The sequence below is a fragment of the Lissotriton helveticus genome, chromosome 10 (genome assembly GCF_964261635.1).
Source record: "Lissotriton helveticus chromosome 10, aLisHel1.1, whole genome shotgun sequence".
In the NCBI taxonomy this organism is placed as follows: domain Eukaryota; kingdom Metazoa; phylum Chordata; class Amphibia; order Caudata; family Salamandridae; genus Lissotriton; species Lissotriton helveticus.
Genome location: NC_136071.1, coordinates 572233597 through 572305685, shown reverse-complemented (window position 1 = coordinate 572305685; position 72089 = coordinate 572233597). Strand labels below are relative to the sequence as shown.

Here is a 72089-nt window from a genome sequence, read left to right as displayed (position 1 = left end):
TGCTGCTAATATTAGAAGTACATGTTAGACTATTAATGACAGAACATTTAATTGAAATAGATGAAGATATTTTAGAATTCATAGAAATTGTGACCTCAAGTGAGACTTCTAGAAAAGTAAATACAATTTCTGTAACAACAAGAAGTCCATCATTTTGTCATTATTGTACTATTGTCAGTTGGAAAATTGTTCAGTTTTGCAGCTTTGAGTCTATGAAGGTATCATTCAGGAGTGCCACACATTTTTAATAAATACAGAATGTTAGCACTGTATCTGCCCATTAAATCTTCATAGTAAAATTGCAGTTGATAGCTAGGAAGTTAACTGATAAGCTGTTGCTAAGGGTGGAAAAAAGTGGTTTTCATCTGCATGTCAGACTGTTCTACTGAAATTGATGAGGAAAATATTTTAGAGTTCAGACAAAATGTGCCTACATTTTTGCTTTCAAGAGCCCTTTCAAGAGCCTTAATCATAAAGCATATGACAAAAAAGACCCCCTAATTATGTTTATTTGCAAAGGAAATGCTTTCAGCTTAATAGATTTGATTCCCTCAAGGTGGCGTTCACCGCATTTTGTCACAGCCCTTCAGTTGTTTATTAAATCTTTGGGGAGAACTGCAGTTGATTACTGGGGAGTTAAGTGATAGACTGCTGCTGGTTTTGGAAATACATGTTTCACTCAGTATTCAGACAAAATATAGAAAATAAAATATTGTGATGCAGAAATATTGTGTGCAAAAATATTGTTGACAAGAAAATCACTTTTAATGTAAGTAATATCAATGTAAAAACTATCTATGTTGTTAATAACGATGTGAAAAATATCTATGTTGTTAATATTGTTACAAAAATATTGTTGTCAATAATATCCTTTTTTAACTATTTATATGTATTTTAGTATACATTTTAGTTCTATATATGTTATAATTTGTATAATTATTATCAATATGTTTTAATATAGTTTATACATTTTTAGTTGTTTTAAAAATGTAATTTAACAGTTTATTGTTATTTTTAGTACCTTGGAGGGTTGTGGGGTTTAGAGGGGTACAAGGTGGGAAGTAAACTAATTATAATGAATTGATGATTATTTTTTAATTCATATTATTATATAACTAATTATGTTAATTGTGTAATTTGTTTTATTACGTGAAGTTTTAGGTGCGGATTGTGGGATCTGTAAGCGTATAGGGTGGGAAGTCATTAAAGTATAATGAATTAATAATTGATTTTTAATAATTGTTAATTATTTAAATGATAATCATGTAAATTGTGTAATTAATGTACTTTTTTATTTATATTTTTGATGTGGGTTGTGTTTATGTAGGTGTAAAGAGTGTGAAGGAAATTAATTATAACAATTAATAATTCATGTTAATTATGAATAATGATGTGATTGCTAATTAATTATGTACATTGTGTAATTAAGATATGTTTTAATTTATATATCGGGTGGGGGTTGTTGAGTTTTTAGGGATTAAATGTGGGAAGTTAATTTAGAATAATTATTGTATTTTTAATTTATTGTTATTAATTGTTTAATTGATAATTAATTATGTAGATAAGGTATTTTGTATTTATTTATTTTGTGTGCATTGTAGTATTTGAAGGGATTAAATGTGGGAAGTTAGTTGATTGTAATTATTTTATTAGTGAATTACTATTAATTGTTTAGTTGATATTTAATTTTGCTAAATGTGTAATTATTATAAGTTTTAAGATACCTTTTAGGCATGCGTTGTTTATCTTGTAGAGGTATAGGGTAGGGAGTCATTTAAGTTATACTAAAAGTAAAAAGTTATTTATTTTTTCAAAGTACGTTATTTGTTATGTTATGTGTTAATTGTAAATAACATTATATTTGGTGGTTGTTATGATTGTGAGAATATAGTGTGTTATTTTATTTATATGAATAATGTTTGTTTTGAATTAAAATATGTATTAAACATTGTAATACATATGTTTTCTTATTTTAACATATATTTTATATTTACATATTTATTGTTTTTTGTTATTTAATGTAGTTCTGAAAATATTTTATTTGTTTGGAACAAACTACTGTCTCTCTACTGTTGTATAGACTGGAGTGGGAATAATATCTTTCATACCTCCACAATCCAATGCTTTCTTTATTGTTGCACAGACTGGAGTGAGAATAGTAAATTGTACTGCTCTGCAATCCAATGCTTTCTCTACTGTTACATTGACTGGAGTGGGAATAGTAAATTGTTACTCTTCCTGAGTACAAACCTTTCCCTACTTTTGCACCAACTGGAGTGGGAATGGTACATTTTACCCTTCTGCAGTCCAGCACTTGTCCTACATTTACATAGACTGGAGTGGGAATAGTAAATTCTTACCTCTCCTGAGTTCAAACCTTTTCCTACTCTTGGACTGAATGGAGTAGGAATAGTAAAGTTTACCCCTCTGCAAGCCAACACTTTCCCTACTGTTGGAACAACTAGAGTGGGAATAGAATATGCATTATTCTTACAATGTTGTAGTTGTGTTTAGATTATTCAAATTTATATTATCATGATGTTTATGTGTCTTTAAAATTATATTATTTTTAATTAGTAATGTTTGTAATATGTAACATATTTGTAATGAAATGTAATTTTTTATATTGTTTACTTTTTATATTTAGATAAAGTGGTATGTTTTAAAAATGGTATCTCGTTTGTTATGATATTTAATTTATTGTGTGTGTGTGTATATATATATATTTATATACATATATTATATGTTATATTACTAAACTTGGAAAAAGTTGTAAATTATATTATAAATTAAAATCCTTTTTAATATTAGTTTTCATATATTTATGTTTAAATAGGCATACACATATACATATATATGTGTTTTTGTAATTATTTTTAAAAGTAACAGCATTAATGTAAAATAAATATATTTAAATAATATATTTATTTTACATTATTCTACTGTTACTTTTTAATATATTTGATGTTTGCCATATTTATTTACATATATATATATATATATATATATATTAAAAACAATATTTTCTAATTCGATATTAATTTACAATGATACTTTATGTTCAATAATATAGTCATTCACATTATAAGTATAGGATAACAAAATTTTTGTGTTCAATATTTCTGACTCAATATTTATATACCACAATATTTGTGGTTTTGATATTTTGTCAGTGAACCGTTTCACTCTGTTTTTCTGAAGGATTTGCTACAATGAATACGGAAGATATTTGAGAACTCATAGAAAATGTGCCCTCATTCTAAATTTCTAGATCACTGTTCATGATTTCTATGCCAAAAAGGACCACCTCATTTTGATTATTTCTAAGGAAAATGTTTTATTTTTTATAGCTCTGATTTCATCTAGATAGCTTTAGAGGTGCCACATTTTTATTATAAATACCTAATGTTATTGTCTGATTGTTTATTACTAAACTGTGGCAAGCTGCAGTAGAATACTCTGGAGTTAACTGAGAGACTGCTGCTAGTGCTGGAAATACATGTTTCATTATTAATGTCAGAATGTTTATTGATACAGATGAATAAGATGTTTGAGAACTCATTGAGAATATGTCTGCATTTTAACTTTCTAGAGCACTAAACATAGTTTCTATGCCAAAAAAACCTTATTTTGTTCATTTCTAAAGGAAATGCTTCAGGTTTTACAACGTTGAATACATCAGAATGACTTCTGGTGTGATACAGTTTTGTCAAGAATACAGAATATGAGCCCTCTAGTTGTTCATTATATCACGCTGGGAAACTGTAGTTAAACATTGGGAAATAAACTGCCAGGCTGCTACTTTTTGAAGTACATGTTTTAGTCACAATATCAGACTTTATTCTCACATGGCTGAGGAACACAGTGCAAACTTACAGAAAAAAATGTGCTCTCATTTAACCTCTGGAGCGTGTTCCACAACCTCTGTGAGAACATAATGAGAGAAATTACTTTTCTTTCAAACATGATTCATAAACTCCCAGCAGAGGATCAACATTCTTCACAGGATAAAATCACCTTTAAATGCACACCAATTCCTAAAATTAGTATGACACCACCAGCAAATGATCTATATTGTGACTAAAATCTCTTATCTCTGTTTATAAGTGTTTCTTTTTGTGCCCCTCATAACATGACATTCAGGGTCTTTTTCTAGCTTCCTGCTTGATGGGTCTTCACAAATCTTTGTAGTAAAGAGCTGAGATGAATTATTTTCTTTGGAAAGTTTTGTGAAGATTCGTCAACCTGTGCCAAAGGTATTAATGAAATAAAAATTGCTTTTCCCCTGGAAATCTGATCTAACTATAACTACACAGTATCCACCGTGCCTCATGTGGTGGACTGTTGGCCACCGGCGTAGAATTGGGCTTGCTGCCAGGCCCTGCACACATACTGTCTGTGCATGGCAATAACAGCTGTGGACACCCAACCCCCTGCAAGTGGCCAGCCCTCCACTTCACACGGCTTTCAGTCTGTACCCAAACCCTTGAAGACATCCAACCCCTTCGGGTGGACAAACTAGAACTGTGTATAGCCTTTGCCATGTGCCAAAAAGCCCTGGGACCAGCTAAGCACATGTGGGTGTCTAAACTCTCATGACTGGTGAACCCTCTCCCGTTCACAGCATTCACCTTGTGCACAAACCATCAAGGACAGCCACCCACTTGCCACTTTGTGTCTCTGCGGAATCCTTTGCCCTTTCTCAAACCCTTTGCTGACAGGCAAGCTCCTGGTGCACACGGTCATTGGCCTGTGCACATCCCCTACCGGACAGCCAATTCCCTGCTGACACCCCATTCCATATAGGTGAATAAACCGGCACTGAACACAATGGTTGGCCTTTATCCATCCACCTGCGGTGACCCAACCACTTGTGAGTGGCAAACATTTCAATGGTGTTGAACCTTGCAGAGAGCTTCTCTTTTATGAGCCACAAACTTCACAGGCAGCCGCAAACTGTGCATGTCCTTCTCTCTTAGCACAACCCTCGTGGGTGGATAACCCACGACCTCTAGCCACCAAACAGCCTTGAGGTGGCCAACTCCCCCATGCACTGCCATCACTCTGCACTGAACCTGAGTCATAGTTAGTTGTGTCTGTGTGGGTGGCCAATGCCATACAAGCATACCACCTCACTGCACATGGTGTTTGCCCTGTTCCACATTGTCTGCACACAGCCAAGTACCAGTGGGCGGCAAACCCCAATGAGTTGGCAACCCCCTGCTGTGTACAGTCTTTGTCCAAGTCTGTGCAGACAGCAAACCTCTGTGCTTGACCAAAGGAATGTAGTTGCTATTAAAGTCCCCTTCACTTATTATAAGGGCTCAATTTTAGCCCTGGGCAATTACTCTGGAGCGGGCCTTTTATAGCCAGCATAGTCTGCTGTCATGGGCTATAATAGTATATTAGAACATTCTATCATCTTACAGCAGAGTGCTCTTATACCTTCATAGCTTGCTGTAGCATGCTACCTTAGGCATTGAAACCCCAGGGCCTCGTTTATGAGGTTTTGCTGTCGGGCAGCACCGCAGGCCTTCCACAATATCAGGAATCTTTTTTTGATTTTTATAACAGTTTTCGATTTGGTTAGTTTTTTAAATGTTTTTTAGGATTGACCTAATAGGGGAGAAACTTGGGTTAAAAAAAGTTTAAAACGTACTTGTTACAAATCTTGTCTTTAAGTTAATATCGTGTTCCTGCCTTCTTTACTCTGCTCTCCTGCAGAAACAAATTGTCCACATTTATTTATTTAATTTGAAAGTTTAGTGCGAATGTGACCCAGGCGGGTATCAGAGCGCTTTACAATTTGGATAGGTATTACATGAATATGCATAAAACAACAAGATAGTTGTGCAACACACTTAAGGTAGCACGGATACAGACCATGGAGAAGAATATTCGATAATATTCGCTACATAAATGAGCATGGCGGGTGAATGCTGGGATTCAAAGGTGTCCAACAATCTAACAGTCAATCAGGGGAAATTCAATGAGCAGTGGGGCCAGAGCTGTTTTATGCCAAAAACTCAGCCATTAGGATTTTCTTTACTTCCTTTTTAAAGGTAGTACTAGAAGAAATTTGTCGGACTACCGGTGGAAGAGAGTTCCAAATCTTTGGGACAGCGCCTGAGAAAGCTCTGTGACTCGTTCTCATTTTGTGGAAGATATGTGGTTTTAAGATCTTTATGTAAAAAATTGAACTCTTCCTTCGAAATGAAACCATTTCTTTTCCATTGTAAGAGGTCTTTCTTTAGTCCTTCTATCGCTTTCTTATATTGTTTGGTTTCAGATTTTTCATAAAAATATGTGAATATATATGATAAAAGTTTTTTTCCCAATGCGCTTGCTCACAAATACCGGACATAGACTCCAAGATATGTTCTCTTTAAGAATTTCCTTCTTTCCGACATGACGAGATTACGTGTTTCACCAACCAGAATGGGCTTGATCACATACTCCAGAACAAAATGTTACTGTTTTAAAATCCAGATGGGTAGGCTGAGTAAACAGATGTGGATAGGGGATGCTGTTCGTGTGCAAACTTCTCTCTCTTTATCTATTGTTGGGCCACTTGAAAACATATTATGCCTCAAATTCTAAAACCCTACACCTCCCCTGACATTTTTAACCCAGTGGTTTCATGCCTGCATTAGCATCTCAGTTCTTATTCACTTCAGCCTGCTCTTCAGAAAAGGCTTCAAATTCAACAGCTCCTATTCCAACAAAATAGCATTCAGAAGTGCCTCACATTTGTCTTGGACACAAAATGTTAGCATTCTAGTTGTTTATTAGTGATTCTGAGTTGATTACTAGAGAGTCAACTGACAAACTGCTGCTAATATTAGAAGTACATGTTAGACTATTAATGACAGAACATTTAATTGAAATAGATGAAGATATTTTAGAATTCATAGAAATTGTGACCTCAAGTGAGACTTCTAGAAAAGTAAATACAATTTCTGTAACAACAAGAAGTCCATCATTTTGTCATTATTGTACTATTGTCAGTTGGAAAATTGTTCAGTTTTGCAGCTTTGAGTCTATGAAGGTATCATTCAGGAGTGCCACACATTTGTAATAAATACAGAATGTTAGCACTGTATCTGCCCATTAAATCTTCATAGTAAAATTGCAGTTGATAGCTAGGAAGTTAACTGATAAGCTGTTGCTAAGGGTGGAAAAAAGTGGTTTTCATCTGCATGTCAGACTGTTCTACTGAAATTGATGAGGAAAATATTTTAGAGTTCAGACAAAATGTGCCTACATTTTTGCTTTCAAGAGCCCTTTCAAGAGCCTTAATCATAAAGCATATGACAAAAAAGACCCCCTAATTATGTTTATTTGCAAAGGAAATGCTTTCAGCTTAATAGATTTGATTCCCTCAAGGTGGCGTTCACCGCATTTTGTCACAGCCCTTCAGTTGTTTATTAAATCTTTGGGGAGAACTGCAGTTGATTACTGGGGAGTTAAGTGATAGACTGCTGCTGGTTTTGGAAATACATGTTTCACTCAGTATTCAGACAAAATATAGAAAATAAAATATTGTGATGCAGAAATATTGTGTGCAAAAATATTGTTGACAAGAAAATCACTTTTAATGTAAGTAATATCAATGTAAAAACTATCTATGTTGTTAATAACGATGTGAAAAATATCTATGTTGTTAATATTGTTACAAAAATATTGTTGTCAATAATATCCTTTTTTAACTATTTATATGTATTTTAGTATACATTTTAGTTCTATATATGTTATAATTTGTATAATTATTATCAATATGTTTTAATATAGTTTATACATTTTTAGTTGTTTTAAAAATGTAATTTAACAGTTTATTGTTATTTTTAGTACCTTGGAGGGTTGTGGGGTTTAGAGGGGTACAAGGTGGGAAGTATAGGGTGGGAAGTCATTAAAGTATAATGAATTAATAATTTATTTTTAATAATTGTTAATTATTTAAATGATAATCATGTAAATTGTGTAATTAATGTACTTTTTTATTTATATTTTTGATGTGGGTTGTGTTTATGTAGGTGTAAAGAGTGTGAAGGAAATTAATTATAACAATTAATAATTCATGTTAATTATGAATAATGATGTGATTGCTAATTAATTATGTACATTGTGTAATTAAGATATGTTTTAATTTATATATCGGGTGGGGGTTGTTGAGTTTTTAGGGATTAAATGTGGGAAGTTAATTTAGAATAATTATTGTATTTTTAATTTATTGTTATTAATTGTTTAATTGATAATTAATTATGTAGATAAGGTATTTTGTATTTATTTATTTTGTGTGCATTGTAGTATTTGAAGGGATTAAATGTGGGAAGTTAGTTGATTGTAATTATTTTATTAGTGAATTACTATTAATTGTTTAGTTGATATTTAATTTTGTTAAATGTGTAATTATTATAAGTTTTAAGATACCTTTTAGGCATGCGTTGTTTATCTTGTAGAGGTATAGGGTAGGGAGTCATTTAAGTTATACTAAAAGTAAAAAGTTATTTATTTTTTCAAAGTACGTTATTTGTTATGTTATGTGTTAATTGTAAATAACATTATATTTGGTGGTTGTTATGATTGTGAGAATATAGTGTGTTATTTTATTTATATGAATAATGTTTGTTTTGAATTAAAATATGTATTAAACATTGTAATACATATGTTTTCTTATTTTAACATATATTTTATATTTACATATTTATTGTTTTTTGTTATTTAATGTAGTTCTGAAAATATTTTATTTGTTTGGAACAAACTACTGTCTCTCTACTGTTGTATAGACTGGAGTGGGAATAATATCTTTCATACCTCCACAATCCAATGCTTTCTTTATTGTTGCACAGACTGGAGTGAGAATAGTAAATTGTACTGCTCTGCAATCCAATGCTTTCTCTACTGTTACATTGACTGGAGTGGGAATAGTAAATTGTTACCCTTCCTGAGTACAAACCTTTCCCTACTTTTGCACCAACTGGAGTGGGAATGGTACATTTTACCCTTCTGCAGTCCAGCACTTGTCCTACATTTACATAGACTGGAGTGGGAATAGTAAATTCTTACCTCTCCTGAGTTCAAACCTTTTCCTACTCTTGGACTGAATGGAGTAGGAATAGTAACGTTTACCCCTCTGCAAGCCAACACTTTCCCTACTGTTGGAACAACTAGAGTGGGAATAGAATATGCATTATTCTTACAATGTTGTAGTTGTGTTTAGATTATTCAAATTTATATTATCATGATGTTTATGTGTCTTTAAAATTATATTATTTTTAATTAGTAATGTTTGTAATATGTAACATATTTGTAATGAAATGTAATTTTTTATATTGTTTACTTTTTATATTTAGATAAAGTGGTATGTTTTAAAAATGGTATCTCGTTTGTTATGATGTTTAATTTATTGTGTGTGTGTGTATATATATATATTTATATACATATATTATATGTTATATTACTAAACTTGGAAAAAGTTGTAAATTATATTATAAATTAAAATCCTTTTTAATATTAGTTTTCATATATTTATGTTTAAATAGGCATACACATATACATATATATGTGTTTTTGTAATTATTTTTAAAAGTAACAGCATTAATGTAAAATAAATATATTTAAATAATATATTTATTTTACATTATTCTACTGTTACTTTTTAATATATTTGATGTTTGCCATATTTATTTACATATATATATATATATATATATATATATATATTAAAAACAATATTTTCTAATTCGATATTAATTTACAATGATACTTTATGTTCAATAATATAGTCATTCACATTATAAGTATAGGATAACAACATTTTTGTGTTCAATATTTCTGACTCAATATTTATATACCACAATATTTGTGGTTTTGATATTTTGTCAGTGAACCGTTTCACTCTGTTTTTCTGAAGGATTTGCTACAATGAATACGGAAGATATTTGAGAACTCATAGAAAATGTGCCCTCATTCTAAATTTCTAGATCACTGTTCATGATTTCTATGCCAAAAAGGACCACCTCATTTTGATTATTTCTAAGGAAAATGTTTTATTTTTTATAGCTCTGATTTCATCTAGATAGCTTTAGAGGTGCCACATTTTTATTATAAATACCTAATGTTATTGTCTGATTGTTTATTACTAAACTGTGGCAAGCTGCAGTAGAATACTCTGGAGTTAACTGAGAGACTGCTGCTAGTGCTGGAAATACATGTTTCATTATTAATGTCAGAATGTTTATTGATACAGATGAATAAGATGTTTGAGAACTCATTGAGAATATGTCTGCATTTTAACTTTCTAGAGCACTAAACATAGTTTCTATGCCAAAAAAACCTTATTTTGTTCATTTCTAAAGGAAATGCTTCAGGTTTTACAACGTTGAATACATCAGAATGACTTCTGGTGTGACACAGTTTTGTCAAGAATACAGAATATGAGCCCTCTAGTTGTTCATTATATCACGCTGGGAAACTGTAGTTAAACATTGGGAAATAAACTGCCAGGCTGCTACTTTTTGAAGTACATGTTTTAGTCACAATATCAGACTTTATTCTCACATGGCTGAGGAACACAGTGCAAACTTACAGAAAAAAATGTGCTCTCATTTAACCTCTGGAGCGTGTTCCACAACCTCTGTGAGAACATAATGAGAGAAATTACTTTTCTTTCAAACATGATTCATAAACTCCCAGCAGAGGATCAACATTCTTCACAGGATAAAATCACCTTTAAATGCACACCAATTCCTAAAATTAGTATGACACCACCAGCAAATGATCTATATTGTGACTAAAATCTCTTATCTCTGTTTATAAGTGTTTCTTTTTGTGCCCCTCATAACATGACATTCAGGGTCTTTTTCTAGCTTCCTGCTTGATGGGTCTTCACAAATCTTTGTAGTAAAGAGCTGAGATGAATTATTTTCTTTGGAAAGTTTTGTGAAGATTCGTCAACCTGTGCCAAAGGTATTAATGAAATAAAAATTGCTTTTCCCCTGGAAATCTGATCTAACTATAACTACACAGTATCCACCGTGCCTCATGTGGTGGACTGTTGGCCACCGGCGTAGAATTGGGCTTGCTGCCAGGCCCTGCACACATACTGTCTGTGCATGGCAATAACAGCTGTGGACACCCAACCCCCTGCAAGTGGCCAGCCCTCCACTTCCCACGGCTTTCAGTCTGTACCCAAACCCTTGAAGACATCCAACCCCTTCGGGTGGACAAACTAGAACTGTGTATAGCCTTTGCCATGTGCCAAAAAGCCCTGGGACCAGCTAAGCACATGTGGGTGTCTAAACTCTCATGACTGGTGAACCCTCTCCCGTTCACAGCATTCACCTTGTGCACAAACCATCAAGGACAGCCACCCACTTGCCACTTTGTGTCTCTGCGGAATCCTTTGCCCTTTCTCAAACCCTTTGTTGACAGGCAAGCTCCTGGTGCACACGGTCATTGGCCTGTGCACATCCCCTACCGGACAGCCAATTCCCTGCTGACACCCCATTCCATATAGGTGAATAAACCGGCACTGAACACAATGGTTGGCCTTTATCCATCCACCTGCGGTGACCCAACCACTTGTGAGTGGCAAACATTTCAATGGTGTTGAACCTTGCAGAGAGCTTCTCTTTTATGAGCCACAAACTTCACAGGCAGCCACAAACTGTGCATGTCCTTCTCTCTTAGCACAACCCTCGTGGGTGGATAACCCACGACCTCTAGCCACCAAACAGCCTTGAGGTGGCCAACTCCCCCATGCACTGCCATCACTCTGCACTGAACCTGAGTCATAGTTAGTTGTGTCTGTGTGGGTGGCCAATGCCATACAAGCATACCACCTCACTGCACATGGTGTTTGCCCTGTTCCACATTGTCTGCACACAGCCAAGTACCAGTGGGCGGCAAACCCCAATGAGTTGGCAACCCCCTGCTGTGTACAGTCTTTGTCCAAGTCTGTGCAGACAGCAAACCTCTGTGCTTGACCAAAGGAATGTAGTTGCTATTAAAGTCCCCTTCACTTATTATAAGGGCTCAATTTTAGCCCTGGGCAATTACTCTGGAGCGGGCCTTTTATAGCCAGCATAGTCTGCTGTCATGGGCTATAATAGTATATTAGAACATTCTATCATCTTACAGCAGAGTGCTCTTATACCTTCATAGCTTGCTGTAGCATGCTACCTTAGGCATTGAAACCCCAGGGCCTCGTTTATGAGGTTTTGCTGTCGGGCAGCACCGCAGGCCTTCCACAATATCAGGAATCTTTTTTTGATTTTTATAACAGTTTTCGATTTGGTTAGTTTTTTAAATGTTTTTTAGGATTGACCTAATAAGGGAGAAACTTGGGTTAAAAAAAGTTTAAAACGTACTTGTTACAAATCTTGTCTTTAAGTTAATATCGTGTTCCTGCCTTCTTTACTCTGCTCTCCTGCAGAAACAAATTGTCCACATTTATTTATTTAATTTGAAAGTTTAGTGCGAATGTGACCCAGGCGGGTATCAGAGCACTTTACAATTTGGATAGGTATTACATGAATATGCATAAAACAACAAGATAGTTGTGCAACACACTTAAGGTAGCACGGATACAGACCATGGAGAAGAATATTCGATAATATTCGCTACATAAATGAGCATGGCGGGTGAATGCTGGGATTCAAAGGTGTCCAACAATGTAACAGTCAATCAGGGGAAATTCAATGAGCAGTGGGGCCAGAGCTGTTTTATGCCAAAAACTCAGCCATTAGGATTTTCTTTACTTCCTTTTTAAAGGTAGTACTAGAAGAAATTGGTCGGACTACCGGTGGAAGAGAGTTCCAAATCTTTGGGACAGCGCCTGAGAAAGCTCTGTGACTCGTTCTCATTTTGTGGAAGATATGTGGTTTTAAGATCCATGAACTTGGACTTCTTGACTGTCTGCAACCTCCAGGTAGTTCTAGTTTTTGGGCCAGATACGTGGGAGTCTTGATATGTAGAGCTTTGTGAGTCATGCAAGCTATCTTTAGCTGTATTCTAGCATCATATGGCAGCCAGTTTAGGGATTTGTGGGCTGGGTAAATGTGCTTATTTCTTTTTGAACCGGTGATCAGTCTAGCTGCTGCATTAATGGACGCTTTTAGTGGGGCCAAGTTATATTTGGGAAGCCCACAGAGCGTGGAGCTACCATAGTCTAGACTAGGCAATACCAGAGCTTGCACCGCCATCTTGAAGTTCTCTTGTGGAAGGAAAGGTTTTAGGTTTCTGGAAGTGTTCATCTGGTGTTTATCCCCCTTGCTTAAATTGCTAATATGATTCTGAATGTTCAAGTGCTTATCAAGTGTGATTCCGAGGGATTTCGCAGAGCGATGAGAATGAATTCTGTTTGGGAGGCATTGAGCATGAGGTGGCTGTCAGTTAGCCAGTTTTGAGTATCCAAAAGGGTAGAGTTGAGTGAGATGAAGTATACAGGGGAAGTGATTTTCAGATAATGTTAAGTGTCATCCGCATACATATGGAAGAGGATGTTTGCGGAGTTCAGAGCATTTGCCAAAGGTTCTGGAAATAAATTGAAGAGTAGCAGTGATAGTGCTGACCCCTGCGGAACCCCCGTAGAAACTGAGCAGGGCTGGGAAATGGATTGCTTTAACTTGACTTGTTGTGATCTAGTATGGAGGAGGTAAGTAAACCGTCACAATACCGGACCTGAAAAGCCCATCCTGTGTTCAAGGATGGATAAGAGATTGTTGGTTAACAGTGTCAACAGCTGAAGAAAGGTCAAGGAGGATCAGGAGGTATGCTTCGTTGTGGTCTAGCATTATCAAGATGTCATCCATAATATGAGTGAGAGCAGATTCCTCTTCGAAGGTGAGTATCCTTTACAACGAATTTGTCATTATGAATACTTTTACCCAGCATACCATTTAAACACATGGTGTTTTACAACACTGTCTTTTACCCCGCATACCACTACAATGAATATACCATTAACATGCATCATTTACTGTGCATATTTGTTGTAATGGCATGCTGATGCACTAGAGGTAGAGATTAAATTGGTCACTTACCTGAAGTCCAGAACTGCCTCTGCGGACGTGGCTGTGGGAAAATTCTTGCAGCCCCCCCACTCACTCATGAATACTGGCATGCAGTAACAGTATGCGGAGGTAGGACTCACCGGCAATATGTCCTTTTTAAAAGAATATGTCTTGGTTGGGTGATGCAGAGTGTGGGGAAGGGTGACACTGAGGGTGCAGTGGTAGGTGGCCCTGGGTGTACGGTGTATGTTGTCACAGAGAAAAAGAAGGAGTGTGCGGTGGCGGGTGCTGATTGGTGGAGGAAGTTGCCTCATTCTACCTTTGAAGAGGACCCATGCTGATGCATTTTAATTCTCTTCAGGAGCTCTCGGGAAGAAGGATCGACGAGTTGGGCCTTTATGGAGGACTCTGCCAGCCACTCTGCTGCGTGATGACCCTGTATGGATGCCTCTTCCTGATACTCTGCACCCCCAGTCACTTAAGAATACTGGCATGCAGGAACTGTAATGTAACTGTATGCATAGGCAATGCTCAGGGGCACTATGTCCTTTTTTTATGGTAATGCCTGAAAATGACGAAAGTGCTAAAACTTAAAATACTTTTCATTACAGAGCGTCTTGATCAAGAACGGCTGCAAAAGAGATCTGCTTACAGGTAAGAAAAACATTTTTGGGAAAGTTATAGAGTAAAATAATAATGCAAAACTGAAACAAAATAAAGTATATTCATTTATACCGTCATTTTTAAATTACTTACCCACCCAAAATCCCTGTTTCCCTGGCATCCCGTGCCGTTAGGTAAGTGGCTAATTTATAAAATTAAACAAATTGACACATTTTTTTTAGATTGTACTGGCATGCGTTGTTTAAAAATACATTGTTAATGTACTTTTAATAGTTTTAATACAAAATTAGTTATATTTGCTTTGTTATAAAAACTTGCAGGGTCATGGCATTTATGTTGGGAAAAATGTGTGGTAATGGTATGCAGGGTGTTTGTATGCGGAGATACGTTGTATATTTCTCTTCGAAATCTGGATTGATGTTGGTCCAGAAGTTGGAAATACTCCATGTGTGCACAAAGTTGCATCATGTTAGAATAGAAAAATATGCTTTCACGTTATTTCATGTAAGTTAGCATTCACAGCACCATTTTGTATATGGGTGCCATTTTGAATTGTAATCAAATCTAATTCTTTGCTATTTCGGAGAAAATAGCATCTCTTAGGGTTTTGTTTCTTCGAGGTTAAGTTCTGCTTTTGCTAATGAATACACTGTTCTTATTAGCGCATACCTTTCCTTTTAGATATAGGCCTTCTCCCACTTGTCTCGTGGTGGGCACAAGCAGAATGACCTTGAATAGTAGATAATGTGTGCCTGACCTCAGAATAAAAATGTACTCCTTTATAATTTACTGTCCAGCTGCATCCGCTTGAAAAATTCCATGGTGGGCCTGCTTTTATTGGTTTCGAAGTGTACATAATGTATTGTTCTGCTTGCTGAAGTCAGTCCCTCTGCAGCACTCCTAAGCGACTGGGCAGACTGGGCTCCACTCTGAGTGTACCTGAATAAATAAACATTGGTTTGTATTCTCTACTATCTGACCAGCTCTTCATTCGGTATGGAAGGTGGTCCTGAATTACCCGAGTGACCCTATTTGGGCCGTTTCCTTTAGTTGGCGCCCGAACAGGGACTCCTGCAGGTGAGTGACCCATCCCCTTCCGCGGACGGAGGGAGGTCGAGGCCATGGTCGGGTCTGACGGACGGATCAGGGATCTCTGCACAAAGAGCTCCTGGTACTCGCAGCTGCCCCTTCTGTCCTGCCAGACGGTGCCTCGCCCAGTGGTCATCCTGACTGGAGTCCTGAACGGCCCTATTATGTTTAGTACATTATGGCACAAAATACGAGGGACAATGCCAAGTTGCAGTGGCCATTGACCGGCACTTTCGATGAACAAAAGATTGAGTATATACAAGAACAGTTGTTTAAGAGACGAAGTAGGCGGTCTATGTTTGATTCCCTCCAAACATGGCATGTAGCAGCTAGACAGAGGCGGTTGAAAGCAGAGAAAGAGATCCGGAAAGGGAAAATGGAGTTATTGACTCGGAAAGCTGTAGCATATGAAGTGTAAAAACAGGAGAAGGTAGCTGCATGTGAAGATAGGAGGTTTCGATTACACATTGATATATCGTATTTGGTCCAGGAAGAAGATGATACTTTTGTGTAAGAATTGGTAGACACCCGACCCCCGCCTCCATATGCCCCGTAAAGGATATATCCTCCTGTCTCTGTGTCCTCGCAGCTGACCGTTACCATTGCCTCCACTGTCTCTGTACCTGTATCTACCGCTGTCATTTCAACGGCTGTGGCTTCGGCTCCTCCTTCTCTTTCTGTGTCTTTGCCGTCTGTGGCAACTGTGACTGTCAGTACCCCTGCCACACCTATTGTCTCAGCGTCCCTCTCACCAACTTTTTCTCCTGCGACACACTATCAACGACAATAGTGCCTGTTACTTCTGTTGCTTCTCACACTATGGTTTTTCATCCTCCAACATTAGTAAGAGGTGTGGCGCAGCGGTCAGGGTGCCTGACTCCGGACCAGAGGGTTCACAGTTCGATCTGCGGCTCCGTCGGCAGGTTAGCCCAGCACCATGTGACTCTGGGCAATAGCTTGCTTAATCTTCCCAACGGCCCCCAGCGCCGGGACACCTCTCCGGAGGTAGCTGTGCACTTTACAAATGTTGCCATTCTGGCATTTAAGTAGTGGGACACTGGTACGCGGATTTGAGGATAGGGACTGGACAAAATGTAAGGAGTGCATGGGACCATTAGTGCGATCTAATCAGGCTGCATAGTAGGCTCGTAATCCTATTTATAGTGTAGAGGAAGTCTGGGTGACTATGCAAGATTTTGAGCCTTTTATACAGCAGCATGCCCTTAAAAACATGTCCGCTACTTTGATTGGTCTTTAACAACAGTACTTTGAAGCGGAAGCGCCTCAAATTTTATATAATATTAGAGATTGGGTGTTTATTAGTAAATTGGGGCCAGAACAAGTTTTTGCTAATGTCACAACAATAATAGCTTATAGGGGAAGACTACATGAGAAAAGTTCCAGGTCGATGTCTCGGTTTCCGATGCAGGAGGTTCATCCTATATATAATTCAGAATTACCAAAATTAACGGATCGCCATGGTAATATTACTAGGTAGAGGGAGGTGGCCTGTTTTCAGGAACAGGAACAATGGGTTTATACTCCGTGGAAAAGAAGTGAAGTTTTATCTCTTAAAACTCATTTGCCTGACCCTGGGAAAAATTCTACTGCATATTATAGAGAATTGACTGAAGCTGCCTCTTCCACTGTAATGACACTTACTGATATTGAAATGTTTTTTGGTCTGCTTGTGCAAGGACTCGTAGAAAAGAGACTTGCTCAGAGACAATCCTCTCATTTAACTTCTAATATTGTATTAACCACATATTGTGTAAATTAATATGCACAACATTATACATATAAGAAAGAGAAGCTTGCCTACGTGTATTACTAATAAGTAACTCAAGTGAAATTCTAAAATGGCCGCTAACGGGAAAAATGTACTGAGCATGCATCAGCTGCATCTACGCAGTATGACGAGCTGTCGTTTGGAGGGAATATCTCGCGCTTACGCAAATGCTATTAATGTGGCTGCCTAAAAGCTCACATGCTCAGCATCTGCTTGCCGAAACTAAAACACGCTATTTTACTAATGCTAATGCAGGGAAAGCATAAATAAATAAATAAATAGGATTAGAGTAGAGATAGGTTGTATGCAGTGAAACCATTTTTGTTCAAAATTAACATATGTCTTTTTGACTCTTATTAGTGCGTGTCTTGGGCCTTTCATATGAGTCTAAGGTCTGTTTTGCCACCTGATTTTCACGCATGCGTGATATGAACGAGCCAGAAGAAATGATGTGACTCTAGAACGCAGCTCAAGGTCAAAACGGATACATACCATGGGAAACCAGCTTGAGAACCTCTAAGATGAATGGGAACTGATGAAGTTTATACTTTTGTTTCTAATGTGATGTGAATACGAATGGGAATTACATTTTGTGGATAAAAAATGAAGGGGTGGGATTTTTAAGCAATGGTCTGAAAGACTAAATTGGAAAATTAACATGGTGTGATGATCATCCCCTCTTGCCTTTCCAATCAGAGTTAAGAGTTTCATGATATTGAAACATTATTGGGAGGTACATGAGGTTTGTAGGGTATAATTGAGGTAGTCTTAGCTAGTTAGTGAGCGTGAGACAGGGATGCTGTCCGAGTGAGACGTCGATGCTAAATGCTGCAGAGCTCAGGATGCTGTGGGAGTGACAAGAGAAGCTGAAGAAGAATCGAATGCAGAGCCACTTTATCTTAAATTAAATTACTTAGAAGAAGATCGTGGAAGAATCTCGAGGAGGAAGAGAGTGTCAGAGAGGGGTGCTACGCACGTGTCAGTGGTAGAGAGGTCATCTATCCTGTCCTGATTCCTGTCCTGAAGCCTTTGTCGCCTGATCTTTCCCGGGGACCCTTCCCAGCTCCTTGGCCAGGAGGCTGGTTTTCACACCATCCCAGATAATATAATTTCTGCATATGTGCTAATGTTCTTTACTGTCTATCCTCTCCTTTCTGAGCATAAGTCATTGCGTGATATAAAAGTATGTGTTTTGATGATTGATTAATTGAATCTTCCTTTCTATGAGTGACAGAGACTGCACTGTACTTTGTAAGTGGTTTACATGAAATTAATATAGCTAAGATTCAAAATACCTCCAGTCTGTGGTCATTTCATCAAATGTAAGAAGATTATATTTTATGTCATTTCACCATCAACTAGTTCAACTAATTTGGTCCCTTGACCAGATCAAACAACTTTTTGATCAGTGAAAGGTTAGTTGAGGATAAGAAGTGACTAATCTTGAATGATTAAAGAATCACAAACAGTTGACCCCAGCAGATATTACCAGGTAGTGTGAATGTGTGTTTATGGGCCCAGGTGAGTATAAGGTATTAGAGTACCTGTTGCTGGTAACTCGCTGGATCAGTTTTCTTGTAGCAGAGCTTTGATTGTTATTGACTAGTTTGGTGATAAGTATTGATTTTTGATTATTGATTTATGTTTAACAAAAAGAGTTAGCGTCTTGTTTTATATTGTCTGGAAAAATTCCCTGGGGAATGAATAGCGTGTGGAGATAGAAGCCATACTGCAGTGAGGTTACTCGTCTGTTGGAATAGCATTGAGAAGCTATGCAGGGCTGGCAGCGCTAAATTAGGGACTATTTCATATGAAGATTGAGTGTCAGTGAAAGCAAAGGGGTTCGCTGGTGAAACCTTGGTCTTATATCACCTAGAAAGGTTAACACTTTAAGAGTAACAGGTTCTCTTGAACTTGATTGAAGGGTAAACGGATGGTTTTATTCGCAGTGTAAAAGGAGCAATTCTGAGTCTCCTGAATAAATTGGAATCTATCCTTTGTTTAGCGAAACAGACATAGTAGCGAATGTTTTAACATTGTTATTAACAGAATTTAGTTAAGGGAAAAGTAAAAGAAATACATTCTTGTATTATCTTGTGATGCCGGAGTTGCACTGACGTCACAGAGTGCCGTGCTGGGATAGGTTGAAACAGCGGGTGCGTGACTGACGCGAATTGTAAAAGAGGTGTCAGTAGTAAGGAGCAGAACTGAAGAGATCAGAAAGGCCACTGTGGCATTGGTCAGATCACAAGCGTGAGCCGCAATCTGATTGGATAATTAAATGAAAGCTTTTTTTGGATTGGTAGACGAAAAATGTTGGATGCTTGATTCTCCTTTGCCTTTTTATGTAAGTCGCCCTGACAGAAAAGCTTGAGGGTTTGCAGATCATTGTTTTATGTATCGAGTATCCCGTGTGTATGGAGAAAAGAGGAAAATCTCATTTATAAAGAAAATTAAGAATTTCTTTAAGTAAGATAAGCCTGTTATGACTAGAGAGGGAATTCCACGCCTGCTTGGTTTATGATGATGGAGAGAGGTTATCCTACTTGTGTATGGATGGAGAATTGGAAGGAATATTCAAAAGATGATGGTGTTTTAGCATTTCCAGAGCATGGTACCTTTAATGGACGAATTTTGCCGAATTTTAGGATGAGAATGAATGAGTTGGAACCCAGACCTAGATTAACTCAGTATGAAGCATTAGAAGAATGGGGGACTGAATCATATGAGAGAGAGAATTGCAGAAAAGGGAGAATGACAGGATTTTATCCAAGATATATGAATGGATCATGTGAAGGACAAATGAAACAATGCAGAAGAGCAATGGTATCAGAAGGTTTATACCCAGTATTAGTGGCTGACGAACAATCAGGGAGTAAATGTGAAGAAAAATCATCACATCTAAATACGACATGATATGGAGAATCAGAGGATGAGTTATTAGAGGATATTTTAACAAAAAATCCACCACGTATCAAGAAGGGCTACGTAGAATCACTCCAAGTGCACCAGTATTAGGAACACCCCTGATTCCACAAATTGTACATGATCCAAATGTTAATAGAGTACTTCAAAATAGAGAAAAAGAAGCATTGAATAAAAACAGATAAGAATTAATACAAAAGATAGGTCAATTAAACTTGAATACTGAAGCATTGAAATACCAGTAACTATTGGTCCTGTTGTTCCATTATATGGAGACAAAGTTATTTGCCTTAAACCAACAGTTGTAACAGCTCCCTTAAGCAGCCCCAGAAAAGAAACTATGATAATAGATGATCAAGCCAGTGAGTGTGATTCAGTAATTTCATTAATGGATTTACTGATAAGAGACTCAGGGCCAGATGTAGGTAATTTTTATTTACCGACCTCTTAAATACCGAGTCACACCGACTCGGTATTTAAGAGGTCGGAAAATAAAAATACCGAGATGTAGGTAATTGCAGATGTGCAATTACCGAATCGGAAACAGTCGGTAATTTCCGATGTGGTAAATCCCGACCAGTTAATGCCCATGCATTCCTATGGGCTTTGAAGCCCATAGGATTGATTGGTCATATACCGGTCGGTATTTACCACATCGGAAAATACCGACTGTCACAAGGGTGCAGGGGGTGTCACTTTGACACCCTCTGGCACCCCCAAAAGAGGCTCGGGTGCCATGTGGCAGGCATACCTGCCCTAAGGGCAGGTCTGCCTGTCATATGGCATAGGTGTGCATGCACACATGTGCATGCACACCAGAAACGGTATTTTACCATCAAGTAGTATTTGATGGTAAAATACCGATGTGGTACTGCTTGTGGGACTCAGAAGAGTCCCACCTACATACCAATTGTCCGGAATCAGTAATGATACCGACTCGGTATTTTACATACTCGGTAAATTTACCTACCGGTAAATTTACCGAGTCTGTAAATTACAGGGACCTACATGTCAAATTGCTTTTACCGGGTGGTAACGGCCGAATTCGGCCGTTACCACCCGGTAAAAGCCTACCTACATCTGGCCCTCAGTAAGGAAAACCCCAAAAAGAGCTACACCTAGTAGTTCAAAAGAAGGAAGATCAGTGGCATCCTCTGGAGCCAAAAGTGCAACTGCAGTAACTCCAGAGGATCTGTAGAGATGGGCACAGAGAATAGAAAAACAGAGTACACCCCCTAAAATATTGGATATCTACAAAATGAAGGTAGATTTGGAAGAGATGATAGCTGGAAATAAGGGAATAGAAAGATTTACTACTTACAATGAGGAAGAGTTGTTATTCACTTGTAGAAGTATAGCCAGGAACGCAAGATTATTTCACAAGAAATTGACAGAACTTGCCTCAGAAATGGGAATTGAGATAGGGAGATCAAAAGTACTTCAGAAACCATATCGAGTGGATTTTACTGACATGAATGTGTCTGGAAAGAAGTTGCAGGTAAAAGAGTTGTTGAATATTTTGCAAAAGTGGGGAGACATTGACAGGTGGAGAACGAGGTGGACAAAAAAGAAGGAGGAAGCACAGGCAAAGGAAGCATCTACTGCATACATGTTAAGAGAGTCAGGAAAAATAGAAAGATTGTATCTATGAGAGAGGTACCTGGTGGTGGTGAGGTTCATGTTCCATGGAGTCGACAAGATATTTTGTCATTTAAAAATGATTTCCCTAAACTGAGAGAGAAACCAGTTGAATCAATCAATCAATCAATCAGGGAATTTGTTAAGCGCACTACATACCCGTGAGGGTCTCAAGGCGCTGGGGGAAGGGGGGGACGCCGCTACTGATCGAAGAGACAGGTCTCGAGAAGTTTTCTGAAGGTCAGCAGGTCTTGGGTTTGCCGAAGGTTGGTGGGGAGGGTGTTCCAGGTCTTGGCGGCGAGGTGGGAGAAGGATCTGCCGCCGGCGGTCGTTTTCCGGATGCGTGGGACCGTGGCGAGGGCGAGGCTGGCTGAGCGGATGGTGCAGGTGGGGGTGTAGAAGCTGAGTCGTACGTTGAGGTATGCTGGTCGGGCGTTGTGTAGGGCTTTGTGTGCTGGATGAGGAGTTTGAAGGTAATCCTCTTGTTGATGGGGAGCCAGTGTAGGTCTCTTAGGTGGGGGGTGATGTGGCTGCGTCGGGGGATGTCGAGGACCAGTCATGCTGAGGCGTTCTTGATGCGTTGCAGCCGTCTCAGGAGCTTGGTTGTTGTTCCTGCGTAGAGGGCGTTTCCATAGTCCAGTCTGCAGATGACGAGGGCTTTGGTGACGGTTTTTCTCATTTCGGAGCGGATCCACTTGAAGATCCTGCGGAGCATTCGGAGGGTGTTGAAGCAGGATGTGGAGACGGCGTTGACCTGCTTGGTCATGGAGAGGTTGGAGTCGAGGATGACCCCCAGGTTGCGTGAGTGGTTGGTGGGTGCTGGGGCTGTACCCAGAGAGGTAGGCCACCAGGAGTCATCCCAGGCTGAGGGGGTGGAGCTGAGGATGAGGACCTCCGTCTTGTCAGAATTCAGCTTCAGCCTGCTGTCCTTCATCCATTCGGCGATGGCCTTCATTCCCCTGTGGAGGTTGGCTTTGGCGGCGAGAGGGTCTTCAGTGAGGGAGATGATCAGCTGAGTGTCGTCGGCGTAGGAGATGATGTTACGGCTGTGCTGGCGGGCGACATGGGCGAGTGGAGCCATGTAGATATTGAACAGCGTTGGGCTGAGAGAGGATCCTTGCAGATCCCCGCAGATGACCTTGGTGGTCTTGGAGCGGAAGGGTGGGAGGCGGATGCTCTGGGTTCTGCCGGAGAGGAAGGATGTGGTCCAGGCCAGGGCGTCCTCTTGGATTCCAGCGATGTGGAGGTGCGCTGTTAGGGTGCGGTGGCAGACCGTGTCAAAGGTGGCTGAGAGGGCTAGGAGGATGAGGGCAGTTGTTTCTCCTTTGTCCATTAGGGTCCTGATGTCGTCGGTGGCGGCGATGAGGGTGGTTTTGGTGCTGTGGTTGCTGCATAAGCCGGACTGGGATGGGTCCAGGATGGTACAAACAGGTTGAAAGGTTTGTGAAAGTTTTGAACGTTTTGTTGAAAGACTTGGATGGTCTGTTTGATATAGTGGCAACTGCTGATTTATGGACAGAATGTAAGATCACAATTGATTGGCCTAGTGAAGAGTACCCAAGAGATGCAAAAACAGGAGCACCTTCAGAGGATGTGATGAAGAACTATCACCAAGTAATTACTTTCTTGAAAGGGAAAATTCCTCCAAAAGAAACAGATTGGGTAAAAATAGACAGAACAACCCAAGAATCGAATGAGTCTGTCCTTGCATATTATGAATGGCTGTTACAAGTATTCAAACAATACAGTGGCTTTGAGAACATTGGAGATAAGGATATGGGTTACTTTGTGTATCGGTTTGTGTATGGTTTGAAACCAGAAATTAGTCAGATAATTCCTCAGCACATGTTGTGCTGGCAGAGCAAGATGATAGATGAGATTTTGAAGTATACAAAGTAATCTGGGGATGATATTGAGGCAAGGCATAAGAAGCTAAAAGAGAACATGTTGTGGGCACAAGTGAAACTAGCAGAACAACAGGAACTTAAATTATACAGTCAGACTGATGGTCAGATGAAATAACAGAATCAGAGTGATAATGTGACAAGTAGTGATAAATCCAAAGGACGAATGAGTAAAGAGGATGCAAAGAAGACATTTCCTTGTCATGGGTGCGGAAAGCTTGGACATTGGAAAAGCGAGTGTAAGAATATTCAGAATAATAATGGCTCAACCCAAAATTTAAATCTGCAGACGCAGAATGGGGTGCTTATAAATCAGCCACTGAAACCAAAACAGGATTTGGGGTCAATGGCAATAAGGACAAGCCTCACTATACTAAGTAACAAAAAGATAACCAATACTGCCACACTATTCTACCTTATTTCTTCGGGGGGAAGGAAACGTATTCAGTTAAACAATATGTTCCGTAGACCTCTTTTTCCGTCTCGAATAAATCAATTATTTTAATTTTTCAAATATCAAGATACATTTTTACAATTTTCAGCAAAATTACCATTTTTCACATATATTGCTTACACATATCAAAAATACAAAAAATGAAATCACATATTCTTACTTCCATTCATCACATTCATTCCATCATCCATACATCCACTATACAATTCAAAAATTAATCACAAAACAATTCTGTACAAATATTTACAAACAACAGTACTGGGAACAAATTTAGTCTTTCCACTAAATTCACTTTATCATTAATATATTCCTAAGCTGTACGAAGAGTTGGTCTACGCGATTCAAACTTCCTAAGTAGGGGGAGTTCTCATCAGGACCTCGTATCTTCTAATGTTTCTACTTCTTGTATTGCCTCCAAATGGCCGTTTGTCCTCAATGTGCCTTGAACTGAAATCTGAAGGGTGTGAATCTCTTCCCTCGTCTTGATTGTTTGTTTGTATTTTCAGCCTCGATTTTTATGGCGGATTTTCGTCATATGTGGGATTCTTCGGCGTTTCAAGACAAAAATTGTACTCTCAATCCATATGGTGATTCAGCAGCCGGTATCAGTCTCAGCATTTGCTGCGTGAATCAGCCACAGCAGGTAGTTAATCAGCAGTGTCAGGTGCCACCTGCCCCATAGCCAAATTTTGTGAATCAGCCAAAATAAGGTGCGGACGCCGGATTTCAAGGAGGAAGTGATAAGAAAAATTCTGTGATTCCACAATATCTTTTTTGAACAATACTGATAGCGAAAGCGAGCAATGATGGTGCCTGAGGGGGAGGAAGAGGAATGCGTACTTGGCGCATCCTTGCCGGTAGATCAGTCAGGTCTATTTATTGATGGGAATGTGGAAGGCAATGATATCACTTTTCTGTTGGATACTGTTGCTACCCATTCCACTGTAAGAACAGCAGACATCTCAAACCTACCCTTCTCAGGAGAAGTATTCCAAGAAGTTGGAGTTTCAAATTAGCACATTAGAACCCCAGTTACAGAACCCATAGAGGTTCACATTGGAAATTTTAAAGACATTCACAGATTTGTGGTCTGTGATTCTAGTCCAGTGAATTTGCTAGGAAGAAATCTGTTGTGCAAAATGAACTGCACAATTTATTGCACACCGGATGGTGTTGCTCTTCAGACCCCTGATGAAGATATGATATGCAAAATAATGTTAGCTAAACAAGGCACAGAAGTAGATGAAATGTATTCTTTGATGACAAAAGATGATTTACCTGAAGAACTCAAAATAACTGTGAACCCAGAAGTATGGAATTTCACAGTAAAAGAGATAGGGCTAATGGCAAATGTAGACCCAGTGAAAGTAACAGTAAAAGAAGGTGCAGTTTACCCCAACACCAGACAATGCAAAATGAGCCCAGTAGTAAAAGCAGGAGTGGCTTCAGAAAGTGATTGTATGATTAAGCAAGGCATTTTAAAAGAAATAATGAGTAGTCCTTGTAATTCGCCAATAATAGGACTTAAAAAACCTAGTGGAAAGTACAGAATAGTGCAGGATTTACGAAAAAGTATTAAAATTGTAGTGCCTTGTTGTCCAGTGATGCCAAATCTAGCAGTGATTTTTTATCAGATCCCTTGGAACGCAGGCTGGTTTACTGTAATTCATCTGTGCCAAGCCTTTTTCTCAATTCCTTTACATCCAGATAGCCAGTATCTTTTCTCTTTTAAGTTTGAAGATCGTATCTTGGCATGGAACTGCTTTCCTCAAGGGTATATGGAAAGTCCCTCAATTTTTAATCAAATACTGAAAAAGTGCTTCGAAAAGTTAGTTATGCCCAGAGATTCAGTTTTAGTGCAGTAGATCGAAGACTTACTTGTAGCATCGATGATGAAAAAGGGTTCAGGCAGATTTAGGTCGATTCCCCTCTTTCAAGGTTTGCCCGGCGTTTAGCCGCTTCTCACCCAACTACGATTACCAAATAAAGAGGCAGGCGCTGGAGACTGGAAGGCAGGAAACAGGAGTTTATTTCCGACGGAGCAGAACACATCAGATCAGACAACGAGGTATCGTTTCGAGGTGCTCTCTCAAGTTTCTCTACGGCTCCGTCTTTTATACACAGGTTTATGATGTACAAACATTCCTTATTGCAATAAAGACACTTTGAAGTACAAAAAGGGCATGTTTGGGACCCCAGCTCCAGGCCCATTCCCATACTGGCCGCTCTGATGTTGTCTTCCCCTCCCAAATGTGACATGTGATTGTAATCTGCAGCCGGACATTCCAACAGGGCACGAGGGCAGGAGGGGGTGGTCAGAACTAAGGTTGGGCGGGCGATAAGATCATGTTTCGCTATGCGGGGCCGGAGGGGTACATCCACGAGACCTAGTTTTATGATGTGGGACTGGGTCGAGAGGCCAGGTGTAGCCGGGGGGGGGCCATCAGAAGAGAGGAAGGGTGTTCCTGGGAGGGATGCGGGGGTGTCGGTCAGGTCTAGGGGTGTGAAGGCCTTGATTAATCACCGCTCCTCTGATGTGAGGCGAGGTCCTACTGTAGGAAGCAATAAACTGCATCTGTTGGGCTAGGTGATGGCCTGGGATCAGGCCGGGCAATCGGGCAGGGAGGAAGAGGTTACCAAAAGGGCCCGTTCTATGAGTAGAATGAAAGAGCGAGGGGCAGGGGTCCAGAGTGGTGACAAGGTCATGTTTAGCGGTGCGTTTATGGCCCGAACAGGAGAGACCGGGGGCTGTCGGGGCGCGGGGTGCTTGCGGGGCTGGAGAGAGAGAGAGAGAGAGCGAGAGAGAGAGATGGCTATCGGCAATGGGCAGAGAGGTCATGACACAAAGATGGCTACTATCTATGTTCGTGATGGAGCCTAAAAGGGAACAAGATGGCGGGGCCACTGTTTCGTGACTTTCTTTACCTTCAACAGTGGCGAGGGTGAACACAAATGAACGCCGCTTATGTACATATACATTTTGTCATTTTCCACATCGAAATCCAGAGAAGACTGTGTTACCAATTCCATTGCATTACTAAATCATTTGGCTGAGGGAGGACACAAAGTGTCCCCAGAAAAATTGCAATTTTGCTGAACAAGGAGTCTAATATTTGGGTCACCAAATAGAAAGAGGAGTGAGATAAATGTCCACTGAAAGAATTAAAATAATCAAGCAAATGCAATTACCACAGACACAAAGAGAGATCAGAATGTTTCTAGGAGTGGTGGGGTATTGTCGACAGTGGATTGTAGGCTTTTCCCTATTAGCTAAGCCATTAATTCAGATGACATGAAAAAGAGTAAAAGATCCAATAGTTTGGGATGATGAAAGTGTGGAAGCATTTGTAAAATTTCGAAATTGTCTATGTGAAGCCCCAGCTTTAGGTATGCCTGACTGTTTGAAATAATTTGCACTGTTCTGTTGTGAGAGAGAAGTCCTGACTCAAAGACATGGATTAAGCAGACGTCCAGTTGCATATTTTTCTGCTACTTTAGACCCTGTGGCTTCAGCATTACCTGGCTGCTTAAAAGCACTAGCTGCTACTTGTATAAGCCTCGAACAAAGTGAGTCAATGGTGATGGGACATCCAGTGAAAGTTTATGTTCAACATTCAGTCCAAATTCTATTAACAGGAACTCAAACACAGTATCTTACTCCTAGTCGGATGACTGAGTATGAAAGAATAATTTTGGGAGCAGAAAATGTGACAGTGATCAGATGTACCATGGTGAATCCAGCTACTTTATTGCCAGATTCACGTTGTGAGGAAGTAAAAGATGAAGCGGAACATGATTGCTTAGACATAACTGAATTGTGCACCAAGCTCCGCCCGACACACAGGAGGAGCCTTTAAAAGAGCCAGACCATGAACTATTTGTTGATGGTTCTTGCTTAAGACTTGAAAGTGGAAGACTAAATGCAGCTTATGTTGTTTGCAAAATCACTGGAATCATTGAAGCATCCTGTTTACCAGGAGTCAAGTCTGCACAAGTAGCCAAATTTATAGCTTTAATTAAAGCATTCTAAATTGGGAAAAATTGGAAAGTAACCATATTTACTGATGGTCAATATGGTTACGGGGTTGTGCATGACTTTGGCCAACTTTGGATACAGAGGAGATTTCTGACTTCTTCAGGGTCCCCTATTCAAAATGGGAAATTTGTGAAAGAATTATTAGAAGCAATACAATTGCCAAAAGAAATAGATGTGGTTAAGTGTGCAGCTCACCAGTCAGGAAATGACTATGTGGCGGTTGGTAATCGATACACTGACCAGGTGGCTCAATACTGTGCCAGAAATAACATGTCATTGAATAAGAAAATTGAAATACGTGGAACCAGCTGCCAGCTTATGCTATTCTCAGCTTTCGAAACATGGGATGAGGTGAGACAATTGCAAGATGAGGTAGAGGAAAGTGAAAGGGGAAAATAAGATAAAGTCAGGTTATGGCAGGAGGGCAGAAGTCGATGTATGGGTGTACCCCAATGGAATACCAGTCATGCCACATTGTTTGCTTTCTCAATTTGTAAGAATGTATCATGGAGACACTAATGTGGGCAGAGACGATATGATCAGGGTATTTAGACAACATTGGTATTACCCAAGGTTCAGGGTAGTTGCAGAAAGTCTTTGCCAGAGATGTTGAACATGTCAACAAATAAACCCAGGCAGGAAGGAAGACAGTTGTCAGTTAAGGAAAGATTGGAAAGGCAGAAGGACCATTTATCAGATTACAACTCGATTTCATAGAGTTACCACCATGCAGGGGAATGAAGTACGTCCTTGTCATATTGTGTTCATTTTCACAATGGGTGGAAGCATACTCCACTATGAGAAATTATAGCATAACAGTTGCCAAGTTATTGTTGAGGGAGTTAATTCCGCGGTTTGGTTTTCCAGTAACTTTGGAATCAGATAGAGGACCTCATTTTAATAATGAAATAATTCAATTAATCTGTGAAGCATTTAAAATTGAAGAAAAACTGCACTGTGCATACCGCCCAGAGGCTTCTGGTGTGGTAGAACAATTGAATGACACGATCAAGTCAAGGTTGGCAAAAGTGTGTGAATCCACTTCCATGGATTGGCCCAATGCATTGCCTCTTGTCTTGATGGGACTCAAAGTATTCTTGACAGAAACACGGGATTGAGTCCCCATGAAATTCTCATGGGAAAGGCAATGAGATAATCATTTATACCAGGACATAAATTGCTGAATATATCTGATGATCTGGTATTGGATTATTGCAAAGGATTGGCTGACCTAGTGTGGTTTGTCTCTCACCAGGTAAAAGAAAATGCAGGTGCCAGGCAGCCGGATCAGGCGAATGATTTGAATCCTGGAGACTGGATTGTAGTGAAGAAGCACACCAGAAAGTCATGCCTAGTACCTAAGAGGGATGATCCACGGCAAGTCATACTGGTCACTAGCACAGCAGTGAATTGTGCAGGTTTGCCCAATTGGATCCATGCCAGCCACACAAAAAGGGTCCCAGCTCCTGCTGAAAAGAGACCACAACTGACTAGAACAGTTGAGACTGCTGAAGGTTGTACAGTTGAAGGATCAAGAGGAATAGATTCTGAAGGGACTGAAAAAAGAACAACCAAGCACACGTCAAGAGGACTAGATACCAGTGGTTAATATACATGAGGTGGTCATTAAAACAAGAAGTAGAACAAGATTAGAAAGACAAGAAACGAGTGTGGACCAGATAGGTGTAGAAGAACACACTCAGAAAATAGAGAACAAAGCTACTGGAGACCCTGAGCAGGACCAAACAGGAAGTGAAGAACATATTCGGGAAAACAAAGCAATAGAAAACACTGAGCAGGGACAGACAGGTGAAGAAGAACATGTTCAGGTGCCAGAAGAACAAATTGTAGTAAGACCTAAACATAACCAGTTAGGAGAAGAAGAACAGGTTTGGGCTGAAGAAGAACAGTCTGAAAAGAGAACCAAACAGGAACAGATAGAAGAAGAAGAAGAAAAAGGTGGTCAGGTAGAAGAAACAACAATATCAAGGCCTGAACAAAGAATGATAGAGAGCAATACTGAGAAAAGGAAAGATCAAATTGTGCCAGAACTTAACGAGAATAAAAGAGCTCTTGAGAGAGACAAAGAGGGTGAAAGTGCAGTGCAAGTTAAAAGGATTAGAAAAGGTGATAATTGGCCAAGGAGGGGTCAAAAGGGTAAAATATCGGTTGAGAAAACTGAATGAAATCCCAGAACAAGTAAACTAAGTTACTAGTCAATCTCACTCAGGACAATCAGTTGCTAAAAACATTAGGAGAAGTCCAGGATTGCAGGTCTTGAACAATAAATTCAAAGGACCTGAATGAACCTATATAATACTAGAAGATTTTGAAAACCTAGATTTGAATGAAGATAAAGATGAAGAAATAATTGTAGAGCAGATTGAAGAAGGGGAAGTGAGGCCTCCTTGAAGTCCTAAAGATCCTGATTCATAGCAAGCGAAATGAAGAGAAATCTTCTTAAGTCAAAATGGCTGCAGACAGGGTTGCTGAAAGACCAAAACAAAATTGTATAAAGAAATGCTGTAGGATTTGCATATGTAGTATTTTATTAGTGATCATAGTATGGCTATTTCTAACAATAGCAGTACCTTACCTTATGATAACAGACAAGAAGAGTGACACAGACACTAATGAAAAGACAGCTAATATGTAAGGAGAAGAATTAGAAGCAACAAATGAAGTAGATTTACATCACACAGTAACAGATAATGACACGTCTTTGAATGTATTAACAGAATTATTGTTTCACTGCATAGATACAATGGAAATTAGTGAGTGTTATGTTTGTATGAAATTACCAGCTTCAGTAGCATAAGGAGTCACATACCATCATTTGCCTTTAACATATGGTATTTCATGTAGCATATTGTCAAGCTTATTTAATAAAACAGGGAAACTTCAATATTATTTTTCAAATATAGATGCAGTATTTACAGAAATACCTATTCAAAAGAATATGAATCCAGTGCTTAGTAGTCTAGATGCACAGTTTATGAGTGAATTGTTCTTAACAATGAAGTCATTAGATATAGTAAAGGCACACAAGAATAACCATTACACGTTCATCACGTGAAGAGGAGAACGTGTTTTTGAATTTAGTTGAAGAAAGGAGACAGGATTTCCAACGAAAAGCTGCTGAACAGAAAACCTATATACCACCCTGGGCTGAGAAAGAGGGAACTTATACAGCTGGCAAAACTCACGCTGCGATGTCCCTGGACTTTGTAAAGACAGGGACAACCTGCCTCCATAGATTAAAGACAGGCTATAACAATGTATTTATTGGTTCCAGTGAATGTGAACATAATTTCTTAATTTTGGGAGGTTGGGGACTAAAAGGGGGAACAGATCCAGTGTTTCCTGGAGTTTACCACGTGTGTGAAAATAAAGCTTATTATAAACTGTCTGCACAGTGGTATGGGAGTTGCTACTTTGGAATAGTATTTTCAAAAATTTACCACATAAAAAGAACACTGGAAGCAATGAAATAATCAATGAACTAACACGAAGAAAGCGAGCTAGTTTTTCTGAAATAATAGGTGACATATTTAGTGCATTGATACCTTCAGTGGGAGTTGTTCTAAATTCACAGAGAATCTGTTGGTTATCAACAGTAGTTGATCGTCTTTTACAGATACTACTGGAAGTTTCCTAATGATTAATACAGAAATGGTTGCAATCAGATCTATGGTTTTGCTAAATCGGCTTGCGCTTCATATATTATTGGCAAAAGAAGGAGGAGTCTGTGAAATGTTGAAAGTGCAAGATTGTTGTACTTACATACCAGATACAAGTAAAGAAACTAGAGGATATATTAAGAATATTACAAAACGTCATGAAAAATTGAAACCACTGGAGGATGATAAAGTATGGGAAAGACTAGCAAAGAGTATTTCCTCAATAGGGACTTGGTTTATTAATTTTGGGAAAAGTTTCTTAGGTCAAGAAGTTCTACCATTAGTTTGTATAACTATAATAGTCTAAACAATAGTAATATGGTGTAAGTGTTGCACTAATAAACTGAGAAGACAAAGATATGAAATAAATGGAAAAGGGACAAAAAGAAAGTATGAAGAGCTACAGTTCAAAATGAAACAAAATGAAAGATTTTAAGAACAAAGATAAGAACAAGAATGAAAAAGGGAAAGAAAATGAGATGTGCTAAAGTTGGCATCTGGTTGGGATGGGCGATTTGTGAAGGCTCAAAAATGCCATCAGAGAGGGCATTGATGGAGCAAGGACTCGTAGAAAAGAGACTTGCTCGGAGTTAATCCTATCATTTAACTTCTAATATTATATTAACTACATATTGTGTAAATGAATATGCACAACATTATACATATAAGAAAGAGAAGCTTGCCTAAGTGTATTGCTAATAAGTAACTCAAGTGAAATTCTAAAATGGTGGCTAAGTGGAAAACTGTACTGCGTATGCGTCAGCTACATCTACACAGTATGATGAGCTGTCAATTGGAGGGAATTTCTTGCGCTTGCGCAAATGCTATTTATATGGCTGCCTAAAAGCTCACATGCTCAGCATCTGCTTGGCTGAAACTAAAACACGCTATTTTACTAATGCTAATACGAAGAAAGCATAAATAAATAAATGGATTAGAGTAGAGATAGGTGGATTACAGTAAAACCATTTATGTTCAAAATTAACATATGTCTTTTTGACTCTTTTATTAGTGCGTGTCTTGGGCCTTTTGTATGAGTCTGAGGTATGTTTGCCACCCGATTTTCACGCATGCGTGATATGAACAAGCCAGAAGAAATGATGTGACTCTTGAACGTAGCTCAAGGTCAAAATGGATACATACCCTGGGAGATCAGCTTGAGGACCTCTAAGATGAATGGGAACGGATGAAGTTTATACTTTTGTTTCTAATCTGATGTGAATACGGATATGAATTACATTTTGTGAATAAAAAATTAAAGGGTGGGATTTTAAAACAATGGACTGAAAGACTAAATTGGAAAATAAGCATGGTTTGATGATCATCCCCCCTTGCCTGTCCAATCAGAGTTAGGAGTTTCATGATATTGAAACATTATTGGGAGGTACATGAATATTGTAGGTTATAATTGAGGTAGTCTTAGCTAGTTAGTAAGCATGAGACCGGGATGCTGCCCGAGTAAGACGTAGATGCTGAATGCTGCAGAGCTCGGGATGCTGTTGGAGTGATAAGAGAAGCTGCAGAAGAATCGAATGCAGAGACACTTTATCATAAATTAAATTACTTAGAAGAAGATTGAGGAAGAATCTTGAGGAGAGTATCAGGGAGGGGTGCTACACAAGCGTCAGTGGTAGAGAGGCCATCTATCCTGTCCTGATTCCTGTCCTGAAGCCTTTGTCGCTTGATCTTTCCCGGGGGACCCTTCCCAGCTCCTTGGCCAGGGGCTGGTTTTCACACCATCCTAGGTAATATAATTTCTGCGTATGTGCTAATGTTCTTTTCTGTCTATCCTCTCCTTTCTGAGCATAAGTCATTGCTTGATATAAAAGTATTTGTTTTTATGATTGATTAATTGAATCTTTCTTTCTATGAGTGACGGGGACTGCACTGTACTTTGTAAGTGGTTTACATGAAATTAATCTAGATACATATTCAAAATACCTCCTGGGTCTGTGGTCATTTCATCAAATGTAAGAAGATGCGGTCCCGGGGAGGCTGCTATTAGGAATAACAAGCGCTTTCACCACCCCGGAACAGTGAGTCCAATAGGTGAAATTGATCGCCCTGAGAGACCATGAAGTACTATTTAGCACAATACTAACATCGAAATTCGGTACAAATGTATGTATTTCCATTGTGAACGCATGCCTTTAATTAGTGTATTGTCTTAATCTATCACTCCCTAACTAGGGACATAGGAGTGGCATATGCAGGGCTGGTCCCGGCATGGTCCTGAAGAAATGCTAGGGGTAGCATGAAACATGTTGACCTTTGTACTTTCACTGAACCAATCCACATTACAGGTTGGTCTACAGTGATATTCACCCCGCTTTTAACGTACCTGCCTAGGAGCATAATACATTTTTTGAGGCCCACTAAGCATGGTATTTTTAATTCACTCACACCCACTCCACCACCTTTTTGCACCACACATAGTCTTTCATTTATAAGTGCTCCTGCGTAGTTCGTGAGTCGTAGCACGCCCCTTATCGTAGAGAACTGGGATGGCCCCAATGATGAAGCATGTCACCGTGGGGCAACCCCGGTGAGTGAGGGGACACTAGAAAGACATTTTTCTTTTTTGTAAGGTTACACTGATCAACTAGTTCAGTTTCCTGTACTTGAGCTAGGTCTCGGGACCCAGTAATTTGGATTCCAACTTATGTATGTAAGAAGATTATATTTATGTCATTTCACCATCAACAAGTTCAACTAATTTGGTCCATTGACCTTAGGAAAAACTTTTTGATCAGTGAAACATTAATTGAGGATAAGAAGGGACTAATCTTGAATGATTAAAGAATCACAAACAATTGACCCCAGCGGATTTTACCAGGTAGTGTGAATGTGTGTTTATGGGCCCAGGTGAGTATATGGTATTAGAGTACCTGTTGCTGGTAACTCGCTGGATCATGCTGGTTCCGGTTGATATTTGGAGGCAGGTGCACAGACAAGATCATGTTGCGGAGTTTGGAGGTACATGGGATGTGATTAAAGGATGGGATCACAAAAGGAAGCCAGGTGATAAACCCTGAGCTTAGATACTTGCTTTGCTGGGCGCATTATTACATATATGCATTCTCTTATGCCACTGAGAAAATTTGCATAAATTACCGGCTTGTCGACAAAAGAAAGATGAGAGTGTGTCTCTTTTTTTCACCCGGTTTGAAGACACGTTTTTGGATTACAGTGGGCAGGATTTTTCTATTGAGGGAGGTGTTTGGTTGTTTGTTAATAGACTTGTTTCCATTTTGCTTCCTGAAATTGCGACTCGATTGTAGGTTTCTGAAAGTACTTGGTCCACCTCTTCCCCTTCTGGTATTTTGAATATGGCACAATATTATGGGCATAGGGATAGTGAGGAAAAGGAGAGGACAGAGAAAATGCATAAGGATTTAAAGACGAAGGTGTTGTTGCAGCAGGCTTTTAGAGGGAATAACAGAGGACGTTGTGGTCCTACCCGACAGCTTCCACGCACTAGTAGGCAGCTGAATACTATGCCTTTGGGGCCGAATCAGTGTGTGTATTGTAAGGAGAAGGGCCTCTGGCATAGTGAGTGTCCTGTGCTCTTGCAGAAGGTAGCAATTCCTAGAGGAAGTGGTGCTCGTGGACGGGGTCATGGAGCCGGTGGGGATGATAGGGCTCAGAATGCCTCACCCTAAAATGGTCATTCTTGTAATAACTACTTTGATGACCCTTGGGATGTCCAATACTACCATGGTGACTGTGATATGGAGGAAGTGACAGGAATGTCTTACAGCTAGGACAGCCAGGTACAGAGTGGGGAACCAGTTCCAATACCTGTAGACCAGCGTTGTCCTTATGTAACCGCGGAACTGCAAGGTTTCACTAAGGAATCTTTGTTGGATACAGGTGCGACAAAAAGTTCTGTTTTCGAAATATGGTCCCTGGGGCGGCTCTGTCTGGCTATAATAATGTTTCGGTAGGATTTTCTGGTGTACCGGTTGTAAGCTCCATTTCAAGTCCCCTTGCATTGACTATTGGTGCTTTCTCTGTGGATTCGCCATTTTTTTTTTTTTTTTTTTTTACTTTTCTTTTTTTGGTTTATTTTTATGTAAAGCTTCGATATGACATGTGTTATATTCCGTGCACAGGTTTTGCAGATGTAATGGCAGACGAGAGACTGTGCATGTAGCAGCAGGCTGAATACAACACCTGCGTAAACTTGGTTTGAGGTTAATCCTGCACGGAACCACAGAAGTCACTGTTTGCACAATTCTTGCTGGATCTCATCGTGATACGAGCCCGGAGTTTCTTTCAACTACACAGCGCAGTATATTGTCTTTAAAGCTTGTATTTTTGTTTGTTTTTTAAATGGTGTAGATCTTGATCTTTTGACGCTATGTTCCCCTGATGTTTCTGTTCATCTTGCTGACTGCCTGCGTAGCCTGCTCGGGCATACTTGAAGGATCGGACAAAATAGAAGTTGTTGTACTCAGTTGTAAAAGTCTGCTGGAAGCCATTGGACGCAAAATTAGAAGAGAGCAGTGCTGATCCAGCCAAGACAGTGTAGTCTGATACAGTTCATTTAAACTTGCTGTAGACACCATTCCATTGAAGGATTCAAACAATGGCTTGATGATAATACTAAAAACCCAGAACTTCCAATTTTGAAGGGTTCTGCTTTTCACGTACTCATCAAAAAGCAATCTCATACGATCAAATCGTTGTCGTGTCACGGGTACTCCAGTAGCAGGAAGCTGTTGCTGGCAGGATCTAATCGCTACATTAAGTTCTTCAACTTCTTCCCTGAGTCGTTTTGTTTCCTCCTGCAGCTGGCTCCTCTCCTGTTGCAGTTTAGAAATGTATTCAAATGTTTTCTGAAGTGTTATTGCATGACTCACTGGTTTTGTACTGGGAGATACAAAACTGTGTAGCGTGCTAAAGCCAATTCTGATATTGAACCTTCTTTTCTGTTCAGCCGAAATATGCTTCATTCTTCGATTCTTAAATGCCACATTCTGCGGCTCATTCGTGGTTTTTCTGGAGCTGTCAGTTTTAGAGGACTGGGTACCAGGACCTTGATCATTTACACATTGTGATCTCTTTACCAAATGCTGTCGTTCTTGGTTTGGCAAATCAGAGGGAAGTTGGTTCTTATATTTTTGTGGCGAGATGTGCTCACTTTTTACATCTGGAACAGTAACAGAGGAGAAGAGATGGGATACTGGGGACTGAATGGGATGAGTTGCTCCAGCATAGAAACTTCTATGGATTTCTGTCACACTGGAATTCCTTCTAGTTCCAGCAAGAGCGATTGCAACATTAGATTTGGCAATATTTTGAGTTAAAATACCATCTTTTTGTACATGCGCTGGGGATACAATCAGAGCACCTGGTTGTCCCTGACAGGCAGCTGTCGCTACGAAGGCTTTTTTTACCACTAAAGACACAGTTTCAGGATGAGGAGCAGGCACAATTTTTTGCTGTTTGAGCCTTGTTCCAGAATTTGCATTTGACAGGGAAGACGAAGAACTTCTTTGTGATGGCGGTCCTGGTGGCTGTTTTATCACAGTAGCTTGCAATGAAATGTTGCATGGCACTTGTGCTTGCGAGGTAAGCAGCAGGTCTTTGTTCGGAGTAAAAGTAGCAGCAGCATTGTGGGTGAGAGTCGCAGAGGCGGTGTGTGCTATGACAGAAAAATCCCCTGAGGCAAGGTTTTCACTTGCTGGAGAAACAAATGAAATGTGACAGCTCAAGCTAGAGTTTTGAAGTGATGTGGGCGAAGCAGTTCTGTTTTGTAACAGAGAAGCAGTCTGAAGTTGTGGCAATGACGAATGTAATGCTGGCAGTACTTTTTCTCGCGAGTTTAAAGAGGATTGGGCTACAGATTTGGCACAGCCAACACTAGAACTTCTCTCTCTTTTTACATCAGCGATACTGCAAACAGGGCCTGGCGAGGTAATTAATCCATCATCAAAATTTACCAATGAGAGATTGCTGGAAGCAGAGCTGCTTGATATAATCGGAGACTGAAAGGACTGGTTGCAAGTTTGCAATGGCGTGGCTGATGATGTTGCAGTAGAACCAGAACTGGCAGGCACAGAAATGGAACTAACATAATTTCCGGACTGGAAGCGATTGAAAGAGAATAAATCCTGAAATGGTTCAAATGTATCCATCAGGTCCAAATTTGGCTGGAGAGGAATAAGTCCTGGTTGAATCATGTCTGCATTTCCAGCATGTGCTATGTCTCTTGGATTTGGCCAGGGAGTTGGTTGATGTGAAGCAAGCGTTGAAAACAGGGTATCACTAAACTCTGCCATTAGCATCTCCATATCGAGAAGAGGCTCTTCCTCCATGGGTATTGGTGTATCTCTGCCATCAGCTCTTCGCTGCCAGAAAACCAAGTCATCATCTCTGACCAAGCTAGATAGGTCTTCATCTTTGTGTTTTTGCAACCTTTTCTTGAAATATGTTCTCCATTTGTGATATTCCCTGATGACTATTTCAATTCTTCTTTTCCAATATTTCCCTTTATTAGACCCCGTTCAGTTAAAGAAAGGGAAAAGTTCTTGCTTTTAAACTGGTTCCCTTGAGGCGAGGTGCGGGCTCAGCATGTTGGCCCGAGGGGGCCCCGTACCACAAGCCCACTGCGGGCAGCTGCCGCTGCACCGCCGTGTGCCCGTTATAGTCAAGCAAGAGCCAGACGACGACTCTGACACGGACGAGCCTGCGTTGCTGCTAAGGAAGCCTGACAGCTCCGAGGCGCAGATCATCCACAGCGGACACTTCATGGTGTCGTCTCCGCACAGCGAACATCCGCCCAAGAAGGGCTACGACTTCGACACAGTCAACAAGCAGACCTGCCAGACGTACAGCTTTGGCAAGGCCAGCACCTGCCGCCTGTCCATCGACGCGTCCCCACCAAGCTCTTCGAGTGCATGACGCTGGCCTACAGTGGAAAACTGGTATCCCCAAAATGTAAGAATTTCAAAGGCTTAAAACTTCAGTGGCGAGACAAGATCCGTTTGAATAATGCTATCTGGAGGGCTTGGTATATGCAGTATCTTGAAAAAAGAAAGAACCCGGTGTGCCATTTTGTAACTCCCTTGGATGGATCTGTTGATGAAGAAGAGCGCCGACCTGAAGCCATTGCAACAGGATTCGCCATTTTTGTTGGCATCTAACTGTGGCGAGAATTTGATGGGTTTGAATTTGCTGAAGAAATTGCATGCTAGGATTTTTTGTTCTCCGCCATGTGTCTATATGACAATGGGTCCAAATGTAGTACGTGATAAACAGTGTTTGTCCAAAGATGTGTCTCTTCCTTTTGAATTTGCTGATGTGCCATCCACTTTGTGGGCAACAGGTGATACAGATAAGGGACTACTGCAGATACCACGGGTTTCAATTCAAGTTAAAGACAATGCTATTTTGCCTTGTATCCCTCAGTATAAAATACCACAGACAGGAGAGTGAGCCTTATTTCAAATTATTCAGGATTTGATCAAGAAGGGAGTGGTTGAGGAGACGACTGCCAACATTTGTAATACCCCTATTCATCCCATTTTTAAACAGACACCCTTAGGTTTCTCTGATGATCATAAAGATGTTTATCGTTTTGTGATTGATTTGCTCAAAGTTAATAAAATAGTAGTTCCTCAGTTTCCAGTGGTTCCTGAAATTACTACACTTTTGACAATGATTGTTTCCACTGCTAAATTCTTCTCTGTCATCGACTTGAAAAATGCACTCTTCAATATTCCTATTCATTCAGATAGCAAGTACTTGTTTGGGATTACACTAGCTGGCAGAAACTTTAGGTTCTGTCGAGCTCCTCAGGGCTATACTGAGAGTTCAAGTATTTATCGTCAGGCCTTACATTTTCAATTCGATCCCCTTTCGCTTCCCACAGGTAATGTATTGTGCAGTACGTTGACAATCTCCTTATTGTTTCTGATACTGAGCAGGGTTGTAGAGATAGCACAGTTAAATTGTTGTTACATTTGGCCCAACATGGCCATAAAGTTTCTCTTTCTAAATTCCAGTATTGTCAAAAGGAGGTCACCTATTTAGGTCACCTACTGTTGAAGGAGAGTAGGAGATTGACCCCTGAGCGCATCAGTACCATTGTTAAAATGCCTATTCCAGAAACTCAAAAGGATGTACGTACCTTTATATGTATCACTTCCTACTGTTGGCAGTGGATACCCAATTATTCTCTACTAATCAAACCCTTGCATGCACTAACCACTAAAGAAGTGCATGAGCCCCTGCCTTGGATGCCTGAATGTCAGCAGTCTTTTGGGCAATTGCAAACTGAGCTTTGTTCAGCTCCAGTACTTGGCACCCCTGACTATATTAAATCGTTTGTGTTGTTCGTCCATGAGATGGCTGGTTGCGCGCTTTCGACCGTGTGTTTATTTCTCTGCTGTTCTTGATCCTGTTGCAAGAGCCCTTTCAGCTGTCTGAGAGAGGTCACAGCTGTGGCTGACTCGATAAGACCATCGACTGGACTAGTACTTCATACTGATCTCACAGTCATGGTACCCCATGCTGTGGATACACTTCTGAAAAAGAGAAAGACACAGCACCTCACCAGTGCACGTCTGACTGGCTATGAATTAACACTGTTTGCTAAACACATCATAACCAAAAGATGTGCCACTCTTAATCCAGCCATGCTACTGCCCCTCCCTTCTGAGAGTGATGAGATCGATAAACATGACTGTATCTTCCAGACGGAAGAAGAGATGAAAGGACAGGTAGACTTGACTGATGTTCCCTTATCTGACCCACAAGGGCAATTATATGTCCATGGCTCTTGTTTTAAATTACCAAATGGCACTACAACTGCTGTGCATGCTATTACCACGCTACGTACAGTAGTTGAGACATCACAAGTCCCTTATCAGTCATCCGAAGCCTCTGAGCTTGTTGCCTTAATAAGAGCTTGCGAATTGAGCGAGGGGCTTGTTATCAATATTTATACTGACAGCCAGTATGCCGTCGGGGTTGGCACAATTTTGTCCGACTGGGCTTAGAGAGGGGTTCTTACGTCGCACTGCACTAAAATTCAGCATGGGCACCTTATACTGAGGCTTTTGACTGCTTTGACACTCCCTAAGAAATTGGCCATAGTAAAGTGTAGTGCCCACCGGAAAGTTACTGATGATGTGGGTAGGGGCAATGCATTTGCAGATCAGACAGCTAAAGAAACTGCCCGGACTAAAATGAAAAGAATGTTTGTGGCAGGTCCCGCTAGGTGGTTGCCTGAGGTTACCCTGTTTGAAGATACACTTGAGAATGTGAAAGAGATACAAAGAGAGACCACAATAGAGGAGTTAGCATTATAGCAAGACAGTACAGCACAATTGAATGATGAGGGATGTTGGAATAATAAGTCAGGGAAGCAGAGATGGATGTTGCCCGATGCATATGTTCTTCCTGTAGTCACGATGGCCCATGGCCCAGCGCATTTTTGTGCTAAGGGTATTTGCAAGTTGTTAGATCCTATATGGCAGAATTACAACATTTGGAAGACAGCTGCACATTTAGTGAACTACTGCATGGTGTGCATGATGCACAGTCCTGGAAAAGGTACCCCTATACCACCCAGTAATTTTGCACCACCCCCTTTTCCTTTTGAGGTTCTTCAGATGGATTATAAAGAATTAGACAGATTCAATCATATGAGGTATGTTTTGGTGGTTGTCTGTGCATTCAGTAACTGGGTTGAGGCTTATCCTACTAAAAGACAAAACAGCCATTACGACTGCAAAGGTACTCCTGAAGGATTTCTTTCCACGTTTCGATCTGCCCCGTGTGATCTGGAGTGATAACGGAAGTCATTTTAATACCAAAGTCATTCAATTGATTTGTGATGTTTTGAGGATCAAGCAGAAGTTCCATGCTGCCAATCATCCACAGTCAGCAGGTTTGGTTGAGAAGTACAATGGTACTCTCAAGCTCAAACTGGCAAAAATTCAGGAGACCACAGGGTTACAGTGGCCAGATGCTTTACCGCGTTTTTGTCAACAAGAACAATAGCACATTCTAGGACAGAAATGTCTGGGGTGTCCCGAGCCCTCAGCAGTTTTCTGCTATTGAGTACCCGTTGTTGATTGACTATCTTGCGCAGTTAACTGAAAGTTTGCATTCTATTCAGCAATAGGTCCGGGATGCCCTGCCAGCTACACCAGAGCGGCCCGGACACGATATCCAGCCTGCGGATTGTATTCTTGTAAGAAATTTTCAGCAGAAGAAGAGTTTGGAGAAGCAGTGGAAGGGACCAGAGCAGGTCCTCCTATCTACACGCCCAGCAGTCAAGGTCGCTGGCCGTAAGAACTGGGTGCATGCAACTCATTGTTGCAGAATACCCCTACCTTTGCCCTATGATCAATGGGTAAAGGATGGATGAGGGGACTCCGAGTGTGAGATGGTGCCTCGGTGTGTCCCCTTAAGCGATGCCAGGCTAACCTGGGCAAAAACAGATGAGGAAAATGATGAAGTGCTGAATGCAGCAGTTCCTCCGGCAATACGAGCTATCCAAGAACACCTTTTTGTGGATCCTTCTGTGCCTGGAGTCACTAGGTACAATCTGCACCCTCGGCTGAGGGAAGGAGCACTCAAGGAGAAGAAAGATTAGTTAGGGATGGAATGTGTAAGTCAGGGTGTACTTTGCTATAGTACCTACGGAGTTAGCTTAGGGTGATGTGAGATTTGTGCTCTGTTTGAATATTGTTTACAACAAGGGGTGGTGATGGACAGAGTCTCTGAATTAAGCAGAGTACTCTCACCCAGTCAAGAGATCAGGGCTAGATCCAACACCGTTTTTTAGCTCATTGCACCATCCCAGTTTCAGAACCTGGCTGTATGCAAATTAGTCTGTCCCTGGCCCAGTGCATCATGGGAACAGGGCAGACCAGACTACAAAAGCCAATTCTTACACTGGGAAGGAAACAAGCTTCCGGGGACCGGTTTCTGGCATTACAGCCGTCTTCGGCCCGGCTTGCTTGAATCCTGATGGTGCAATGAGCAAGGGACTCACATCTGAGTATACCCTTCCACGCTTAGGGTGGACAAAATTATTTACAACAAGGCGTGGTGATGTTCCCATGATGCACTGGGCCAGGGACAGACTAATTTGCATATAGCCAGGTTCTGAGCTGGGATGGGGCAGTGAGCTAAATAACGGTGATGGATCAAGCCCTGATCTTTGGACTGGGTAAGAGTGGTCTGCTCAATTCAGACACTCTGTTCATCACCACCCCCTTTTCTGAATCTGTTTGAATATTGGACACAATAGATCAAATTATTCCTCTGGGGTTACATTATCCTGGTCGACGTGGGAACATGATCTTAGGACAGAGCAAGCTCCACCACCAGTGCTCAAGAGCACCAACGTTTATGATGGACAATAGAAGCCTGTACCAGTGAGGCTCTGACGGACACTCGGATCTTGAATGTTCTTCTTGCTGGCATTTTTCCCCCTTGTTTTATCATTTGCTATGCATCCCTTTGGCAGAATGGTTGCAGACGAAGAGCAGCCAGTGATCTCCTCTGTTTACACACGTATATTCTAGTCTACAAAGAAAAAGATATTGTGTGCTATTTTTGTGATTTTACAGCTAATAATTCTGGGTGGGGTGTTCTGGGTTTTGGAACGTGATCAGGATGCACCGTCGTGTACTAAGAATTAGGTTGCTTCTCAGGTCCGCAAAAAAGGACAACCCCAAGTAATGTATTTCTAGACACACATAAAAGTTTTTGGGGAGAAGGTACTGCTCGTTACCCTACTGAGTCTGTTACCAGTTTATGGACAGCATATCCATTGTCAATTGTTAATTACACTTATACTCGACCCCCTGGTTTAGTAGAAGTGCATGGAGTATTTGGGTTTGGTTATCCAGGCCCTTGTCTATATCACAGAAAGCTACAGGGCACTGGGTTTCCAGGGTGTAACAACAACACTTATTGTGACAATTTCTATATGGAAAAGCAGAATGTAACATTGGTGGGTTGGCATTACAAGGAGTTGACAGTTCCTGAGAAGCTGATCATTACTCTGCATGTTGTCCGATTGTCAATTTTACTGACCTGATTTTGTATGTCATTTTGTAAGGTCTCCCTTCCTGCACTTAAACAATCATTCATGGCATTTTGAAACTTCTACGTGTGCTGCTTAAATGGCTTAACGCTGCCTTGTAAATAAGGCGAAGCCCCTATCGCCAACACAACGTCACTAAATGTGACGTTGTGGTGGCTATAGGGGCTTGTAAATATGCCCCAATATTTCTTGTGTTTGTGTTTTGTGTTAGCAAGCCCCATCTAAATCCCCTCATATTTACTACCAAAGTGTATATCCGCATGTAAGGAGATCTCTGCCATCATAGCATAGATCTCAATCAAGGAAAGATGGCAAATGGGCAGATTTATGGCTGTAGGTTTGTGAATTGCATTTTGTAGCACAATAGAATACTACTTTATGTACTTCAAAATGCCTTTTATCAATCAGGCCATTTCTGTTTATGATAAAAGATTCTGTTACTTTAGTGCCAAAAATAAAAGTTGTTCATATCATATCATATTATATCATATCTTATCGTATCACATCACATCACATCCTATAATATCACATTATATCATGTCCTGCATGTTGTATCACATTATATCATAGAATATCATATTATTTATATAGCAAACAACATTTTCCTTTATGCATAGCTTATTTACTGCAATTTGAATGCAGTGTATGAAAAATCTGAATATTTTTATGTCTATCTTTTAGTATGGTTCTGATACTGTGAGTAATGTCATAAGATGTAGATCTGTAGAACTTCTAAGCATCACACAAGACTGTCCCAACCCATGATTTGTTTTGTCTTTGTGCAACAGAGTGACCCACCATATTTCCCTGCGTTTTGTCTTCCAAATTAGAGGCATTTATTTTTCAAAATAAAGGGGCAATGTTTCATTAATACATTGGTCCGTCTCACATAAAATAAGCAATGCAAGAGGGTGTAGCTAGCCACAAGCCAAGATGGCTGCGCACTAGCAAAGCTCTGTGGGCCGTCACTGACTCCCTGGTGGTATCTGGGCCTTGGGAGCGTTGGAACCAGACCCCCCCTCCCCGGGGCTTGCTGCATAGACAAACGGGGGAGGTGGATAAAAGGCGAGTTTACTCGCCGAGCCCAGTGTGTTGGATAGACAAAGCAGGGCTGCGCTATTCCAGAGTGACTCCCAAGATGGCAACCAGCAAGGAGAGACAGTGGTGAGCCGCCCGACAGGCTCAGACCTGGGGCAGATGGACCCGGTGGTGTGGTGACCTCTTCTATGTTCCCTGATCGGGGACCCTGCTGGGGCGGCGGTGAGTCTCTGCAGAGGCCGCAGAGGTGCTGGTTGTGCTTGTGCCCCTTGGGAGGGGTTCTCTGGCTTGGCAGAATGGCTTCACCACCCTATACGACCAAGACTATGTGGTGGTAGGGTAGGCAGGGTGTCTGGCTGGGCTGAGGAGTCCAGCCTAGGCGAAGGTGGCACCAGTGTGACCTGTAGCCGGGGCACTGAGTGGAGATCAGGGGTGCCTGGCACCAAATATTTTGATGCCCCCCTTCTACTCTTTCTATGCTGGAGCGAAATGAGCTGACTCTACTGAGGAGCATGAGGACCCTAGAGGGAGAGGTGGTGGGGGATGCCCTCTGCACAGTGGGGCACAGCACGAGGGGCAGCTTGTTACTGCTTGGGGACAGATCCCTGCGCTTCACTGTCTGGATGCCTGGAACCGCCTGCGAAGCCCCTAATTCCTTGGGACATTGACCTCAAATCTCTGACGTCTGTGAATACAGGCAGGGGGGCTGTGCCTGATCAACATGTGCCACACTAGGGGAACCAGGGAGATGGTGCAAGGATTAGAGTACAACCCCGTTGTGGCCACAAAAGTGGTGGTTTCACCTACATCTGCTGATAAACTCGATTTGATACTAAATGTGGTGGCTGCAACACATGTGATGCTAAAAGCAAAATTAATAAGGTCTCCGTGGACTTGGGAATCCTCCAGGATGACCACCGCAAACTTGCTGACATGGTGGAACGAAACTCTGAGGCTCTTGGAGATGTGGAGCCGATGGTCCCGGATCTGCAGAATAAAGTGGCGGCTGTCATCTGGCGCATAGGCTTGTTGGATAAACGAGCAGAGGATGCTGGGAGGCGTAGCCGGTGGAACAACACTTGGATGGCTGCCCAAGAATAGGGAGGGTTCCAACATGGTGCCCTTCCTTGAGACCTGGCTCTCCACTTTAGGGACCCCTAGGGGCCTCTCTCTGTTCTATGCCCTGAAGCGGATGTATATGGTGCCCGCGATGCTGCCATGGTCTGAGGCACCCCCCTTCACCTGGTGGTTGCCCACTTGCTGCATTTCCAGGACAAGGGCTTCATTCTGTAGAAAGTCCAATAAGTGTAGTTTTACAGGCTGGAAAACACTGACGTTGCCATCTTCCCAGACTACATAATGAGGGTTCAGCAACAAAGGGCATCCTTACTAGATGCCAAGAGAGAACTGAGAGAGGTGAGTGAACCCTACATGCTGTTGTTCCCTGCACATCTCAAAATCATAGCAGGTGATGGCACTCTGTTCTACAATGACCCATGTTCGGTCTGGCACTAGTAGGAGAGTTATAAGAGAGACAGGGTCCAGGGCTCGAACTCTGGATCCTTGAAACCGAAGCTCTGCCACTGGGGACACCAGGAGGGAGCTCCTGGTACCAGTGGTGGTTGGTGACCCACAAAAATGGTAGGTCGACATAAATACAATTCAAAAACATAAAGAAAAAAACATTCAAATATGGAAATAAAGTTTCACTCACTTGAGCCTGCAGCACGCCCCCGATGTTCTCCAGTACCCGGCTCCAGACTCCTCCGAGCGCGAGGTCCCACAGTTCCCACTGGTCCTGCTCCAATCCAGACACTGCTCTCATGCTGCATGAGAGAAGTGTCTGGATTTGTTGGAACAGACTGCCTCAGCGCTCCAAAGAGTACTGAAAGCCTGTGCCTGCTCTCCAACCCTGGCCCTGCCATGTCCTCTCCATTTGGCAGAAAGGCAAAAAAATAAAACGTTAATAAACCGTTTTATTTCATTTTATTTTTCCAGGTTTCTGGCCAGCATTTGGTGGGTGGGGTCACATCGCCGCTCCCATGAAGGAACCGCTGGTGTCTGGTATGCATCCCATGGAACATCAAGTTGCACAGGACAGAGCTGCATCACTAAATGTGGTATCTTCTTTGAGGGCGTCCCTGGTGTGACAATCTGAGGATCAATGCTCTACTACGTCTTCTGTGGTTGCGGACTCTGAGTCTCTCCCTGAGTAACTCACCTCTGGACATTTGATCACGCCCAGGCTCGTGAACAATTTCTGACTCTGCTCCACAGGGTTGGAGGGTCCTGGCGCAGCATGTTTGCTCTTTTACGGCACACCTGTTGCCCACACTGTCCTATTAAGGCAAACATCTCACTGAGGTGTAGGCAAGTCAGACCAGATACGTTGAGATCCTTCCTCATCCTCTTCTGATGGAGTCTGTGGGAAGCGGCCTTCATGGGGAATACAGTGACAGCCACATCCTCATGTGAAAACCCTTGTACGATAGTGTAGTACTGAGTGTTATACCATCACACCATATTTTGTTATGGACAGATAATGGTTGCTATCCTGATTCGTGGGAAAAATTGAGAGGGGGGATGGAGATGGGGGGGGGGGAGGGGGCAGACTTACTGTACAAGGAATATGTTTATGTAAATGTAAATGTGTGGTGTACTTGTAAAGCGCACTGCGACTCCAAGGAGTATCCTGGCGCTGAAGACCGCTGGGGAACCCGTCCTGGTTTTCCCTGTGAGATGGTCCCTTTCTGGGTATCTCCAAGGTGAAACCAGGCATCCCCGGCGTCTGTGGGGGGCCGTTGTAGAGATGAGACAAGCTTAATGCCCAGAGTTGCCGAGTGTGTTCCCTGGTTAGAGTAGGCACCGAGGCGAGAATTATCGAGTCCGATTTGACCCTGGTCCACCACCCTGCCGCGCCGGGAATTGAACCCTGGTCCCGGGCCGTTCTCTGCTTACGGGTCTGCCGCCTCTAACCAGTGAGCCACACCACTCCACTGTTTATATGGTGAGGTTGATACAATTCGCTTTCCTATGCGGAGCATAGACTCCACGACTAAGCAGTATAAGGTCCTGGCATATTTGAAGCACAGGCATGTGGATGTTGCTTTACTCCAGGAAACCCACCTGATGAGGACGGAACCCAGAGATGCTGGAGGGCTAAGGTTTATGCAACCAGCTACTCTGCCTTTTACCGGCTGGACATGGAAAAAAACATATATAGATGAGGGCGGTTGCTATGCTATTTTGGTGGTTAAGCAGAATGGTATTTGAGTGCTCATAGGCAGTGTATATGCTCCTAATGTGGACTAGTGTCATTCCTGACTGACTTAACCAGGGTTCTCCCTAGCACGCCTAATCTTCCGAGGCATCTCAGGGGCTACTACAACTGTATAGAAGACGTTGCCTTGGATAGATCTATCCCCACTCTCTGATTTGCCAGTGGTGACAGAAGCTCAGAGCTTTAGTGACTTAATGCATCACTGGTTTCTAAGGGACTTTTGATGGTGCAGGAACCCAGTCGCAGTGAGTACTCGTTTTCCTCACTGTTACATGAGCTGCAAGTTCAACTTGATAAGGTGCTGGGCTCAGTATACCTGCAAAAAACACAGTTGATGGACAGAATGTAGAACAATGTCATACATTCACCCCAGTACAAGGATCTGGGCCTAAATCCATCGTTTTTTTGCACTCCACACCACCCTGGGTTAGACACTGGTTCAGTATACCTGGCTTCCCGGGTGTCCCGGGCGGGGTACTTGAGACGCACCCAGTCAGATCATAATCCCCTACAAGTGGCAATCCTGTGTCGGGTGGAGGGAGGGCACCTAAATCCATCTGGAGACTCATGCCGTGCTTCTTCTATGAACCCATCTTTTGGGAGCTACTCCAGGAATGGACAGCCCTTTACTTTGGGGTGATCGCACGTAAGGCTTTACAAACCAATGTCAAGTGGGATGTCTTTAAGGCTGTCATATGGGGACACTGCCTGGGTCCGTCTGTGGGAGTTGCCCATTCATGGCTGCAGAGTTGTCTAACATTAAGTTGACTATCCGGCACCTAGAGAACAACACCCAGGCACAGCGGGAGCCCCGGGAAGCCTTTAAGGAAAAATGGAATTTTTGGGGGGAGTGTTGGAAAAGTTCCACTCCATTCACATAAGTGAATTCCTTATTTCTGTGCACGAGGAACGGTGAAGAGTGGGATGGCTGCTAAACTGGTTGATCCGCTCATAGGAGAGGGGTATGCTAAAGAAGCACATAGTAGGACCGACGGGGGAGATGTTCCACTCCCAGGTGGAGACTCACAAAGTATTCATGCCCTACTACCGGGCATTGTATGAGTCAGTTGCCCCACTGCCGAGAGGAGCCTTAGACCGCTTCTTGGATGGGGTGTCCCTGCCGCTAAACCCAGATGATACTCGGGATGAACTGGGTGCCCCATCTCTGAGTCTGCAAAGGTATGATCAAATTCAGCTGGGAGGGCATCTGTCCCAGGCGTTTTCCTGTGGGCCATACTCTTTATGGCTCTGATTGTATCCATCCCCAAACCCTCAAGTGACACCACGGATGTGTCATATTATCACCCCCTATCCATGTTAAACTTGGATTACAAAATACTCAGTAAGGCACTAGCCAACCAGCTTCAATCCCATCTACATGTGCTAACACATGAGGATCAAAATGTGTAAAACCTTGGGATGCAATTCCCTGAAGCTCTGGTATTCTCTATAAATATACGCAAAGCTTGGTTGGGCCTGTTTGCGAGAGGTCAAGGCCAGGATGGTCCTGGGTGATAGGTGGGACAAATAGGTTTCTCTTCTAAACTTAGGGGCTCGGCGCGAGTGCATACTGAAATGTATATTTCTCAGCATTCCCCCCTCCTCTGCACTGGCGATTGAGCCTTTTGCCTGTGCGATGCAGTGGTAGGGCTTAGGTTTTCCTCACTCTAAGCAGACAATATGCCTATTGACTTGCAGGATTGCAGTTTAGAATTTAGTGGAGTGCTACGGGAAACATCCATTACAATGCAGTCATTACAACGACCTACCTTTACAACGCAACTGTTACAACGCAACTGCCCTTACATTGCATACCATTACAATGCATGCCATTACAATGTATGTCACTACAATGCATGTCATTACAACACATACCATTACAACGCCTGCCATTACAATGCATTATAAGGTAAGTAATGGAGATTTCTTTTGTATTAGGGTGGGTATGGGTATTGGGGTACATGGGAATAGTAATATCTAACCCTACACTATCCAACACTTTCCCTACTGTTGCACTCACTGGAGTGGAAATAGAAATGTTTACCCCTACACTATCCAACACTTAGTAATTTTTACCCCAACACTATCCAACACTTATTATACTGTTGCACTCACTGGAGTGGGAATAGTAATTTTTACCCCTACAGTATCCAACACTTACCCTACTGTTGCCCTAAAAGTGATATGCGTTGTAATGGTATGCGTTGTAATGGTATGCGTTGTAATGGCATGCATTTTAAAATCATGCAATGTAATGGTAGTTGCGATGTAAAGACTGCGTTGTAAAATCATAGTTGTAATTGCATGTGTTGTAACATCATATATTCAGTGCTACCCATTTAGACACATTTGGCTAGCCTATGTGTGAACTATAGGAAGTCTTGCACCTTTCTGGTCTTGGCTGGGCTTGAACAGCCACCTGTGGCAGGGCTGGGACGCCAGTGGGAACCTATGGTCTTCAAGTATTTGGGGATCAAGGTATACTATAATGATGCTGCTTTTAGGGAGGGCAATTTGGGGGGAGTGCTGTGCAGATTGCACATTAGTGTAGCTTTCTGGCGTATGTTGTAAGTGCCTACTATGGCTCACATAACTCTGACTAAAATGGTAATGCTCTCTTGAGTCCTTTACTTCTTTGCAAAACTTTCGATCTGGTTACCCTAGGCTTGTTTTTGATCTCTAGATGCCTTGATTAGGGAACTGATCTGGGACGGCATGTGCCCCAGGGTGTCTCTGTGCAGTGCCAGCTGAATGGTGGTGTGACTGGTGCAGCTGCACCGGGCACTGACTTTGGTGGGGGGCGCAGTGTTTAAAAATACCGTACCGGTTTAAAAGTACGGAAACTTCCTTGAGCCTCCAGAAATTTTGAGGCAGCAATACAAATAATAGGCTAACTCAGATGATTAATGTTCCTCCTGGTGAGACATTGAAATTTTGTCTTGTGGCAGTTTTGACTCATCATAAAGTAGTGCAGAGGTTTAATGTTCCTGCTGCAAAGATTGTGTACCATGCAGATTACAGAACTATGTGAGAGTGAACTATGAGCAGCACTTTAAAAAATGAAATGGTTGCCTGAAAGGCGCTATGGAGAGATGAGGAGCACTACTGGTGAGACAGCGAGGAAATTTGTGGAGAGAGACGTCATGAGGGGGCACCATATAAGAATGTTGCACCGGGAGGCCCTGTCTCTGCGTATGCTCCAGAGGCCCTTGGTGGTGGGTGGGTCTGGGGGTTCAGAATTACGAATTGTATGCTCAGCTGCAGCGGTTTTCCCGGTGGCTGGTGGGGTTCAGTTTGGTGGAGTTGGAGGAATTCGGTGATGCTAATAGGAATAAGGCATTGATAGCTCTACTGTTGGGAGTTCGGCTTCTCCTGGTCCATAAGCTGTGCCTCCTCTGCATTGTCCTTAGATACTAGGGAGGAATGCACCGTTGCATTGGACCTACAGTCCTTTTGGGGCTACTGGAGGCTCTTGCGACAGTTGGTGGGGGTACGCACTTTGTCTCTTGGTTGTACAAGTCGGCTGTGAGCATGAGGACGAATGACCTGCCGGCCCTGAAGGCTAAATGGGAAACTCATATTGGCTGATCTTTCTACAGCAAGGAATGGCCCCGAATTCTAGATCACACTTAATGCTTTGCTCGTAATACTAGATTCAAGTACACATAATTCAACTATTTACACTGCACCTAGCTCACTCCCCTATAGGCTTATTATCATGTTGCAAACCACAGACCTAATGTATCCTAGATGCAATCAGGCTGACGCGTACTTTTTACCCATGGTTTGGGGCTGTCCAATTGTAATGCACTTCTGGTCACAATCATGACAGACCTGGAGCGCACATTAAATTGCAGGCAGCTGCATATGGTTGACACTTACCTCTTGGGGCTATATAGAAGAAATCCTGCAAGGAAAGTGGGTGACCAATTTTTTGATCAGCCCTAGGGGTGGCAAACAGGGGCATTGCCCATCACTGGCAGCCCCCCCATGGCCCTCCTCATAGCAGATGGCTGGCTGATCCTGGGCTGTGGCTGAGGGGCAAGCACTCGTGCTGAAGATTAAAGTAGGATACGCTGGTGGCCACTGGCAGATCTGTGGGAGGAGGAGATTGCAAGCTTGCAGGAGTTGGACCTGGCCCCCCTGGGTTGGGTGGTTTGGTATGAGGTTGCTCTGTAAATGGTTGTGATGCCCCAATGAAGGGAGTGTGTGGTAGGGGGTGCAAGGATGTGTACATGGGCCCCCTTTCCGCTGGAGGGGTGTTGGCATGGCGTGATGACTAGTATGGCCTATACTAACTGGGTGCTAATTGCACCCAAACCCCTCTGTGTGGAGTTTTCTTTGTGTCACAAGTATAGAAATGGTCAATGATGGGGGATTTTAATGGTGCTAGGTAAGCTTTTTTTTCCTTGTCATACACTGTTGTAAGGCTTCTGTTGATGGTGGTTAGCGAGACATGCTAATCCTAGCATGGTTAGCTGACAGATGGGTTGTCTCACGCCTGCGTGCTCGTCTTTACCTGAAATGATTGTATCTCTGTGGTCCTATGATGGATTGCTGTGTTGTCATACTGTTGGATTAGGATTAAAATCAATAAAGCTAACTAAATAGTAAGATGGAGATGCACCTGTGAGCCAGTGAGAAGTACTGGCACATGAGAGGACTTTGGTAGCATTCCCAGCAACCCCTGACACAATTCATTTTTTTGACCTCTACTGATGAAGGATAAAATCCAGAAACGCTTGTGTCTAGAGATGAACAGCACTATCTGCACCAACTTTGGTGAAAATCTACAGCTAATACTCAGTAAGCACAAACCTTTTACTGCAGTAACCATAATGCTAAGGGGCGAACTGTGCTCTGATGTGAGGCTGTGTGATCCCATGACCCTTCTGTTTAAAAAGGCTCCCCCGAATCAGCAAGCTGGTGAGGTTTTGGAGATACACCTGTGCGCCAGTGAGAGGTACTGAGACCTGAGAGGACTGAGGCAGCATTCTCAGCAACCCCTGTTGTAATTCTTTTTTTGAGCTCTACTGACGAAAGACGTGTCTAGAGATGAACAGCACTATTTGCACCAACTCTGGTGAAAAACTACAGCTAATGCTCAAATTAGCACAAACTTTGCACTGCATTTATCATAATGCTAGGTGCGAACTGTGCTGTAAGGCAGTGTGCTCCCATCACTCTGCTGTTTTAAAAAAAAGTAAGCATTGCAAATTTAATACAGATCTGTACCACAGTTTTAGACTGACTAACGTCTTAAATAGTTGATGAGCTAGCGTTGCACTTTACCACTTTAGACACAGATAAATGGTTGATTGTTACTTGAATTTAAAAGGTATGTGCTGTGTTCTGCTGGAAATATAGCAGCATGTGTTGACATATCTAAAATAAACAATGGAGCATAAAACTATAGCATACACAAAACAGGATAAAACTATTAAAATATAACAGGGCACAACAAAACAGTCAAACCAGGACACAAAACAACAGTCACAGTACAAAACAACGAAATCCCATTTTAATAATGCAGCAAAAAACACATCAGCAAGAAAAATACAACAAAACAAGACCACCACAAGAATATGCTACAAATCCACAAGAATATGCTACAAATCAAATATGCACAAACATTCTCTCCAGAACCTTGCATTTATAATACGAAGGTAAAACGTGCTTGCCTCAAGCACTACTTTAGCTTACCACCAAGGACACCAAACAGCGTCAGTCAAAAGTGTTTTATTTTTGTTTATCTGGCGAATGGATGTAGTTCGTAAAATACGTTTCAAGATATACGTAAATTGGAAAATAGACCTGTGCTGTTGAAAGTTCTCTTTTTAAATACATCTTTATTATCTTCTTTTAACTGGAACTGCTGCTCTAACGGTAACTGCTGTTACATCTACCAACAGGAATTAATCTTCTTTAGTGTTCAGATAATCAATTCGGCAAAACCAGCAGGCGGTGCAATGCTTTGCCCTATTGACTGGTCTATACTGTCGCATTGCTTCCTACTGAACTAAAGCACCAGTGCTTAGAGGCACTACGTGTGAGTGTTTTGCTCCAGGGAGCAGTAATCCTTTACTTACCAGAAATGCATTTGCAATTTAATTGCCTGAGGAAGGATTATAGAAAATGGCGTTGAAGGTTTCCGTTGATAAATATTCCGTGTACAAATGTTTGGTTTTCTCAAGTTTAGAATGAGTTTGCAGATGAAGTGAATCAAAAGGGAAGAAGTCACAAAAGGACACAAATGACTACAAATAGAAAGAGCAACAAAGCATGCACACAGAAAACCCATGCACACATTGAAAGGGATCACACATGCATGTTCAAATGCAAATAAAGGGACACATTTAGAGTTGGAAAAACAAACATAAACAAACATAAAAAACAAAATCCTTGGTTGGCATCTTCTTGGAGAAACCATTTCCACTGGGAGATAGATCATTAGATGGACATGGATACCAAAATATTCTCAGTGTAGGAAAAAAGAAAACCAGTGGAACTGAGATCAGTGAAGAATCAAAGGGTGTTTCGGGGTAAACTACCCTACAGTTACTTGCTCTGTAATCCAGCCAATGTTAGGGGAAGATTTACAAGCCCCTTGCGCCACTTTCGCGTCATTTTTCCCAGGTTAAAAATGTGGCGCAAGGGATTTGTGTATCTGCCCCTTAGTGTTTAGTCACACGGGACTCACTTTTTTCTAGAGCTATTAGTAGACAATAAACAGCAAACTGGAGCATGTCTTGAGGAAATGCCTTTCTTGAGGACATGCTTAGTGCCTGTCCAGAGTACGCACCGAGCATGCCCTAAAAGCAAATCTGAACGTACAATGAGATAAATAAATAGGAACACGAAATGGCACTTTCTTTCTGTGTACTCAGAATGCAAAGCACTGCTAGCTGTACAGTCAGAACTATCCGTAGGAGTTGTGCATGGCACAGCCACTTTGAAAGTATGCAAATGAAAGGAAAACACAGAAACAGACGTTTCCTTTTTACGATGTTACAATTTTGTTCTGATGGATACTTCTAACCATGGATTCCTTACCTTAGGACACTCCCCAGGTTATAAACTGAATCTCACAAATATCACACAGCAGTGTCCCCACCCCATATAAACGCCACCCCTGTATGTTGGCATCAGCTCCTTTCTTTCTGTGCCTTCAAACGTGGATCCAGAGGTTCGCTCCAACCATTGTGAGTTTTTCTATGACCTCTAAATGATTTCAAACCAATGTCCTAGGGAACAGTGTCCCCATACAAAACTACAGGTGTTAACCCATGCCGTGACTGCCGGAAGCAAATGCCGGTCATGAACCCTTCAGGAGGAGTGTCTTTTGTGTCTGGTCTCGGCCACAACTCTAAATCTTGTAATAAGTGAGTCTCATGCACTTGAAAGTGATCTGAGACTGTGAGGTGAAGCTGTTTGCTGCAGAAGACAAAAAAAAGTTGAAGCCTTCTCATAAGTCCCGCTTCTGATTCAAGTCACAGAGGCAGACCTGGCCCCAAGGCTGTTCCCATTCCCGCCACTGCTCAACCTTGTGCTTTAAGTCCTCCAATAAGTTTAAATTGAAGTACAAGAAAGTGAAAGAGGACTCAACACTATCCCACCACTGTGACTCCAAACAGAATGCGTGAGGGCATTACTATGTTAGTCACGGCCAATTGAGGTCTACTGCCATGAAATGATTCCTCAGCTGATCCTGACATGCCCTGAATTATCCAGGTTGTCATCGACACCACAGCAGATTGAGGTCATCTAGGAGGCCATGCTGCAGGTTTTTCGGTGCAGTTCAGGCTTCCACTACTGCACCTTTAGTCCCCTCAGATTGGCTGGGGCATACAGTTGGGTTCCTGGTGTTTGTCCCGTGGGACCCATTACACAGGCCCGTACTGACTTCTACTCTGACTATGAGATCCATGCCGGTACCCGCTATACCAATGCTGGCACCATATCCACTGGTGCGGGAAGATGGCCAGATGCTGATGACACTATGAGACCCCAAACCAACTATGGGGTCCATTAGGATATAGGGTGGATCGCCACCGCCCGCATGGCGGTGGTGATCCGCCCTACATCCTTCCCCGCCCGTCACCCATTTACCACGCGCCATATTAGTATGGCGGGGTACCGCGGCGAACGGGAAGACCGACTGCCTCTTTTCCGCCCGGTTGACAAGTCGACCGGATGGAAAAGAGTTTAATATGGTGGAAGTGTCTGCTAGACACAGTCATCCATATTAGCATGGGGGCGGAAACTCGCCTTTCCGTGGCGGCAAGCATGCAAATTTTGTTTTTGGGGGCCCGTTGCAGGCTCCCAGGGTATTGGGGGGTGGGGGGTGCACATGGGGGTACCTATGGTACTTACTGCATTGTCATGGACATGGTGGCAGGCACCTCGCGGTGCCTGTCACCTTCTGCATGAGAATTCATGCAGTGCATTCCCAGCATTCTGCCACAATGCTGGGAATGGAGGATGCCACCGCCACGGTGGCGGTGGCATCCTAATCGCCGGTGCAGGACCCCACACCACTGGTGGCTGGTCACAGCACCGCTAGGGTGGCGGGCGGACGGAAGTCCACCCGCCATCCTAATGGACCCCCTAGTCTCTAACGGAATTGATGTAGAGCTATAAAATTACTAAAGTACAACCGATCATCTTAGAACCTATCTATAACCCAGCACCCCCATGTTGAATGTACCAGCAAAAGCTCTATTATAATTTTGGTTCTGTAAGAAATTGGGTTATTGGTTTAGGAGGGGTGGAAGCCCCACTCAGGCAACAACCACTTTCCTTGTTGGGGCGATTCACAATAGCCACTTCTTGAACCTGTGCTTAGCCCTCTGGTAGCTTGGCACAAAGCAGTCAGGCTTGACATAGAGACAAAGGTGTCGATTCCGATCCAGTAAAATGCGCTCCGAATGGTCGTACGGAGAGTTTTTTCCCCGTACGAATCGTATCCGTAGACGTCCCGTACGTACGATGAAGTACGATCCGTACTAGGTGCCGAACTCCGTACGAGTCGTACAGGACTCCGTACGACTCAAATCTCCATACGAATCTCACTCGGAACCCGCTGTACGCGACATCGCGGCACGTTTTTACGACCCAGCAAGTACGATTCGTGTCGGGTACGCGCCGTACGACCCTTTTCCTACGGGAGCCGAAAACAGTCGTAAACGCAGAGTTCGCGCCGAAACAGGTACGGAACGCCCCCCCGGGTACGGCACGTACCCCCCATGATCGCAGGGGTACGCGGCGTACCCCTCTGGTCATGCGGGGTACGTGCCGTACACCCAGCGTACATGGGGTACGCACCGTACCCCATGTACAGTGGGTGTACGGCACGTACCCCATGTACGCTGGGTGTATGGCACGTACCCCGCATGACCAGAGGGGTACGCCGCGTACCCCTGCGATCATGGGGGGTACGCGCCGTACGGTGTGTAGGTGATCGTGCGCTTTTCCGTACGAATCGACGTGTACCGTACGAATCGCGTACGGGTCGGCCGATCGGGATCGGAATCGTCCGGTCGTACGGCGTCTGTACGAGTCATACGGAAACGGCTCCGGATACGATTCGTACGCCGGATTATTTTACCGGATCGGAATCGACCCCAAAGTGTATAGTATTTATGCAGCACACAAACAGTAGTAAAACGAAAACACCACACAAGAAAAATCCCAAACCAATTTAAAGTAAATCTCAATTAATAAAATTATACCGGAACAACAAAAGTCCAATCATTAGAACTGGAGTTATGCAATTTAAAGGTTTTATGCAGCTTTCGCACCTGAAAGCACAAAGCAGATGCTAGACTGGAGGAAAGACACATGTTCAGGCTGAACATTATAGAGCACAGGCCAGATGTCAGGCTAGTTTACTGAAAAAGTTACCTACCTTCTCCAGCTCTGGCACTAAGAGTCCTGTTCGCTGTGGAGGAGGCCGTAAGGAGCAGGGAGAGCTTTGTGAGTGGTTATCACTGTAGCACAAAGAGCAGGCAAGGTGGCCTGGACTGTCATCACTGTAACGCGAAGAACAGTCAGGTATCACAGACGGTCGTTGATGAAGCTTCGCGCTGGCGGTCACTGTGGGGTGTCATGGCTGTAGCACGAAGTGCAGATCTTACATTGCTGGTCATTGTTGGCAATCGCTGTAGTGTGAATAGTCATGTTCATCAGACCCTCACTTTGGCGGTCTTTGCAAGCGGCAGTGTTTCAGCATGGACGGGCCACTTTGCCGTCGCGTAAAGGCCAAAACTTCAGAATTTCACCTTTCTTCTCCGAAGGAGCTCAGCTGATGCCAGCCAAGGGTCGAGTACCTGGGTAGGCACCTCTTAGCGATCACGGACTCACTCCAGCAGAGACCCACTGGGCTTAGGCAGGTTCAGTTGCAAGTTCAGGCAGATCCAGTGTAGCAAGTCAAGTGGGCAGTTGCAGGGAGGCCTCTGGAGCTTGTTGTGTCCCTGTAGCTTAGAGTGGAGGTCAGCCGACTGACCCTTGGAGTCACTCAGGTTATCCTGGGATAATGGGAACATGCCCAATCTTCCTTATGAGAGAACAAGGCAGTCCTCAAGCAGCAGGGCAGTCCTCTGGGGAACTAGCCTAACCTCAAGCAATGGGACAGCCTTCGGGTAGCAGAAGAGCAGCCTGTGAGAAACAAGGCAGGCCTCAAACAGCAGGGCAGTCATCACGGGAACAAGGTAGTCCTTCTATAATGTCCACAGGTCCAGGAGTTTACTAATGAGTGGCTCTGAAGGTCTAATATTTATACTTGATGCCAATGGGGGATTCTCTATATCACCCCCACATCTGGTTCTGGAAACTAATGTCCTTCCCCTGTCACGGCTATGAGAAGTTGGGGTGATAAAAGATTAGTGCCAGGTTTTTTAATATGTCTTGGAGGCAAGTCCTTTGAAGTGTAAATTAGACAAGGCTGTAGCCCTCACGAGGTATTCATTGACACGCAGGGGAAAGAAATCGTGCTTTCTTTCATCAAGTGGGGTCATAGCCGCAAACATCCACTGGAGGGAGCCTGGTGTCCGTGGACTACGTTTCCCAGAGGCTTCGTGGGTGTCTGCCAGAAGTTCCACTGCCTACAAAGCCCTTCCGAGGTCACGGAACGGGGCTTGTCAATCTTGAATCCTGAGATCATTCAGCGAGAGCCATCGTGAGTCCCCCCAAATCCTACAGGTATTTTCCTTGGTGGAGAACGGAGTACAGTGCGGACGCGCTGTCGGAACTCTCCGTCTTTGTAACTGCTTCTTTGGCGGCACTTGAGAAGCCACATCTGGAGGGTTCTATGACCTCCCTTTGTTTATCCTTCGTTTCCCTGCATTTTTGTAAGGCGGGTTGCCTCGAGACTCAGTGACGTTGAGAACCGCGCAGGAGCGAGTTTGCAGTTCTCCATCACGCGAGGGATTACTTCTATCCATCGTTCCTGCTGACATCTCTCAGAGGTTAGTGGTTCTAAGTATGTGGGCATTGCCATCGTGACAGATTGACAAGCCCACGAATTTAGTCAGCCTGAGCGATGGATACAAATACGATGTTGGCTTCGCTGCTTGAGAGCCTATCAGCACTCCAGCAGGAGGTACATACCGCCCATCAGGAAAACCATGATCTCAGAAACGAGATAGGATCCTTGCGAAGAGAGGTAGCGGGCATTGCAAGAAAAGGGAAGAGTTACATAAGAGAGGGGACACTTTCCTCTCCTTTGTTATCTCAGGATGGGGCATCTCAAGGGGGAGGTTTCTTTACTCCCCAAACTACCACTCCTCCCTCCCCTGGTCATATTCCCACTGCTCACGTAATACAAAATCCTGGGATCCCTCTGGCCCCTCCTGAACATTTCTATGGGGAGTCCCAAAAATGTGAAACCTTCCTAAACCAGTGTAGACTCCATTTCCTTTGCAAACCCGCCGTATTCTTGGATGATGCATCAAAAACCTCATTTATGATGTCGTATATGGGGGGGCAATGCGGCCAGTTGGACGATTCCACTGATGGAACGTAACGATCTTGTACTACACAACTTCCAGGACTTCTGTATTGAGATGAGGAAGTTGTTTGACCGGAAGACACACATGTTGTCATTGGACCGTGAACTTATCACTCTACGTCAAGGGTCGCAAGACTTATTGACGTACATCACCACCTTCAATCGCCTGGTTGTGGAGACGGAATGGCCTCAAGAAAAACGTACTACCCTCTTCTATCAAGGTCTGCGTGGGGAGTTGAAGGATGTCCTCTCTCAAGTGGTTCAACTCCCTCAGACGTGTGAGGAACTGATTGACCTTGCTGTCCAACTTGATCATAGGGTGCAGGAAAGAAAAGGAGACAAGAATCGAGGAGAAATGCGTTCCTACGTCCCAAGGCCTCGTCCACCTCCCGAGGAGTCTTCCAAGACGGGGAATGGGTCTGAGCCAATGCAAATTGGTGGAGTTCAGGGTCCTCTTACCCCTGAAGAAAGAGAGAAAAGACGCCAACAAAAGCTATGTCATTACTGCGGGAAAAGCGGCCACCTCATCAGGGAACGTCGAGCCAGGGGCAAGATGACTAACCCCAGTATGGGCCCCAGAAGACAAGTCGCAGTAACACAAGAGACGGAAAACTAAAGGGCCCAAGTACAGACGGGGTCTCCACCTTGGGTTCAGAAGAAGGAAGAATCCCTTTTTACCTAGCAAACACACTTAAATCTTCAGTGGCTCATATGAATATCAACGTCTTTCTGTGGATTACTACAGTTACTTCCCTCACCATGTCTGCCTTGCTGGATTCCGGCACCACGGGGAATTTGATAGATCAACAGTATGCTTGGAATATCGGTGTTCCCTATGAGAGAAAAAAGATTCCAGAAATGGTGAAAGCAGTGGACGGAAAGGCATTGACGTCCGGTCCTGTTAGGTTTCACACAGTACCTCTAACCATGCAGATAGGCGAGAATCATTGTGAGACTATTCAATTTGATATTATTGATGCTCCCCAGTTTCGCCTCATCCTTGGTATGCCGTGCTTAACCTTGCATGATCCTGTTATCAAATGGACAGAACGTACTGTGTCTCTAACGTCAGCCTTTTGTAAAGAACATTGCACCAATATATCCTCGAGTGAGGAAACAACCCTTGAAACACAGGCAGCTCTTCTAGCCCATGGAAGCACCGAAGGAGGATACTGCTGTGCCACCGCTCTTCCTGGCGTTTACTCTGAATATCTGAATGTCTCTGACAAACAAAAAGCAACTCAGCTTCCACCGCATCGATCCTACGATTGCCGTATCGATCTTGTTCCAGGGGTGGATATCCCATGCAGCCGAGTGTATGCCCTCACAGAGCCAGAAACACGATACCTGAAAACGTACTTGGAGGAAAATCTTGCCTCAGGGTTTATTCGTCATTCCACATCCCCTGCTTCCTCTCCACTCTACTTTATATCAAAGAAGGATAATATGAACTCCGGGCGTGTATAGGTTACCGCTCTATAAACAAGGTGACCATAAAAAACAGATACCCCTTGCCCCTCATACCAGTGCTATTGGATCAGCTACGTGGGGCTAGTATCTTCACCAAATTGGACCTCCGTGGAGCCTATCACCTGGTACGGGTGAAACCAGGTGATGAGTGGAAAACCGCCTTCCGAACAAAGTTCGGTTTGTACGAATACCAGGTGATGCCTTTTGGGCTATGCAACCCTCCTGCAGCTTTCCAATACTTTATGGATGAAGTACTGAGAGGTCTTCTAGAAACCATCTGTATTGCATACATCGATGACATTCCGGTATATTCCAGCAACCCCCAAGAACACATTTGCCATGTCAAGACTGTCCTAGATCGACTCCGTGTACATTCTCTCTTTGCGAAACTGGACAAATGCCTGTTTCATGTTGAGGAAGTATCCTTCCTAGGATACGTCATTAATGCCCAAGGATTCCAAATGGACATGAGTAAAGTAGAGGCCATAACTCAGTGGAAAGCACCCTGCCATGTAAAATCCGTGCAGAGTTTTTTGGGGTTTACTAATTATTACAGGCGCTTCATTAAAGACTTTTCTCGCATCATCATCCCCATTTCCAGGCTACTGAGAAAAAACGTACCGTTTGAATGGACTCAGGAAGCTAACCAAGCCTTTGAGACGTTAAAAACTCATTTCACCCAAGCTCCCATCTTACGCCATCCTGATCTCTGTTTACCTTTCGTGGTGGTAACATACGCCTCACAGTTTGTGTTGCGCTGGGTGGGGTGTTGTCGCAACGTCATCCGGACACTGGACAACTACATCCTGTAATATTCTATTCTAGGAAGCTCACGCCTTGTGAGGTAAACTATTCAATCACATATAAAGAACTGCTGGCCATAAAACGAGCATGCGAAGAATGGAGGCATCATCTTTTGGGGGCTCTCCACACTGTGGAGATGTACACAGATCATAGAAATCTCTTATTTCTAAAGACAGCAAGGGTATTGACTCCGAGGCAACTAAGAGGGTCGCTCTTTTTCTCAGAATATGACTTCATCATAAAGTACAGACCAGGACCCCAGAACGGCAAAGCTGATGCCTTATCCAGCAGGGTCGACCTCGCTGAACATTCCCTGGAAACCAAAACAGACCCTCCAGCCAACCTTCCTCCCTCTGCATTTCCAGAAACGACACTCGCATTTGTGGTGACACAGGACTTAATTGAGAATGTGCAGGTAGCCGTGTCTGATATTGATAGCCACTCTTGGATACAAGAAGATCCCGACCATAGAAGTGTCAAGGAAGAACTGCTGTAACATTTTCAGGCCCTAGACATTCCTCTGAGTGCACTCCAGGAGCAAGTCATGACCTGGGCTCATGATTCAACGTTGGGGGGACATCTAGGAGAATATAAAACAATTGCCAACATTGAAAGTTCCCTTTGGTGGCCCACTTTACGAAAATACGTCAAAGAATATGGGAAGAAATGTGCCATCTGTGCTCAAAGTAAAGCTAGCCATTCCAAACCTGTGGGTTTGCTACATCCAATACCAATTCCTCCTTCTCCATGGCACACTGTTTCGATGGATTTTATTGTAGAAATGCCCCCATGTGAAGGCATTACCACAATTCTAGTGCTAATCGATCATTTGACAAAAATGGGACATTTCATTCCTCTGAAAAAACTGCCCACCTCCTCTGAATTAGCCATGGTATTTCTTCAACATGTGGTGAGAGCACATGGAATACCCAGGGTCCTTATTACTGACCGGGGACCCCAGTTTACTTCCCACTTTTGGAAAGCTCTGTGTCAGGCACTGCATATGGAAGCTCGGTTGTCCACCAGTTTCCATCCCCAGACCGATGGGAAAACGGAACTGCTCAACCAGACTTTAGAACAATACCTTCGATGCTTTGCTCTACAGAATTCAGCAGACTGGTACCCTCTTGTATGGATGGCGTAATTCGCCTTCAACAATGCTGAACACTCCACGCTAGGGTGTTCACCCTTCTTTTGTCTGTATGGCTTTCATCCTGAAATGCTCCCTTTTGAGTGGCCTATCACCTCCTTACACCCTTCTATACAGGAACATCATGCTCACCTGCGAGCCATTTTGCTAGATGCTAAACACCAGCTAGCTCTATCCCAAGCAGTTCAGAAAAAGTGTGCTGATAGAAAGCGGGTGCCTGTACCTGAGTATAAGGTGGGGGACAAAGTGTGGTTGTCCACAAAAAATCTGCGATTAAGAGGGGTGGGTAAATTAGCTCCCAAATACATATGGCCTTATGGGATTGAGGGGATTGTGAACCCAGTGGCTGTCCGTCTGTCCCTCCCCCTCTCTTGGCATGTCCACCCCGTGTTTCATGTGTCTCTGCTTCGACCCTGTCCAGTGGGTATGAGGCTCCCCTCCAGACCTGGTCCCATTGAGGTTGATGGTCAGGATGAGTATGAGGTGGAAGAGATCCTGGACTCCTGTATGGTTAGAGGCAGGCTGCAATACCTGGTGGCTTGGAAAGGGTTTGGGGTGGAGGATAGGACATGGGAACCCTTTGCCAACCTGCATTGTCCTCTGTTGTTGGACCTCTTTCATGCTGCACATCCTGGTAAACCTGGACGACCGCCGGGACGTCGGTCCTCGAGAGGGGGTTCTGTAGGGCTCACGAGGTATTCATGGACAGGCAGGGGAAAGAAATCCTGCTTTCTTTCATCAAGTGGGGTCATAGCCGCAAACATCCACCGGAGGGAGCCTGGTGTCCGCGGACTACGTTTCCCAGAGGTTTCGTGGGTGTCTGCCAGAAGATCCACTGCCTACAAAGCCCTTCCGAGGTCACGGAACGGGGCTTTTCAATCTTGAATCCTGAGATCATTCAGCGAGAGCCATCGTGAGTCCCCGCCAAATCCTACAGGTATTTTCCTTGGTGGAGAACGCAGTACAGCGTGGACGCACTGTCGGAATTCTCCTTCTTTGTAACTGCTTCTTTGGCGGTGCTTGAGAAGCCGCATCTGGAGGGTTTTATGACCTCCCTTTGTTTATCCTTCGTTTCCCCGCATTTTGTAAGGCGGGTTGCCTCGAGACTCAGTGACGTTGAGAACCGCGCAGGAGCGCGTTTGCAGTTCTCCATCACGCGAGTCTTATTTGGGGCTGTATTATTTTTTACTAAATACATTATATTTAAACTGGATACTCTTCATGAGGATACAAGTACCGGTGCACTTTACAGAGTTTCTTCAGATTCCTTGGAGCTCAGCAAACACGGTTCTATGTGTTCTTTACCGCATGGTTTGCCTTGCTGATTTTGCTTTCCCGTTTTTCCTTGATGATTTTGCTTTCTACATTTTGATGCCTTGCTGATTTTGCCTACCTTGTTTTACCTTGCGGATTTTGCTTTACAAGTGCGCTGGGCACTGGATATATATGGCATATTTCCCTGACTGGATGCTGGGAAAACTAGAGCAAGGTTTATTCTAGTCTGAGTGTCTTCAACAAGAGAACCTTTTCCTACTTTCATGAAGCTGCCAAACATGTTAGTATGTACTGAATGAATGTTTGTTTTTGCCTACAAGTGTTTGCTTATGGTTTTCTAACCAACGGCTTCTTGTCATTCTTACCTGCAGCTCCCCCCGGGGTTAGGCGACTCTTAGCGTTCTGTGAGGGTCCATGCTGCTGACAAACAGAACCCATCAACAGGAGAAGACTCCCTTTGGCAAAGTTTATTATCTTATCCACTTCCCTTTTCCCTGGGGGGCATAGAGACATAGCGGTGTTTACTTCACCCTATGTGCTGTGCATCCTGGAGAAGAAGGGGGGATTACTTCTATCCATCGTTCCTGCTGACATCTCTCAGAGGTTAGTGGTTCTAAGTATGTGGCCATTGACATTGTGACACTGGCAGGCTGTCCCATCCTACCCACACCTAGTACCTTTTGTGTTAGGGAGGAATACACAAGCCTCTACTGCAGATCCATTCACAGTCAAGTGACCTAGGACACTGGCCGAAGGCACACATGGTTAGGAGAAGAAAAGGCCAACTTTCTAAAAGTGGCAATTTCAGAATTGTGACTTAAAATCCGACTTCACCATTAAAGATGATTTTAAATTACAATTAATTTGAGTGTAAACACCATATCTCCACCTGCTCCCAATCAAAGGTTATCACTTCTTTAATGTAATAAGGTAAGTAATTCAATGGGAGCAATAGGCCTTACAACAGTGAAAAAGAATTTAAGGAGCTTTTTACTGCTAGGACATATTAAACTTAGACCCTCCTGTCCTACTTTGTAAATACAATGGACCCTGCCCACTGAGCCTTTAGGCCACTTGGGCCACCAATGGAAGAGAGTGCTTTATTTTCGCCAGTGCCCCAAAGGGCAGTTGAGGCACTGGAATTGCAACTACCCTCAGTTGAGAACAAAATAAATGTCCTAACAAAGACCTTACAACCTAGGCCAGCCATTTCTGAACCATTTTTGCCCTCATTGATACATTGAAGGCTGATTGGTCCACACCTTGTTCTTGCTCATCTGTGAATGGGCAAGTGGCCAAATGAGCTGAAGGGGTGGTGAGATGCACACCTTGTAATCCCATTTAGTCCATACTTAAACCAATTCAGAATTTTATCAGCGTGCATGCTTGCTCCGCGCTTCGCCCCATTACGCTGCATTTTTACAAACAATGAAAGGATCCTGCTTTGGTTCCACCAAGCTGCACAGCCTCATGACTGAATGAATCAAATTAATTAAATTCAAATAGTTTAATCTTCTGTTTTATCCATTTTTTCTCAGATACATTTCTTCCTTTTTCTGGGCTGTGCATTCAATTTGTTCTATTCATATCAACACTTTATGCAGATGTTCACACAAGCTCAGGAGCAGAGGTAGGTTCCACATGTCATGATTTAATTGAAAAAAAGGGCCCAAAGCATTTCGGGATGAATCCCTTCGTCAGGGGCATCTCAAGTACAAAACATCTCTTTATCCATCGCTCGCAGCCTTATACTTATACTCACACTTAAATTGGCAAACAGAATACATTTATTTTACCCAAAAAATATTTAAGCATTAAATACAGCACTGCAAGTTAATGTGGCCAACTCCGTAAGAATTACACTGAATGATGCAAAATTACAACACCGGTCCCTCCAAAAACCACACATGCTGTGGTCAGCTATTTCATGTAACAGGTAAACCCTATGGTAAATCCAACCCCCTTTTTAGGTCTCGTGACCTACAATGCGCACAAGCGCATTGAGGAGCGAGAATTCAAGTGCTCGAAATCCTCGTCAAACCAAGGGCTTCGTTCCTTGCGGTTTTCTTGAAGTTCACGTGGCCACAGGCACGCGCTTTTGGGCCATAAACTCTGTTCCCCACAGCCTTACATTCATTTCTCCTCCCCCTCCCCAGCCAGCTTCCCCCAGGCCGTAGCAGCACTCCTCCCACACCAGCACCTCCCCTCTCTCTCCCCGCAAACACAGCCTTTACTTTAATTTCTCCTCCCCCTCCCCAGCCATGCCGAATTCTCCTCCCACCTCCCACGGCCGTCCTTTCTGCCCGCACGAGCCTTCTCTTCTCTCTGCTCTCCCCTCAGGCGCCGTGACATACTTCAAAGGCTTATCACTTCACACGGCCGCAGGCCGTGCAACCAGAGCACTTCAGTTGGTGCGCAGCCCCCCTCCCAGCACTGCCTTGTTACTCTCGGCAGCCAACTTTCGTTTCATGGTGGAACAAACCTCACTGATAACTATCGTCTATTGTAGCGAACAACACCAGGTTCAACTTGTGACTTCAGGCGCTACACGCATCTTTGCAGGGTGTGTGCACAACCTAACGCCATTTTTTGTAGCTACCTTTACGAGTATCATTGGGTATTACGACCCTGTCTACGTGCCTTGAAGTAACATACTGATGGCTTAAGGCGCTTGCTCACAAGTCCGCACTGGATGCACTCTCTTATCTTCTTCCTGCTACCCAGGCTCCGCATTTCACCCATTGAAATAACTTTAGAGCAGCATAAAAGGGTATACAAACAAAGTAATGTAACTAAACAGAACATATATTCTTAACTAAATGTGGCATATACATGGATAATATATGGAACGTATGTATGTAAGCATAACATACCATATGTAGAGTGCAGAGTGCAGATTCAGAGTGCTGAGTGCAGATTCAGAGTGCAGTGTGCAGATTGTGAGCGCAGATTGTGAGTGCAGATTGTGAGTGCAGATTGTGAGTGCAGATTGTGAGTGCAGATTCAGAGTGCAGATTCAGAGTGCAGAGTGCAGATTCAGAGTGCAGAGTGCAGATTTAGAGTGCAGATTGTGAGTGCAGAGTGCAGATTGTGAGTGCAGAGTGCAGATTGTGAGTGCAGATTGTGAGTGCATAGTGCAGATTGTGAGTGCAGAGTGCAGATTGTGAGTGCAGAGTGCAGATTGTGAGTGCAGAGTGCAGATTGTGAGTGCAGAGTGCAGATTCAGAGTGCAGAGTGCAGATTCAGAGTTCAGAGTGCAGATTCAGAGTTCAGAGTGCAGATTCAGAGTGTAGATTCAGAGTGTAGATTCAGAGTGTAGATTCAGAGTGCAGATTCAGAGTGCAGATTCAGAGTGCAGATTCAGAGTGCAGATTCAGAGTGCAGAGTGCAGATTCAGAGTGCAGAGTGCAGATTCAGAGTGCAGAGTGCAGATTCAGAGTGCAGATTCAGAGTGCAGATTCAGAGTGCAGATTCAGAGTGCAGAGTGCAGATTCAGAGTGCAGATTCAGAGTGCAGATTCATAGTGCAGATTCAGAGTGCAGAGTCAGAGTGCAGAGTCAGAGTGCAGAGTCAGAGTGCAGATTCAGAGTCAGAGTGCAGATTCAGAGTGCAGATTCAGAGTGCAGAGTGCAGATTCAGAGTGCAGAGTGCAGATTCAGAGTGTAGATTCAGAGTGCAGAGTGCAGATTCAGAGTGCAGAGTGCAGATTCAGAGTGCAGAGTGCAGATTCAGAGTGCAGATTCAGAGTGCTGAGTGCAGATTCAGAGTGCAGATTCACAGTGCAGATTCAGAGTGCAGATTCAGAGTGCAGATACATAGTGCAGAGTGCAGATTCAGAGTGCAGAGTGCCGATTCAGAGTGCAGATTCAGAGTGCAGATTCAGAGTGCAGATTCAGAGTGCAGAGTGCAGATTCAGAGTGCAGAGTGCAGATTCAGAGTGCAGAGTGTAGATTGTGAGTGCAGAGTGCAGATTCAGAGTGCAGATTCAGAGTGCAGATTCAGAGAGCAGAGTGCAGAGTGCAGATTCAGAGTGCAGATTGTGAGTGCAGAGTGTAGATTGTGAGTGCAGAGTGCAGATTTAGAGTGCAGATTCAGAGTGCAGAGTGCACATTCAGAGTGCAGATTCAGAGTGCAGAGTGCACATTTAGAGTGCAGAGTGCACATTTAGAGTGCAGAGTGCAGATTCAGAGTGCAGAATCAGAGTGCAGAGTGCAGAGTGCAGAGTGCAGAGTGCAGATTCAGAGTGCAGAGTGCAGATTCAGAGTGCAGATTCAGAGTGCAGAGTGCAGATTCGGAGTGCAGATTCAGAGTGCAGATTCAGAGTGCAGATTCAGAGTGCAGATTCAGAGTGCAGATTCAGAGTGCAAAGTGCAGATTCAGAGTGCAGATTCAGAGTGCAGATTCAGAGTGCAGATTCAGAGTGCAGATTCAGAGTGCAGAGTGCAGATTCAGAGTGCAGATTCAGAGTGCAGAGTGCAGATTCAATGTGCAGATTCAGAGTGCAGATTCAGAGTGCAGATTCAGAGTGCAGAGTCCAGATTCAGAGTGCAGATTCAGAGTGCAGAGTGCAGATTCAGAGTGCAGATTCAGAGTGCAGATTCAGAGTGCAGATTCATAGTGCAGATTCAGAGTGCAGAGTCAGAGTGCAGAGTCAGAGTGCAGAGTCAGAGTGCAGATTCAGAGTCAGAGTGCAGATTCAGAGTGCAGATTCAGAGTGCAAAGTGCAGATTCAGAGTGCAGATTCAGAGTGCAGAGTGCAGATTCAGAGTGCAGATTCAGAGTTCAGAGTGCAGATTCAGAGTGCAGAGTGCAGATTCAGAGTGCAGATTCAGAGTGCAGATTCAGAGTGCAGAGTGCAGATTCAGAGTGCAGATTCAGAGTGCAGAGTGCACATTCAGAGTGCAGATTCAGAGTGCAGAGTGCACATTTAGAGTGCAGAGTGCACATTTAGAGTGCAGAGTGCAGATTCAGAGTGCAGATTCAGAGTGCAGATTCAGAGTGCAGATTCAGAGTGCAGAGTGCAGAGTGCAGAGTGCAGAGTGCAGATTCAGAGTGCAAAGTGCAGATTCAGAGTGCAGATTCAGAGTGCAGAGTGCAGATTCGGAGTGCAGATTCAGAGTGCAGAGTGCAGATTCAGAGTGCAGATTCAGAGTGCAGATTCAGAGTGCAAAGTGCAGATTCAGAGTGCAGATTCAGAGTGCAGATTCAGAGTGCAGATTCAGAGTACAGATTCAGAGTGCAGAGTGCAGATTCAGAGTGCAGAGTGCAGATTCAGAGTGCAGATTCAGAGTGCAGAGTGCAGATTCAGAGTGCAGATTCAGAGTGCAGATTCAGAGTGCAGATTCAGAGTGCAGATTCAGAGTGCAGAGTCCAGATTCAGAGTGCAGATTCAGAGTGCAGAGTGCAGATTCAGAGTGCAGATTCAGAGTGCAGATTCAGAGTGCAGATTCAGAGTGCAGATTCATAGTGCAGATTCAGAGTGCAGAGTCAGAGTGCAGAGTCAGAGTGCAGAGTCAGAGTGCAGATTCAGAGTCAGAGTGCAGATTCAGAGTGCAGATTCAGAGTGCAGAGTGCAGATTCAGAGTGCAGATTCAGAGTGCAGAGTGCAGATTCAGAGTGCAGATTCAGAGTTCAGAGTGCAGATTCAGAGTGCAGAGTGCAGATTCAGAGTGCATATTCAGAGTGCATATTCAGAGTGCAGATTCAGAGTGCAGATTCAGAGTGCAGAGTGCAGATTCAGAGTGCAGATTCAGAGTGCAGATTCACAGTGCAGATTCAGAGTGCAGATTCAGAGTGCAGATACATAGTGCAGAGTGCAGATTCAGAGTGCAGAGTGCCGATTCAGAGTGCAGATTCAGAGTGCAGATTCAGAGTGCAGATTCAGAGTGCAGATTCAGAGTGCAGATTCAGAGTGCAGAGTGCAGAGTGCAGAGTGCAGAGTGCAGATTCAGAGTGCAAAGTGCAGATTCAGAGTGCAGATTCAGAGTGCAGAGTGCAGATTCGGAGTGCAGATTCAGAGTGCAGAGTGCAGATTCAGAGTGCAGATTCAGAGTGCAGATTCAGAGTGCAAAGTGCAGATTCAGAGTGCAGATTCAGAGTGCAGATTCAGAGTGCAGATTCAGAGTACAGATTCAGAGTGCAGAGTGCAGATTCAGAGTGCAGAGTGCAGATTCAGAGTGCAGATTCAGAGTGCAGAGTGCAGATTCAGAGTGCAGATTCAGAGTGCAGATTCAGAGTGCAGATTCAGAGTGCAGATTCAGAGTGCAGAGTCCAGATTCAGAGTGCAGATTCAGAGTGCAGAGTGCAGATTCAGAGTGCAGATTCAGAGTGCAGATTCAGAGTGCAGATTCAGAGTGCAGATTCATAGTGCAGATTCAGAGTGCAGAGTCAGAGTGCAGAGTCAGAGTGCAGAGTCAGAGTGCAGATTCAGAGTCAGAGTGCAGATTCAGAGTGCAGATTCAGAGTGCAGAGTGCAGATTCAGAGTTCAGATTCAGAGTGCAGAGTGCAGATTCAGAGTGCAGATTCAGAGTTCAGAGTGCAGATTCAGAGTGCAGAGTGCAGATTCAGAGTGCATATTCAGAGTGCATATTCAGAGTGCAGATTCAGAGTGCAGATTCAGAGTGCAGAGTGCAGATTCAGAGTGCAGATTCAGAGTGCAGATTCACAGTGCAGATTCAGAGTGCAGATTCAGAGTGCAGATACATAGTGCAGAGTGCAGATTCAGAGTGCAGAGTGCCGATTCAGAGTGCAGATTCAGAGTGCAGATTCAGAGTGCAGATTCAGAGTGCAGAGTGCAGATTCAGAGTGCAGAGTGCAGATTCAGAGTGCAGAGTGTAG

General features: G+C 42.9%; 1 pseudogene; it reads right to left on the bottom strand.

The window, feature by feature from the left end:
• Positions 1 to 36207: 36207 nt before the first annotated feature.
• Positions 36208 to 46381, bottom strand: LOC144784059 (MLX-interacting protein pseudogene; annotated as a pseudogene).
• Between the last annotated feature and the right edge of the window lie 25708 nt (positions 46382 to 72089).